Consider the following 57,404-nt stretch of genomic DNA (forward strand, 5'->3'; position numbering starts at 1 on the left):
ATCATTCACCCATGTTTGAGTAAGCAGGAGCCTAAAATAATACATAAAATATTATACAAATACATTCCAGTCCTTCACGAAGAAGTCTCTGCTGAGCTCTACACAATGCAAAGAAACACACTGAACTGAGAAGACAGAGGCACTGCACAGGCAGAGCTGGAGGGTGAGAGTGTGCCCTCTGCTCCACAAGATCAGAAAGACCAGCAGATAGAAGACATGGTTAAGAGCTGCACGCATCACAGCTTTGTACTTAAACACCATCCTCACTAAACTACCCAGAACCTGCAACAAGGACCTACCTGCACGAGTGAAATCTGAGCACCAAAAAGAAAAATCAGGCATTTGGGATGTTTTTAGAAAATACATTTCTATAAACATATGCCCACTGCTTCACAAAAAATGAGAAGTTCAACAAAATCATTCCTTTCCCAGGAACCACCAGTAAGAGGCATTGAAATTCTGACTTCTATCCAAGCTTTTGTCTGGCTTCGCCTTCTGGCTTTACTGACACCAGCATTTCAGACTCAGCAGGAACTGTATCACAGAAACATTATTATATCCACACCCAAATAAATGCAAACATAGAGTTTTAAGAATGCCAGTCACTTTTTCACTAGCTTAAACTCTGTTGATGTACCCCTGGTTGAGAGCACCGTGTGTTTTGTTGCAGTCCTGCTGCTTCGTAAATCAAAATGTAAAAAGAGAAACTGAGAAGTGATTAAAAAAAAAGATAACTATATATATAAGGAAAAAAACTCATTTATAGCAGAGCCTGAAAAGCAAAAACATCATGCAAATTCACTCCAGTTGGGGTAGGCACAACCCCAATCCAAGCACAGGTATTGTATCATGGGATGCCATGCATTTAAAGAAGGGCCTAGCACCTTCTAGAGGAAGGAAAAAGCTGACAAAATCCATACAGACAAGTTCACAGTGCAGCCCAGATGAAAACACAGCTCCATACAAAGCATGCTTTTTCCCCTTCTTTAGCTGCTGGTCTATAGAAAAGAGCTGAAATAGACTATTAATGGCAGCAATCTACTGACAAATTCCCACTGTGTGAGTACTAAAAAGCTGTGCTTGTGAATTAAAAAAAAAAAAAAAAGGAAAAATAATCAGCATCCAAGCCAGCACAGAGATACTTACTGCCTCTTAGCTACCACAGCATTTCTTAACAGAGGCTGATCCTTATCAGGAGATGCTTCCCTTCCTTGCTTAGTTTTGCAGAGTTGAGTACAGCCTGAAAATCAAAATACAGATGCACAGAGAAACAGAACAGAAAGAGAAAAATAAGAAACTAATCTTCTAGCTCTCCTTTCCTGAAACCGCCCCCAAACATATGCCTGGATGCATCAGATGTGGGAAGGACTCGGATCTTGGCAGCAGGAAGCATCACACTCTCAGCAGCGGACAGCAGATTGCTGGATGGTCTCACCAAACTCCCTACCTTACCATCATTTCTGAACTGCTCCTGCAGTATTAAATAGCATGGAATCAGGGAAATCGTCTGTGCAGCAATACACCACAGCTTTTGTTGTTTACAGGCATTGCAGCAGTTAAAGCTTTACCGCAGGCCCAGCGTGTTTCCAGCAGCAACAGTAACTGCTGAAGTGTTTGGAAGGATGGGCTCGCTCCTTGAGAACATTTGCTTTCTAGGAAGGAGGCAGTGGCACAGGGACTGGCTCTGAGCAGAACCCCTGCTGTTGCTAAGAGCAGAACAGTCTCTGCCAGCCTGAGCAGCCCACCTCCAGACAGGGACTGGCTCTGGGACGCCCTCCAGCCACACAGCACCGTGGCACTGGCTCAGCTGGGCAGCAACCAGCACGCTCAGGAGGCAGAAGGAAGCAAAGGCAAGTCTTTCAAAAGAAACTCAGAAGAGTTAACACAGATATAGTCATTAGAAGGGACTTAACCATCGCTGAGGCCTTATAATACAGAGCTTTGTTTGGTCTATACCAAGCAGTCAGCGACAGCTCCTGCATCCCAATGTTTCTGCTTTTTCATCCAATGCAGCAAGAATCTGGGATTCTGCACGGTGGATTCAACATATGCACTTCTAACTCCTCTTTAATCATAGCTTCTTTCTAAAGCCACTCCTTGAAGCATACCGTGAAAGGTGCCTGCCCTCAAAGGGGTTTTTATATTCCTTCCAGTCAATGGAAATAAACTTTTGAACACACAACATGCAGTGTTTCACTTGTAAGAGGAGAACAAGCACATGAGCTCCAAAGCCCTGAAGCTGGATTGCTCACTGCTGTCAAACATCAGAACTTGAAGCCACCATCCCTAGAGATGAAAGGTGGAGATGTGGCACTGAAGGACAGCTTGGTGGGGCACAGTGGTGAGAGACTGGCAGCTGAACTAACTGATTTTCCAATGTTTCCAATGTTTCCAACACTAACTGTCTTTTCCAATGCTAATGATTCTATACCTGCTGCATTATCAAGTCCTCATTCTAATGAAGCACCACAGGGAGAGCCTGTCTCCCTTTCCAAGATTATGTCAATCAAGAATGAAAGGTTTTCAACTTACAGCTCCAGTGTTTTCCCCTCTTCAGATGTGCTCAGTGTTGGAATGAACTAGCTATCCCCTTTCCACTCAAAAGGGAAAATCTCAAAAGGGAAGAAGAAAACAAGCTCCACTGCACCTTACTGATGCTCTGTTTTTGTACTGGAAACGATCACAAGATGTTTCACTTGTTCAACTATTCCTGAAAGGCTTCAGCTGTCTTGCTCTATTTGGTTAGGGATATTATCTGTTGCTCAACTGGGAAGAAGAACTGGCTCACTGGATTTGTTCTGCTTGACCCAAGAGAAGAACAAAACCAGCATAAATCCATTATTTGTCAATTCTGCTGCAGCACTGACGACAAACACACAGATCACACATTACTTCACTCTCTAGAAAGCAACCACCTCCTTTGGCACTCACTGCCACTGCTTAATCCATGCTGTGTCCCGAATGATAAGCAGAGGGTAGCTGAGCACTGTTGCTACAGCTGCTGTGCTCTTGGGTTACTAGGTATGGGTAAAGACACTGCAGTGCATTTAGGGCCACGTGATCCATGAGCCACAGCTGAATTATTCAGCATATAAAACTAGATTTGTTTTGCCATGCAGATTGTGAATTAATGGAAGCTCAGCTGAATGGCTACTTTCTTGGGGCGAGGGGAAGGAGAAAGCTTCCAGAAGCCTTCCTATTATAGAAGCAATAGAGCTAGTTCCAAAAATAGTAGGCAAGCACTCCAAGAGCTCTGGAGACGTCGTGCCCTGGTTTTATGAGGCTGAAGCCTCACTCAATTGCTCCTCTACATGCAGAGGATGCTGGAAACATCTGAAAGATGCAGAAATGACATTAAATTGGGAGTTTCAGGACAAACACCAGAGAGAAATCTAGACAGTCTAGATGAAAGAGATCAACCTGAATACCAACAGGGAGCAACCTGTCCCACTTTAGAGACAGATAAAACCAGAAAGCAGAATCCTATCTTTCCTCAGGAACACAATGTTAGCTTGCTAAAGATCATGATTATTAGAACAGTGATGCTGCAGATTAAGATTGTCAACAGCAATTGCATCACTCTGTTTTTGCTTTTTGGATATTAGGGACCCTGGCTAGAGAGGTTCACTTGACTCATTTTGGCACGCATTTGGTAGATGTGCTTTTGCTGCAACAGCTAATAAATAGTCCATCACATGGCCTGGCTGACAGTAATCATGCACTGGTTAGCCAGCAATGGTTTGTTAGTGATCCAACAGGACAGCATAACCCACTCTAATTCTTAATTTTCAGTTTCTTGGTCTGTTTTGCAGCAGCACTTACACTACAATGAGAATAAACTGCAGTACTCCTCTGACTACAGATGTAACTCTGCACCTTTGTACTCCAGCACAGGACTACTTTTCTATTGGCACATCCTGAAATAGCATCAGGAAACAAACCCTCCACTTGACGCTCTAAGATAAAGTCTCCCCACAACACAGCACACAGTGCACAGTGCTAAATAGGGTATTAAATGCTTCTAAAGCCACTAGATAGGCAAACACAGTTCCTTCTTGCGAGCTTTGTTAATAAAGAGAACCCCACAGTGACTTGGTATTAATCACTGTATTTATCAGCTTTGATGTTTGCTGAATATGGCTCCTTCTGGCATGGACGAGCCTTTGGGATGACAGCTGTGCTCTGATGCAGACTGCCCCAAATGCTGTGTGCACAGGTCCAGCCCCAGCAGCTCAGCAGGGCGAGCAGCAACTGATTTTTGTTCCTTTCTGCAGAATCACTCCCCTCAACCAAAGGGCTATGCAGCAGATTTCTCTGTCCTGTATCTTTCCCAGCAAAATCCAGTCTTTGAAAAAATAAAAATGGATTCATTCAGCCAACTCATAGGAGAGCTGTCAACTTACACTATTCACTATGCATTCCAAAAGCATCCCAATTTTTCTCAGTGGGCTCCAAAACTACACTCAGCAATGGGAAACCCTGCTAGAGCAAGGGAAACAGTAGGTTAAAGATGACAGTGCTCACAGAAAAGTGTTTCATAAGTAACTGTGACATTTCTGTGCAGTATTTCTGTACTTGAAAATGCCCATTTCTTGTAGTATATTCCTAAATCCACCCTGTTTTCATATATGGGTATCCCAGGCTGGATGTGGCTCTGGGCAGCCTGGTCTGGTAGGTGGTGACCCTGCACACAGCATGGGGTTGAAACCTGATGACCATTCTGGGCCTTTTCAATCCAGGCTATTCTATTTTGCAACAAATTTGCACCTATGTGCCCCATGATTCGTCAGGAAATCTTCAGATCCTTTCAGATTTTCATTTGCTGCTGTGTAAGCCTGCCGACGGCCAAACTTCATACATTTATAGAAAACTATCTTTCATCTTGCCAGGATAACATAAAACGCTGCACTATGAAATGTGCAGTTTCCATGTCAGCAGCTTTCCACACTTAGGAAAGCAGTTAAACTAAGTACACCCAACTTCAGAGCAGCTGACACTCAATAGGAAGCTCAAACTCTTTTGCACCTAACATTTCATTGCTCAAGGCACCATTAGTTCTACTGAGGACAGCAAACTTTCAACAGAACAGATTTGTTAAGAGCATTTAGAAACAACCCACCCACAAACAGCACACCACCACCTACACCCTCTCAACAAGCATTGGATTCACTCCTTTCCAGAGGTATCTTTCTTACCACAAAGAAGTTCAGGAAGAACAAGTTGCAATTTCTGACCGAAAAAATAAATTGCTCATTAACATGAGGTTCTAACATGGTCTACAGATGCACTAATGAAAAGAAAATGCTGTTCTGATATGTAACTTGTTTCAGGTGTATAGCTAGCCATATGCCACAAAACATACCCTAAATCTCAGAACATTTTCAGAGTATTAACTCCAAAGCAGCCTGGTCTTATACACCTGCCAGCTATGCAATCTGGGCAGCAACAAGGCACAACACATCCAACTCTGAACTGATGCATTTGCCTACATCCAAGTAACAGCTCTCAGAGAGAACTCAGCCTGGATTTTGAACAGAGGCTGTTCCTATCAGTTAATCTCATGCCACTATTGCCCAAAACTCTTCACTGTGCTCCACTTAAAGGATCTCAACTCTACCCCAGCTGATCTGAGAACCCACCAACCTGTAATGAAAACAACTTCAAACTGTTATCGTTTCCTTCACTGCTTGCATCAGATGAAGATGGCAAGGTGGGAGGGACAGCTGGGGTGCTCTGTGTGGGACACAGCCAGCTCCATGGTGCCTCCATACAGGGCACTGCCCAACAAGTGGCACTTCCAGGAGAATATACTGAAGAACAGGCAAAAAACACCAAAAGGAAGGGGGGGAAAACTCCAAGATTAGAGAATGAATGCCTGTACCTCCTAACAGCGTGAGGTCGAGCATGGGAAAAGGGAAAGGCATTAGTTTAATATTTCTCTTTCTGTTGCTAGCTCCTTATATCTATTTGAACCAGGAACAATTTAATATCCCCCCACACCAATAGGCTTTGCCCAGAACAGTAGTTGTGAAGCAAAGCCCCCAGGTTTTCCAGACCCACAAGCAATGAAATTCAGGAGGATGATCTGGAGAGCAGCATCAGGATGCAGAGCATGTTTCTCACTGCTCAACTGCTTCAAGAGTGCAAAACAAAGCCTGGTCAAGCAGACCAGAAAAAGCCTTGGAGAGCCCAAAAGCACAGGCACACCACCAGTGACATGCTAAGGCTACAGATGATGACAGAAGAGCAATAGCATGTGCTAAAACTCAAAGTATGTGCTTGTTGGGTTTTTCAACAAATTCTTCAAAGAAGAATATACATGAAACATCTTCTACTGAAATAACTCAGCTATGGATAAGCTTGTTTTCTTGGCAAGTAAACGGCAGTACAGACCAGCATTAAATACAGTGTTTCTGGATGACTGCTTCAAAAGGCTGTTGAAATATCCAAGCTAATTCTGAAACCTACCAATCCTGTGGATCTTCAGATATTTTGTTACATTTTAAAGGCTTTTTCCATTACTAACGCAGAGTTCCTTGATGCAAAAAATAGTTTCCCCATTCTTCAGAGCCCTGCAGTCAAAACGCCTTGCAACACAATTAAACTTTTAGAAATTCTAAGCATAGCACAAATTCTGCCATGAACTCTTTTGTGAAAGGAACTAAAAATAGCATCTGCATTTTGGTATAGGTTGTGCACATTCAATTACCTCGTTAACTGCGAGGAGCTGTGCTGCACATCTCTCACTTCTCACCCTCGTCTTCAACATCCAGCGACCTGTACCTGCACTTGAAGGCTTGTTAATGTGAAAGTATCTTCATCAGCAAGAGGAACAAGGAAAAGCATGCTCCTATATAGCTCAGTGCTCCCCCCCAGTACCAACAGAATCCTAGAATGGCCTGGCTTGCAAAGGAGCACAGTGCTCAGCCAGCTCCAAGCCCCTGCTGTGTGCAGGTCGCCAACCAGCAGCCCAGGCTGCCCAGAGCCACATCCAGCCTGGCCTTGAATGCCTGCAGGGATGGGGCATCCACAGCCTCCTTGGGCAACCTGTGCCAGTGCCTCACCACCCTCTGGCTGAAAAACTTCCTCCTAAAATAATACTGTCTTTTCAAGGTTCCACCTCTAGGACAGAACATTAGAAATGCAAATGAAAATAAGGAAACAAATCAGCAGCAGATCAGAAAAGACAGAAAAACAGAGCACCCCAAACTGTTTTTTCTGCAGAAGGGTGATTTAACTGCACCAGATATCAGGCTGGGGACTGTTAGTTTGCTGTGAAACCACTCAGCACATTTTTAGGCTTCCCAGCAGAGCAGCTGTTGCGGTGCTCACAACAGAAGAACATAACCTTGCAAATTAAACATGCCAGCTCCAGAGGTCCTGCTCATTGCACTGCCTTTTGTCAACACGTTGCTACCAAAACCCTCCCCTGCAAGCCAGCTGCATTCTGCTAGCCTGAGAACTGAATTACCAAAGTAATAACCAAGCTGTATCAGCTGCATCTCTCAGCGTTTAACATCTCGGACCAATTTTCTGTGAGCCTGCAGGAAATAGTTTCTAACAGCTCCCTCAAGAAAATAAGCTACAAGCTGGAGTTGGTGCGGGTTGTTTTTTTTTCCCCATTCTGAGCCATCTCTGCACTATTTCATAGCTCTGATAATTGTACCACTGACTAACCTCCAACTGGGAATAACTGTTTTTATCATCACTATTAAAAACAGTCCCTCACACTGTTAGGAATCTGGAAAGTCACTGTAGCTGCATCCCACCCTTCAGCCTCTCAAAACACTACAGAGCAATGAAAATATGTGCTGAAACCAGAGGATCCCTGTGCTGAGCACCTCCTGTAATTTGGGGGTAATTACAGCTGCTTCTCAGAGAAGGCAGCCGTGGAAATTTGATTATTGATTTTAGAGGGGCAAACGATGTGAGATCTCATAAAGGAAGAGTGAACTTTTAATGTTTAATACTGGACTGGGGAAGTTGAATTATTTTCAGAAGTGCAAGGTGGGTGCTGTCAAACCTCACACATTCACCTAACCTCATAGCTGATGGTTGGTTTGGGTTTTAAAGCATGAGATCCATCTGCAGTTCTCATCTCCTGATCCCACACTTCCTTGGTTTTTACAGATTAGGCAGAAGAGTGACTGATGGCATTCAGAGAAGCTGCGAGATGCAAGAAAAAAAACACAAAACAAAACAACAGCATCAAGAACAGCAGATTTCAAAAACAGCTTTTAATTATTTGGAGGTGCAGCTGCCAAGCAGACAGCAGAGGCTGTGCATCACGTACAGACAGGGAAGTTCCCATGGGCTTATTCCTCAGCCAATTACAGCGGATTAACCTATTAGTAAGAGTAAAATATTTTTGTTTGGACTCAAGTTTCAGTGACCTGAAAAAAATCCCTGCCACTCACAGTCTGACACGCAGGATCAGCAGTCTGTTATATCACACTTCCAGTCATCACTGCCCATAAACACACCCTACAGGAGACCCCTCCCTCTTGTTTAATGCATCTTCTGTCACCAGTTCCCTCACGGAGATTAACATTCTGCTTCAACTACCATTTATATACCTGTTAAAATCAGTGCCAGTATTAAAGAGCAGCACCAAGTGCCCCTCAACCTTTATGCATCCCCTCACACAATCCCCCAGGTGCTTCATATTACACACTTCTGCCTCTGTGAGATGTCCTTGTCCAACATCTGTCAAACCGCAAAGCATCGCCGCAGAGCAGAGCATTCCAGGATCCCTGTGCTCAACACTGGGTGTGCCTACTTTTGTTTGGTATCAAGTTCATTCTGCTGGCTCTCTTACACGGATAGTTAAGCTTTTCCCCCACCTCCAAAAACATCTGTTCTTTTTCTAAGTTCTCAGACTTCCTTCCCCTTGACCGTATCACAAAGACTCTCTTTTTAGCAGGGCTGCCTTCTTGATAGCCCATCACCATTATCTTGTTGTTCATTGCCAAGCCATGCAGAACACTAAATCTTGCCGAGCTTCCAGCCCTTTCAGCTCCAGGCCAGGCACCAAAATTCAAGCATTCTGATGTAGAGAGAGGGTTGCTAAACTCCTTCCCTGTTTCTTAAACGCTCCACAGCTTCCTGTCCTGGGAGGCAACCAAACTGCTGTAAGAAATGCCAGGTTCTGTTCAACATCCTCAATCCCTGTGACACTGAACACTGACAACAATTAGGTCCCTTCCAAATCTTGCCCTGTAACAGCTTTTATTCCAGGAAGTGTAGAGATGAGTGTAAATTACTTCAGCACGAAGGAGTTTGAGCTGGTCACTTGCTAAATCCCACAGCAATTCAAGTGAATGTTCAGGCTTGGCACAAGCAGCCAAGCACACAGCACAGCGTTACCCCTCAAATCCCCACTGTTCAACCTCAAGGCACAACCCCCCCCCCCCTTTATTTTTTTTTAAGGATGCATCAGCTGATGACTGAAAGTGGAAATGCTTCATTTAGCACTTGTTCAACTGCTCACAGCATGCAAATAAAACACCGCGTTGTGCAAAAGTCATTCAGCCTCCCCGTCCGTAGATATGAGCGATGGAACTGTGTCCAGGAAAGAGAAACTTGGAGCAGCATGCAAATATTTCAGTCCTTCACTCCCAATATTCACATACCAGGCTGAAGCCCACGTCAGTGTCACGCAGAGGGGTGACCACGTTGAGAAGCTGTTGCACAGAATGAGTGGGAAAACAACCATTATCTGTCTTTGCCCCAGTACTGCACCCTTTTATTTGTAGTTATTACTGCAAACTGCTTTTTTTTTTTTCCTAGACAATGGTTGTGTTATTATAGGTACCTTCATGCCGTGCCAAAGCACATACACACAGCAATTCAGAACAATCAGCCTTGTTTTCATGGGAGCAAAGGTTGCGGCCAAATGAAATGGGTGGAGATCACATTAAACAATCTTGGAATCTGCTAATAGGATATAGGAAAATGTGACCATAATGCAGATGCAGAGTTCCCCCTTCCACCTTCCAATATCATGGATAAAATAAAAGCTTTGGAAAACCAATTAAGCTATTTGTACACTATGCAAGAAAAAGCTGTCTCAGTACACTAACAAGTATGCCAACGAGAAGCTCTCTGAAACAACACAACCAAACATTGACCTTTCAAAGGTCTGAAACCAACAAGCAAGTTCCCCCAGCCCAGAACACCACCTGCTGAAAAGAAACAGGATACCTGCTGGATGCCTGCTTATCCCCTGTAAACAGAAGCTCACTGCGCCGAATGTTCCTGCCTTAAAGACATCATCACATCCTCCTCTGCCTGACAGGGGAGTTTTCATCCTGAAACACCTCGCTTGGTCAGCCGTAACCTGCACTCCCCTTGCTGGCTTTTGAGATGTGCATTAGTCAGCTTTCACCTTCACAAATCTGATCGTGCCTCCGCATGATCGTACACTGAAGTCATGTCCTTGAGCCTGTGACATCAGTCTGTTGCCATGGAAATGTACAGGGCAGTCCAAAATTCAGTATTATGGCATCACTGCAGGATCAGGCAGCAGATCAAGCCAACGCCCCAGAGCTGGTTAATGCAGCACAAACAGCTGAGACATTGCAATCTCAGTGCTACAGTCCAACTGCACTTTATCTTAATATTCTTCCCAAATAGGGCTTGAAGCCTCTTGTCAAGAAAGATGACCCAGGCTGTCATTAACATCATGACAAACAGGCCAGCCATGACGCATCACTGAAGAAGGGCAATATGTTTCCGGGGACGGCCACGAAGGACGAGGGAAGTTCAGCTCTCTGAACAGAAGCTACCATCTGTTCCTACAGCAACACCAGACCTGCCTGGAGAGATCTTTCACAGAGAAACAAGGGTGGTCCCCTCAGCACACGGATCAGGTAGTAGTTTACACAAAGCTTTTCTGGAAATAAAAGAGTGCAGTGTCACACTACCGTCACCATTTTGGAAAAGAAGGCATTACATAAGATGTGGATCTTCACATTGAGCTCTGGCTGTGAACCAAAGATCAGTCCATCATTAACCCAACCTATAACAGAGTAGTTTATTAGTTAAAAAAGGGTGGTACCTTCAAACAGCTGTTATTCCGTGTAGTGTTAGACATTACAGTTCTGTAGGTTTCCTTGCACACTCACGAGAATCACATTTCTGAAGAGCAAAAGGGAAGGAAAAAGGAAATTAGTTACAAGTTAATGACTTGCCAGCCCCTGAAACCAAAAAGTCTGCCAGTTTAACACAAAAAGCCAGTCCAGGAACACTCTTCATTCATCCCATTGCTAATGGTATATAGGAACCACCAGGACAATGCTGACAGTCAGAAAACCACCAATTACAGAACCACAGAACGGCCTGGGTTGGAAGGGACCTCAAGGATCACGAAGCTCCAACCCCCCTGTGCCATGCAGGGCCACCAACCTCCACATTTCACAGCAGCCCAGGCTGCCCAGGGCCCCATCCAACCTGGCCTTCAACACCTCCAGGGATGGACGGGGCATCACAGCCTCTCTGGGCAGCTGTTCCAGCACCTCACCACTCTCACAGCACACAACTTCCCCCTGACATCCAACCTCAATCTGCCCTCCTTCAACTTCAAACCATTTCCCCTTGTCCTGCAGTTGTCAACCCTTTCCAAGAGTTGATTCCCCTCCTGTTTGTAGGCTCCCTTTAGGTACTGAAATGCTGCAATAAGGTCAATTAGAAGGAGTCCTCAGTGTCAACTGAGCAAATACACCCCAAAGAGAGTCCAACTGCCATCAAAGGCAGCTGCCTTGCCACCAGGGTAAATCCTACTGGGAAAAAGCTGCTTCAGAACTACAGGTACCAGGCTGCAGGGACTACAAAGTGGAACCAGAAAGCTTGAAGCAGCAACTCCAGACCCCTTCCTTTAGCTGCTCCTCTATTCACACTGAGCACAGACAGGGGTCTGGCTGCTGATCTCAACACCCAAACTCAGGACCTTGCAGCCCCACTGCTGCTGCATACTAGGTCTCCATGCAAACACAGCCACTCCCTGTGCGCTCAGCCCGTTTCAGTTCACCTCCTTCTGCTTTTTCTTAGCAATCCACACGACTTCTGTAACTCACTCAACGCTTCCTCCTGCAGAGCTGACCTCCATCCTTCCCATAACCTCAGACGCACCCATATTTTCTTCACAGTGCCATTAGAGAGCTGTAGGCACAACAAGGAACACTCGGTGTTCTCGGCACCGACGTAACCCTTACCTGCTCCTAACCCCCCCCCGCCCAGGTCCCTGGCTATAATTAACCCATAGTGTGTTATCTAACACTAAACGCAAGCCTCAGGGCTGGGAACCATCATTTATTTGTCTCTGCAATGCCACACACCCCAGTGGTGTTGTATAAATAAATTCCACAACCTGTTTGAGCGTGAGTCTGAGCTTGATTCAGACCTGAATTATACCAGGTTTCTGAATGTACAAACAGCTCTGCTCAACTCCCTGCTCTCTTCAGCAATGACAACTTACGCAATTAGCCACCAGCGCCAAACATCACGACAGCTAATTGCTGCTGTGGACCACAACTGCAAGGAAAAACACAACGTTTAAATCCCTTCGCTTTTAAATACAAATTGCAAATTACGAAGGGATGAACAGCCTGCTGTCATCCAGAAGTACGCGCCCTGACAAGTGCCACGTGCCAATGCCACCTCAGCCACCAGAGCACTCAGACCTGCCCCAGCCTCAGCCCTCACACACCCGATGCGTTACCCAGTTCCAAGGCTGAAGCACTGCAGGAGCAGAGATTCTTGCGGCAACCTGAAGCGAAATGGATTTCAGACCAAAATAAAGCCAGTAGGCTTCATCTCCATGGAGCTCCTGCAACATAACATAGGCTGAGCAAGTTACTTAGGCTAGAAGTCCTTCTCATTAACGACCTAGGAATTTACATTTAAGCCAGATAGTGTTTTCTCTTTCCTAGATCACTGATGCTATCCAGCCCTGAAAAATCAACCCAGCTTCTGCAACAAGGAAAACTTGCTCACATGTACGTGCCAACAGAAATATATGTGATTTCTATCTATCCCAGATCCACGTTAGACTTTTTCCCAATAAATTCTCTGCTAGTAGATAATTTAACTTCAGCTTACTTTCTACATTCAAGACAGATCACACCCCAGTGATGGATGCTGAAGCTTTCTAGTAGGCCCAGGCATCCATCCCAGCTGACAAGCACCAAAATGCAAAGACCTGCAGCCACTCAGCATCCTTTTCCCAGTCTGTACGCTGACTGCAGCAATCCCACATGGCTTCAGGTTGCTCAGCAGAGCAACCACACCTGCAAGGCAAATACACAAAAGGAAGGAAATGCTGAGGGCACAGTTCAACCATCAACAGGTAAATAAAGGTCTGGGAAGATCCAAGGCTGGACGGCTGCCAGCAGAAGGTTGGTTAACAAGAAGCCGAGCACGGAGAAGGACAACTTCACCATCCCAAATAGCCACGGGAGCCTTATCAGCTCGCACAGACCCCAGAGCAATTCCCAAATACCAAGCGCAGGGTTGGCAAGTCAGACAGACCATTTGGGGAAGCAGGACTTGCATAAGGATCACGTGGCCAACAGCTTTCTGAAGCAGCAGTGGCCAAGAACAAGCTGAGTCAGGGAGCCCTGCTTCCAGAGTACATATCAGGCTTCAATCTTGTTCCTCTTGATAATGCTCAACCCTGCAGCCTGCTGTCCCTGCAATATCCATGGACAAAAGCAAAAGCAGAGCAGCGTTCAGCTACAGCTTTCCAAAGTAGTATGTCATTTTTTCACAAAAAGCAATAAATGCCTCCTTAAAAAAAAGGTGATGCAGTTTGTCTCATTAAGAGACCCATATTGTTCTTATCAAAGCATGGACCCACTCCAGTGCACTATGTATGCAGCAGCTTGCAAAGCACGTGTGGGTCTTTTTCTCTCTGAAAGCCACTCAACCAATGCAAGACCTGACCAGGGGGCCTCACACTCTCTAATTATTTGAAATCCACCATCCCTTCACCTTCAGCTATTCCAAGAGCTTAATGCTGCAGCTGGATCAGTACAGTGTTATTCTACACGACCAACCCAGCAGCCAAGTTACAACCAACACAACCAAGCCCAAAACTTCAGAAAAAAAATATAATAATCTATCAACATAAAAAAGCACATTACACTTTCTTTCCCAAGACACTTCACTCGTCATCAAATATCTGTCTTAGTGCGTTACCATCCTCCCATCATCCTGACTCGAGTTACCATGCTTACAGCAAGAAGCAGCCAGAGCCAAGAGCACTGCCTCAAGTCCAAGCACAGCTTGCAAGAACAGACCCCCTTTGGGGCAGTGACAGTTGAGTTCAATTTAATTAAAAAACAAACTACATTTCCATTCGAGTCAAAGTCAGAGACAAAGAACTGTACACAGCTCAGACTGCACAGTCAGCTGTCTCTATAGGAATAGATCAGATTAAACAGTCCTGCAGCAGTCCAAAAAGAAAATGTTACTTGGACAAGAGTTTAAGCACTGACCAGTCCTACGCTACCCAAGATCCAGGCATTTCTCTGTGGTGCCTCATGGCCGTAAGCAGCAAATTTCAGAAGCACCATCTTTCTGAATCATCAGTTCCAAGGAGCTATTTTACCAGGATTCAAACCGATGCACAAATGCACTGTTATCCTGTTTCAAAGGAAGACAAGGAGTCCTCCCTACAGCTCTGCCCACTAATTCTCTTTTGCATCACATGGGATGCATTGAGGGCCACTTCTCCCTCCACTGGGGAACAGAACCAATGTGGTTCAGGTACAGGCTGTTCCCCAAGCCCACTCACACCGCAGGGCTCCTGTTCTATGGCAGCAGGCTGGTGGCAGAGGCTGACTCCAGCTGTTCAATTTGGCTATTCAGGACCTAATGCAGACAGAAATTCATTAACGCATCTCTGTGGAAGCAAATATCAACCAGTTAGCATTCCGTTTTTATTTAAATCTTTTAGGACAAATAACAAGAGCACTGTGTATCTTCGCCTGGCAAAGCTTTAGGAGAAACCTCACCTGAAGCTGCCAGGCAAGAAATTTTAGGATACCTTTGCTACATACCACTGCAGACACACCTCTAGCACACACAAAACCCAAAGAAGCATCACAACAGCTGAAGAAAAGTTTGCCCTGGCTAACATTCATGTAATTAAATTACAGTTTCACTCCAGGGAAAAAGGAGAGAGCACTTAAGTTTTGTTTAGATTGAAGTGCTGCAAGCCATGCTGCTTATCTGCTATCAGAACAGACTGCAGGGCTGCTCTGGTGATAATTCAGTAATGAAGTAACTGCAATTGGAAGGTATGCAATTAGGCCCATCTCCTCCCCTCCTCTCTCCCCCAAAAAGAAAAGGAAGCACAGTCGTTATCACATCTCCTCCTAGCTCTGCTACCCCCACCACTTAAAATACCTACAAAGCAAAGTAGAGCTGTCACAAGCTGCTAACAAGCGTGGCTTGGCCTGGCTGGCAGACCAAAGGAGGCATTCTCAGCATCTCCTCAGAAAGAAGTTACTACTTTACTTAGTGGGACGCCGTTCTCAGGCACCCACACACATTGATATATTAAGGTTAACATGCCTGTTTTGGGCTGCTCCAGGAAAAGCACCAGGAAAATGAAAAAACATGGCTGCTCCTGCTAATTTTAACTGTTAGCATCTCTCACCGACCCTCTGGGAGCCGAATGTGACACAGGTGGCACTCCGTGGCTTTGCTGACTCCAGCCTGGACACTGTGCTGATGGGTTAACAGCTGGACTAGGAGATCTCAGTGGTCTCATCCAACCTTAATGATTCCATGGTTCTGTGGTATGTTGGCTTATTTTACCTGAACAACCTGCACCCGTTTGCCCTTACAGAGCTGCACATTGCTGCCTAGGTTTTTACCATTTACCCTGAAGCCTATAGCTGCCATATCACTGGACACCTTCTAGCAATCAGGTCAGTTGTTAAAGCATAACCAACCAATCGTTAGGAGAACTGCTTTAGTCTCCTGTCTGTGACATCTCACGCACCATCAGCACAGGGAGCATCTCACCACTCAAACCATTCCAGGCTCCCATTCAGAAGACTGCAGTGCTGTATCAAAAATGAACTCTCCACAAGTTAGAATCACAGACTCATTAAAGGCTGGAAAAGAGCTTTAAGCTCACCAAGTTCACTGCTATCAGTAACCCTTCAAAAGTAAGCATTTCAAGAGTGGTGGCAGAGGATCACCCAGGCCTGCTGTTCTGGGCACGAGCTCAAAAAGGCAAATCACACAATGGTTTGAGTTGGAAGGGAGCTTTAAGACCATCCAGTTCCAACCCCCTGCTATAGGCAGGGACACCTCCCTCTAGAGCAGGTTGCTTTACATGCCATCCAGCCCAGCCTTGGATGCTTCCAGGGAGGTGGCATCCACTGCTTCTCTGGGCAATGCTGAACATCCCAGACAGTGCAATCAAAGCAAGAGCAGAACAACACTGACACACTGGGAAAGGGCTGCTAGAGGGGACAAGGAGCAGCCCTGCACACATTTAGCAAAACACAAAACAGACCAAGAGCGCAGTGCCAGAGCTGATGCTGCACCAAGGAAGGCATCTTGACATTTCGCAATAAAAGCTTAGGTGAGGCAAAGCTCAGAACAAAGACCTCAGTTAAGAGCTTTATAAATCAAAAAGGAGCTGGGCTGTCTCGTAAAGCAGCACACAAGGCAGAGAATGAAACTCCAGCTCAGTGCTAGCAACTATCGCTACAGCCACCCCAAGTCTTCTTCCAACCCAGAACCCAAACTCACTGTAAAACATAACCTCCAGTACGACACACTGCAGTGTGACTTACAGGCAAGATTTTATGCTTGACTTTCTGCCAGCTCGAGACAAACCAGAGCCCAGCAATACAACCCTGGTCGTCCCAGAGAAGGAACTCCCCAGTTCTCCATTCCATCCAAGAGGTTATTAACCACTCCAGAACAGTCCAATAAAGCCATTTCCATTTTCCTTTATAGATTCCTTACTAAAAAAATCCAATCTTTTTCATATTTTACAGATTAGAGGCCTCCCCTGCCTGGCACCTCGCAAAACCACCTTGAGATGCTGAAAAATAAAGCAAAACAGCAGCCTCTTACTAACAGAGTGTGTTCAGTAACTACATGCAAGGATGACTTGCTATCAAACTCTTTAGAGCTTAAGAATTCACACAATGGGAACAGCTTTTCACAGAATTAGGATCAGACTTGATGTGCCCCAGTTTCCCCAGGGTTACTTTTAGAAAACCCACCTACACCTAAAACACATCAGCTGCTCCTCACGCAGTGCAACAGAACGACTGAAACCTCATTTTTAACGGTACTGTTTCAGCATTCACTTGAAGAGAATTTAATGTCAACGCTTTGTTGGGGCTTTTTTTGCACTCAAGTGACAGAAAGAACTGTGTCAGATCCCAGGCTGAAAGATACTGGAATTGCAGCAAACTGCTGTTAGATCTGCAAGTCATTGGGAGGAGGAAAAAGACACAACTGAAGCTTACTAAATCCAAGCTGGTAAAGCACCAAAAGCATAAAGTGAGCTAGAAGTGCCTTACAGTTGCTAGGGATGGTTAAAATTAACAAAATCTTAAGTTATTTCCAAAGTTCACACTTAGTAATTAGCACAGCAATAAGGAGGCCCCAAATAAGTGAAGTCAGCCTCGCTCTGGCTGTTCTGACAGATGGAATAAGCTGTGTGCAAAGTTATTTTTGCAATTAGCAATTATACGTATCCTAAATATCAATTCTGCAAGTACAGCATGCAATAATGCATATATGGTACCAGAAATATTAAAGAAACACCATCTGAGTACTTGTTTTCCATCATTCTAGACATAAAACTAAAGAGACTGGGGTTGGATTTCTATTTAACACCTCATTTTTCAAATCAATTAACTATCACAGAATCACAGAATGGCCCGGGTTGGAAGAGACCTCAAGGATCACGAAGCTCCAACCCCCCACCAATGCAGGGCCACCAACCTCCCCATTTCACAGCAGCCCAGGCTGCCCAGGGCCCCATCCAACCTGGCCTTCAACACCTCCAGGGATGGACGGGGCATCACAGCCTCTCTGGGCAGCTGTTCCAGCACCTCACCACTCTCACAGCACACAACTTCCCCCTGACATCCAACCTCAATCTGCCCTCCCTCAACTTCAAACCGTTTCCCCTTGTCCTGCTGTTATCTACCCATAATTTCACTGAAACAATTTCTCTCCATGAAGTACATTTGCACAAACAGTCCAGACAGTTTTCTCCAAAGAAAAATGGCTGCTTTGTCTAGAAACACATCCTCCTGATGTGCCAACTGTCAGAATGAAAATGAAAAGGTATCTGAATTTCATGTTCAAACAACGTGCTTATTCTGGAAAGTCTCCACATTCTGCCCATTACTTCTCCAAAACCCAGCTTATAGGCATATCTATCCTATATTGTGCATCATATAATGGAATGGAAAATCTGGATTTGTGCATTCCTACTGATTTCTCACTCAGTTCAAGCTAAAGAGATCCAGCCTCCTCCTAAGCCCGGCAGTTCTCGAGCTCCCTGCAGCAGCGTGATGAAGGATGGCTGAACCCCAAGTGCCCTTGACCAAGATACTCAATCTGTGTTCTACATTCTGAATTTAGTTTCTCTGTGCACGAAAGTCTACAGCTGCTCCAGCGTAGGAAGTTTGTCTCAAAGGCACCCAAAAACCCAGCAACTTCCCTCAGCGGTTCACCTTGACCTCAGTGGTTATGCAGTGAGCAGCCCTGCAGGCACATTCAGTCCAGAGGGCATCTGCCAAGGGATGCCCAGCATATAGTGCCAGCCTGAGCAGATATACAGCCAATAAACACTGGGAGGTCAATCAAAACCAACCCTACGCTCACCGTGATGTGATGGGAAGCTTCTCATATTGGAGAAGAGGCTTCAGCTTCTGAAGAAAGCAAGAACAAGGCACAACCTTGATGCATTAATGCTGCTTTGTAGCTCCAGAAAAGGTATCCAGAACCCCTGTGTGCTGCTAGAAGAATGCCAAAGCTCTGCATGTTTAAAAGAATACTGGGAAGAGAAAGGATAATCCAAACTGATGTCATTTGCAAGGCAAATATGCGACACACAGGACTGCATGCTATTAACCAACATTGAGCAACACTGCAAGCAGAGGTTCTGAAAGCAGCAGGAAGTTCTGCCTGAAACAAAGCGAAAATGCTTTCACAAAAATACTTCTGTGGCCAAATGAAATACTGAGTTCAACGAAGCAAGCAAGCACTTACACCTATCGTGGTGGGGTTTTTCCCTTTCCTCTTCTTCTCAACCAGGGAGTCATTTATCTCAAAGCTATCAAAAGAAAACACTTTCAGAGTCAAAGTGAGAAAAGCTGCAGAAAAGAAAGCCCTGCCTGGCACAAACAGATAATATTTGAGAAATGGAGAAGAGAACCTCCAAGCTAGAGGAAGGAAGAAAGCAGTTCTGAATAATTTACTTCGTGTAGCTTAGTTCCTGCCAAAACAGCTCTATAAATCCCATGGTGGTTCTGATAATCTCCATTCTTAGAACAAAAAAAGCTAAGACTGAACATTAGCAACATTAATTGTGCGATATGACCTGAATGATGCAGGAACAAGTAGTTAAACCAACCACAGCATCTGCTGAATTTTTAATCACTACTTGTTTTGCTGCGAGGCAGAAGAACGCTGCATACTGGCTTGCAAGCACTGTAAAGAACAGCACATTAGGACAGCAAGATTTCAACTGGCAGAAATTCAGCCTCCGTCCTACCTACATGCCATGACTTTGCTATGAACTGCAGACATAGCAGCTTCAAAAGCAGGAATTTTTTGTTAATCGCTTGGAAAAGACCATGCTTTCTGCACCCCAAGGTAACAGTCAGCCATTTCTGACTAATTAAAGAAATGATGTTTCCTGAACGGCCATTTGCATGTCCCTCTGTAGGGTATTTCTGCTCTCAAAACATTATCAGGCAGCTGCACAGCCACCCAGCAACTCCATATGAAAGTAGCAGCTGAACCTCAGATGTGTAGGAAGGTGGTCTGTGTAAACATGTACTGCAAGAGGTGCAACTGCAACACCTCGAGGCATCCTTGAGCTACATTTAATCCATCTGCCTCCAATACCCACTGCACTGACACTGCAGAAACCCACACCTCACAGTGGCTGCCCAGGTGATTCATCATTGTAGAATCCTAGAACGGCCTGGGTTGAAAAGGACCACAATGATCATCTGGTTTCAACCCCCTGCTATGTGCAGTTGCCAACCAGCAGACCAGGCTGCCATCAATGCAAACTGCACAAGGCCCCCCAAAGGCAAAGCCAGCCTTGCTGTGCTTTCACTGCTTTTGAAGCCCAAAATAGCTTGATTAGAACTAACCACCATGCCTACAGTGACACGTGCATCACTAGTGACCGTACAGGCATGAGACTGCAACAGCAGGATTTGCAAGTGATACAGCAAACAGTCAAAAGGGGGCAAAAAAAACAAGTTATTTGGGGAATAAATACATACAAATTCCACAGCTACCCCCAGAATTTGCATGATAAGCAGTTATCCTGATTCTTATTCTGATTCAGTGGGGGGAGAGCGACTTTTCTTTAAAAAAAGACAATATTTACAAACACAAAAAAGTAAAAATATTGCCTTTAATAAGCCTGTCATGATGACTCTACTAGATTCTAACTTTGGTAAGTTATTAAAGTCAAAACAGCTTAGAAAATAAGACCAGAAAGTGTGGTACAAATAAGAACCGAGCAGCCACATATACCAAAGCAGCATTCCTGTGCCTCCCCCACTGCAGAGCTCCCAGACCTGAGAAGCTGGGGTCTGACCAGCAGCTTTCACTGAGACCTCCTTCCAAAGCTTAATAACACTAGATGTTCCCATCTGTACATTTGAGTCCAAATAACTCACGAGAGGAAAGAAAAAAGCAGTAGATTGTGACAGGAGATAGGCATGCTTCCAGAATTGCGTGATCTTGAACAGCAACCTTCAGACCAGCACTACGTTTTCCTTACAGGCTCAGCTATAATGGGGGCAAGAAAAGCTGCCACCTTCATTGCACTGCACTGATGGGAGAACAGATTAAAATCAGCAGCAGAAATACTGAAATACACAACACCTGAGGTTAATAAAGTAACTGGCATTTGAATACTGTACTGAACCACCCGTGCTGTGAAGGTACAGGGTGGCAAGAAGCTAAACTGACACGTCACGCCGAATGTGTCAATTCTTGGAACCTCAGGGCCAGTTAGCAGCCAGGTGGTATCTTGTGCATTCTACACCATGTTCAGCTACACAGCACATCAATCAACACAGCACCTCTGTACCCCAAACCGCAGCCCTTCCTGGCATGGAAGCTGCAGGCAGGTCTCTATGCACAGTTTGCTGTTACGGAGTCGCTGCCCAGTGCCACAGCACACACCTGCAGCACGAGCTTCCAGCTCTAAGGGACACGTAGAGGTGCCTTTATGCACCTGTAAGAAAATCACTTGCAGCTTAGAGCTTGACAAGTCACTCCTGCACGCTCACAATCCTTATCTGAGTAAAGATTTTAACGAGCGTTTAGAACATAAAGCTGCTTCTTCAACCTCTGCCTGTCCTCCAATTAAATAGGAAGGAAACAAGTTAATCATCCAGAGCCTGCAAGATGATTTTAAGACAGCGGCATCAAATCCCACAACTTTTCACACCTATTAAAATGGAACTTTGTCATCTGAAGGGGAGATTTTGATAAGTGCAATGCAATTAACAGATGCTGCCTTTGTTACCAGACTGCTCGTGACGAAGCGCAGGCTCCTTGACATTCCATCTCCTTCCCTCAAAGGCGCTGCGCTGCAGCAAATTTATGGTTTTACCACGTAAAAGGAGAATTTGGGCAGGTTACCTTCAGAATCACTCAATAAGGCTCTTTCACTCCATGAAGGCGGGTGGCTGCTGGAAAGCCATACAGGCACTCCCTTCCCCCTCCCCTCAGGACCAAAAATGCTGCATGGAAAACACTCCCACCCCCTGCAGCAAGGGATTAGGTATTTATTAAAAAGGAATCAAAATAATATTTAAAATAAAATAAAATAAAAGGTTTCCAGTTATGATCTCAAGGGTAAAAAGCAGCTCTGGTGCAACTAAAGTGGGGCTGCATGAGGAATTCTTTTGCTCACCGAAAAGTTGCTGCTCCCATGTAGGCAGGATGCCCTTCGTCCGCCTGCGCTGCTCACACTGAGCGCAGAAATAGATGTGTTGAATTTTCTTTCCTCCCAGTGAGTCATTTTGCTACCACCGCGTTAAGCAGTAACAACATTAACAACCTACAGGCACCTACGGGTTCAGACTTCGGACTCCCAAAAACGACTGCCTACCTCCACCAGCGGGGTTTTTCAGCTCTTCTCCGGGGGTGACAGACAATTACAGAGGCCAATTATGTAAAACCTTTCATCCGAGAAAACGCGGAGCGCTACGCAAACATTCATTAAGCCTCGCAACTCCTCGAACTCACCAGTTCAAAGCCAGCTCGCCTATCTCAAGCCACCAAAACTGGATCCCGAGAGCAGCATAACCGAGATAGCATGCAGCGCAGCAGGGCCAACCACTCGGCTATTTACGCAGCTCCACGGGCGGGTTTTACAGCCGTCAGCCGGTTCTATGGGAGCAGACAGGCACACTGCTGCGGGAGCGCTGCTATCCCCACGGCTCCTGCTGACGAAACGGGTTTTTTTTTTTTCTTCCCCCCCTCAAATAAAAGCCACACGGTCACCTCGGTTTGCTGAAGGAACTGAAAGCTGCGCTCGTTGCTCCAAGCGAGGCCTCGGAGGAAGCAATGTTGAGAAGAAATCGTTCCCACTGCGTTGGGCTGTGAAGCTTTCCCTCGGTCCTTACACAACTCCCACGTGAAGGCGCAATCAGAAGCAACACCCACTCGACCCAGCCGTATTTTCGCTACACTGACGGATATTCAGAACCGCTTCCCCGGCAGGCTGCGGAAAGCCCCCTCAGGAAGCGGCAGCACGCACAGCCGCGGGCCGGCCGGCCGTTCAGGAGGCCCCGCGAGCCCCGCACGGGCGGCCCGGAGGAGTCCGGCCCCGGCCCCGCAGCGCGGCCCCGTCACGGCCGGGAAGGCCCGGAGCGAGCAGGCCCGCGGCCGGGACGCAGCCAACCGCCCTCCACGGCCCCGCAGCCGCCATAGCCGGCCGGGAGCGCGGGCGCTGCGCGCGGGGCCTGCTCGCCTCCCGCTCGCCTCCCGTTGGCCGCTCGCTCTCCTGCCGCCCACCTGCCCGCCCAGAGACCCCCGCCGCGCCGCCAGAGGCCTACCCGGAGCGTGGCCCACAGCGAAGGAATCCCGGCGGCGCGCAGCGCGAAGCCGCCAGGCTCGGCTCGGCGCGGCCGCGGCCGGATCCCCCGAGCCCAGCGGCGGCGGCGGGAGAGGAGGCGGAGGGGCCGCGCCAATCCGCGCCCTGGGCGGGGCGGGGGCGGGACGGGTCTGGGCCCGCCGGGGAGGTACGCGGAACGCCGCCCCCGCGCCGTGCCAGGCACCGCGCCGCCCGAGCGCTCGGCGCCTCCGCGCCTCTGGAAGGGCCGGGACGGCCGCGGAGCGCGGAGCCTTCCTTGTGCAGCCTTCCTTCCCTGGGCCCCCCAGCTCTTCGTAGGACCTTGGTGCCCTACACGGGGCTCGCGGCTCTCCGCTGGTCCCGGATCTCCGTAGTGTCCAGAATTCTCTTCAGGACATCGGTGCAGCCAGGCACTGACAGATCATAGAACCATTCAATGATTCATTGCATGGCCTGGGTTGCAAAGGAGTGCCCATCCACTTCCAATCCCCTGCTGTGTGCAGGTCACCAACCAGCAGAGCAGGCTGCCCAGAGCCACATCCAGCCTGGCCTCGAGTGCCTGCAGGGATGGGGCATCCACAGCCTCCTTGGGCAACCGGTCCCATGTGTCATGGAAGGATCCTGGCAGGTCTTTCCCCCCAGCAGTGCCCATAGGTTCCAGGCCTGGGATGTCTGAAAGCAGACCCCAGGGTTTGGAGCTGCTTGTTCACCCTGATGCCTCGAGGTTTGTGCCTTCATGCCAGTGTGCTGGGTGCTGTGAGGTTGAGTGACCAACCATGATGTGACACTGAAAGCAATGGGATTGCCAGCTTAGAATCATAAAATTGGAACAGACCTCACAGATGCCCAAGTCCAACGTACCCCCACCACACCCACTGACCATGTCCCCCACTGAATGCCACATCTCCACTGTTCTTAAACACCTCCAAGGATGGTGACCCCCCCACTCCCTGTGCAGTTGTGCCAAACTTTCACCATGATCCATGTCACTGATAGCTGATAAGCAGCTTGAATGCATCAATAGGCTAAAAACGAAACAGTCCACCACAAGCAGCCAAAATAATTAATTTGCCTTTAAAAACTACCTAACTCCTCCCAGAAGGGGGTTAGTGCTTGAAGAGGTGTCCTGGCCATGGAGGATGTTAGACCATCATCAGCACAGTGCCAGCCATTTCAGCTGGCTTGCTCCACTGTTTCCTCCTGAGCACAATAACTAAATACATTCTGTCATTGTTTGTGTGGTTGCTACCGTCAGCTGACAAAAGCACAAGCTGTTTTTTCTGCTGTGGATGTATCCACGGGCACTGCAGGCCCTGGGCCGCAGTTGGTCACACCAGCATCACTCCAGGCATTGCTGCCTGTGCTGGCCTGCACAGGGAAACCTCAGCATGCTGGGCGAAAGGGATGGCAACCAGAGAAATCCTCTCAACCAAAGGCATTGAGAACAAGAGTGAAATGCAAAGGGAATGCATTGGGAGAAGGGGAATTAAGTAGTGTCACCAGATGGTAGTGTGAGCCTCAGTGTTCCCTGTGAGGAGCCTCCCCCTCCTCAAAAGATTTCAGCAGTTCATGGCTACTTAGAGAGAAGCAGGGAGCAATGCAGGTCCCTGCAGGGGACCACAGATGATCAGGGTGAGATCAGGACTGGAGCTATCTGTAAGCAAACCAAAAAGGGGTGATTCCTGCAGCCTGCAGGAAGGCTGCAATGGAGAGATTACTACTTCTGCCTAATGCAACACTGCAAAAAGATCCTGAGACCACTGTCAAGCTAAGAGCAGTGTACTGCATCAGCACAGCACCGTGCCTCAAGAGCCCTACCGAGCAGCAGAACTAATCAGCCAAGGCACAGATGCGCATTAACGTGGCATCTCAGATGGCTGAGGTGAATCTCCCAAAGCCTCTGGGGGCTCTTGGCTACACAGACACTGTTCACAAAGCTGGAGAGAGAAAAAGAAAATGCTGGTAAAATGTGCTCAAGGTCAAAACCGCATTGATGAGAGGACTGAACAGAACCTGCAGTTCCTCGCCCCTCCAGTGCTTTCTCCACTGGATCGTAACAAAATCCCAGAAGAACAACGGGGTTTTGCTGCTGGTGACACAGTAGCTTCACAGTAGGTATTCTGGTATAGGATCAGTGATTTGTTCCCCCTAGGCTTTGTACTAGCCCAGCACAACATTTCAGTGACAGACACAAGAAGATATCACCAGATGTCTTAAAGGGGAATGAAAACTGTCACATTAGTCCCCAGGACTGTACAGACCCAATCTTTTGTTGTAAGTTGATAAAAGAGCGAAATGCCATTTGCTGCTAAGTGACTTGTAATGATTAAATAAGGTTTCTCCTTCCATCATCTCCACCCCACCCATGGCATTTAGTGATAATATAAGACAGATTTTGCAAGTTGTTTAGCTTATATGGCCATCTGGTACTTTTGCATTTCAGTAGCCTTGAACATTGGAAAAACAACAGATAAAGAAAACCAGTTTTATCTTATCAGAAACCTGGAGAAGTTTAACTCTCTCAGAGTACAAAGGATTAACCAGGTCACTATAGCTCTTCATTTACAGTTCCCATCTTAATTAGCAGTCATATTCTGCAAAGGTTTTCCACTCTAAACCCAGTTGTTCCTCATCTCCTTTGCTGTTGTTTAGGTGGTGAAATACTTCACTCCAGCAGTTGCACCCAGCTTCTAAATAACACTATGCTGCTGGGTGATGGAATCACATGCTGAGAAATAAACCACAGGTTCTAACCCTGAATAAAAAACGAAGGGTGTCTTGTCAATGCTTGAGGGGAGGATGCTCTTTTCAAATGAAAACACAGTGGTCCTGACTTAACTCAATTAGAAACCTACCTAATGCTGCTGAAACATCAACTAATACCACTGCACTAAGCAGTTTCTTCATCTGCTTTTGCTAAAGGGGATAGCTGTACAGTTCACCCACAGTAACCTCACTCCAAGCAGTGCCTGGAAAGAACTCAAAGTGTGCTCCCCGCTCAGCGGTGGCTTAGGGCTGATCCTGCATTTGTTCTTGGGTTAATTCCTGCTCCCATCTTCCTTGGGGGGGGGGGGGGGGGGGGAAGAAAAAAAAAAAAGTGAATCTCTTTGGAAGTGAATGTAATTTCCTTAAGAATATGGCTTTAATATGGCTTTTGGCCTCGGAGCATGAGACCAGCTGCAGGATGCTTCCACCTGTAGTGCTGAGTGAGAAGGACTTTTGACTGGAATCTGTGACAGCAGGGAATGTTCACTGTAAACACAATGTAAATAACAGAGGATGTAAAGATATGCAGATAAAAACTACCCTTGTCGTTTTTATAGACCTTGTAGTTTTGTAGACCTTGTTTTCAACTACACCTCACATTTTATGATTGCTAGTTTGCATTTTAGACTCCATGCAGTGAAAGCTGGGATCTTATAAACGTGCTACAACATCTGACTGCTAGGTATCAGGCTGCCAGAGTGCAATTTAACACCTCGAGTCAGGTACCTCGCCTTGCTATTTATAACCCAGTAAGTGTGAGACAGCTCCCAAGGGTGAGTGGAAACTCCCACCTCCCTTGCAGAGACCTGGCTGCAGGAAACATTACAAGAGGGCTCGTCCAATGGAGTGAGGTTACCACTTTATTTTTAACACCGTGGGCTGCAGGGACTGTGCTTGATGTGGTTTATTGCATATAGTTGAGGCAGTAGAGAAAACACCCCAAAAAAGGGAAGCTCTCCTTGTCTTGGTGAGAGTCCCAACATACATCTCCTTCTTGGCCCAAGGTAGGACTGTATGCGTGCTCCCTCCCAGGCTATAGGCTGACACATCAGGGGGTTCGTGGGTCACCGTCACTGCTGTGCTACTTGTACTCCTGGTGGAGGCCTTCTTCCTATGACAGCAGCAGCTATGTGATGCTGTGGACTACAGCTTTGTAACTCCATTTGCCTGAACTTTCGCCAAAAAATATATTCAGAAATTGCAATTTCTACTCTAAGGATAGGTTTCTCTATGTATTGCTCTTCAGTAATGGGCATTTATGAAAAGGTAGGAAGAATTACCCTCACAAAACACAATATCTCACACGAAAGAATGAAAAGTAGAGTAGGAAGAGCATGTTAGCAGATTTCCACAAAATGATTTCTCTGGTACAAAATCTGATAATGACACTCACATTGTCAAGAAATGGGGAAATTCTAATTGGTTCTGAAAGCTTCAGTGGCTTAAATGTAAGCATATTATCACAAAATCATCAGGACTGCATAAGAATGATACATTTAATCTTTTGGGCATGGATAATATCTGTACAAGATAATGGGTTTATGTATTCATATTGCTTTTTTATCTCTATTAAATGGTAATGTGTTTTTTCTTAACACAGTAAAATCAGTAGCAATCAGGAATTTGGCTGGAAAAAAAAAATACCATGCTTTATCTTAACGTGACATTGAAATACTTTAAAATTGTGGCATTATTCAAATACAAAAAGACCACTGCAGTGTCCTAGTTCTCGTTAGTGGAAAGTGTAATTGCAGTGCATTAAGGAAACTCATTCTGGCTGTGGCCTACCCAGCTCAGGTAACAACCAGTGAAGCTGCAGGCACAGTCTGAGCTTGCCAAGGACCTAAGTTACATTCTCACCTTACCAGTTTGCATGGAGTGTGCACTGCTAGGCTATCACTGATGTTACCTGAGCTGGTGAGGTTAAAGCCCAGGCTGTAGTACAGCCACGCTGCCTAAACTCAGTACTTACAGACACTCAAGAAGAAATTAACTGAACAATGGCTCTGGTCTAGATGCTCTCCCGGTATGAAATAAGAAAAAATGATTTTTGGTTGGAAAACTGTTTGTTGGTGTTGTTGTTGTTTTTTCTGAAAGCCAGTGGTTCAGCATGGTTCAAATTACTGGTCTTTATTCTGATATCATAGGTTAGAATTCTTAAATGCTCTCAAATTCCACTGATCCAGGGGGAAAATGGCAGTAACAAAATGCAGTAAAGAGTCAGGACTACATTGGATTCCATGGGCAGAGTCAATACAAATACAAACTCCTGTAGCTGTTGTTTAATAGGGTCTTTTTTTTATACCACTGGGCTACTTCAGAGCCTCAATAAACTCCAAACTGTTTATTATTATTTTACAGTAAATGAAGAACTTTATGACCAGGATTTTCAAAGTTTCCAAATCTTTGCTGTATCCCTGGGCAGCCCACACGAGGAAAACGTGTGGTGACATTTCTCTGCCAGCTGTATTCTGTGATGCGCAGAACCGGTAGCAAATGGTGCAAAGGAGATCACTGCTGCAAGAAGCAGCTCTGCACTCAGACTGTGCAGCCTTTAACCCACTTCTTGCTGTCTCCATTCACTGTAGCCGCGTTTAAATAAAAATTTACCGATGTTTTAGCATACCACCATTAGGAGATGCTGCTTGCAAGACATGGCTGTTGACCAGTGCTGACCACTGTACTCAGCAGTTCCCTGTCTGGCCATATTCATACAGTGTCCACATTTTTGCAGTGCCACCAAGTGGCTGATTTCCTCATCAACATTTCTGCATTTTTATCGTGATAAAACAAGTGCAGAACAAATCACCTTGCATGTGAGAGGCACCAAACACAGCTGCACAAGGAAACCGGGACACTGCTCTTGGATTTATACTCCTGCATATGAGAGAATGACCATGAATGATACATAACAGGTAGGGAATATATTAAGTTTCTCAGAAAAGCAAAGTTATCCTTGACATAGCTGAAAAATCCTATAGCGCGTTCACAAGTCTCAGACAATACTGAATTCATGCCCTTACAGGGCAAAGTTACCTCAGGAATTCCTCATGCAATGGTGGCAATGCTCCCATGTCACCTTCTTCTCGCTCACAGAACCCTCTGAGAACATCAGTGCTTTTCTGTCACAACACAACCGGAACAACGCCCCCAAACCGGCACTCTGAGGTGGCAAGCACAGCAGGTAGGCGTATGCTGGCAGCAAGAGCTTGGCATGGCTCCTCAGAAAGCCTAAGCGAAGTCCAGAGGGCACAGACCCCCCCACCCACACCGCCGAAATAAAATGATAAAAACCCCACAGCGCCTCAGCCCGCCGCCATCTTAGAGCCCCTGCACTTCCAGAGGTCCCCACCCCGCGCAGCTCGCCAGCCAATGAGCGGCAAGCGCGGGGTGGGATAATGCTCAGCGCAGCCAATGAACATCAAGCACGGAGATGACGCTAACCAGTAAACAGCTCACTACGCGAGTTAGGCTCTGCCCATCAACCGTCCGTTAGGAGGGAGCCAATGAAAGCCCGGTGATTGGCCGGAGCTAGCCAATCAGAGGCGCCAGGTAAAATTTGAAAGCGAGTGGAGGCGGCAGCGCTGAGGGAAGCGGAGCGGCGGGCCCGGCAAGGTATGGCGGGGCTGGCAGCGCGGGAATGGCTTCGGGACGGAGAACCTGAGACAGCCCTCAGGGGGAGCTGGGAGGCGGTGTGCAGTTTGCTGTAGTCCCCGAGTCCCCGAGGATCCAGGTCCTGAATCGGGCCGCGTTCCGACTTTAAAATGTTATTTGTGTTTGCTGTAATCTGTAAGCACTGGGGCTATAACAGATTACTGCTTTCTTCCTGGCCTTTCTTAATCCAGGATGTGGGATGAAGGTATTTTTGTGTTAAAAGTGGGTGGGGATTCTGTCTCTACCTACATTGCATTTGTTTTCTTCAGGTTTCACACGATCGTGTCTACAGGATTAATTGCTCAAAAACAATTAAAAAGCTTAAAAAAGCTTTTTTTTTTTAATCTTAAAAAGCTTAAAAGTTCGCTGTTAATGCTTATCCGTGGCAGAAGGACCTAAGAAAGCCTATAGTACAATAACTGGAGCCACACTTTCTTAAAATGGAAGACAAAGCATGAAAGTCCTTGAAATGTGTTAAAATCTTTGCCAGGTTTTTGTAAGCTTGCCTGATACCTAACAGCTACTGTATGGCTCTGGTACCTTCCACAATTTAAAAAACATGTGTGCAGTCTGGATAGGCTGCTGTGTTTATAGAGAACAGATAAGGAGACTCAAACATTGGAAACTTGACCTATAAATTGTCAGAGTCCTGAGGATTCCCTGTGTATAATAGCATGTATTTTTTCTGACAGCTCAGGCAGAAACTTCATGATCTCTGCTCATACTTTGGTACATTTGGATGGTATCTCCCTACTTTGTTCCCCTGTTCCTTGCAGATACCCAAGCCTAAATGCTGCTACAGAGTAATTAAAGAGATAAGGAGAGAATCACTCTGATGTTAACAAAGCCAGGTACCCATCCTTGGGCAGATGGACTCCTCGAGTAGCTTGCTAGGTGTCACAGTTCTAAGGAGGAATCAAGTAAGGTGGGAGTCTGGAGGGATAGCTCTTGCAGGATTGATGCACCCAGTATTAATCTTAGAATGGCCTGGGTTGAAAAGGACCACAATGATCATCTAGTTTCAACCCTCTGCTATGTGCAGGGTCGCCAACCAGCAGACCAGGCTCAGAAGAGAGCAGTTGGGATCATACACAGACAATTAGTTTTTAGTTGAAAGAAATGTCCGTATAGTTTGGATAAACTTCTTGGCTGAGCCTCTCAAATCTTTAATATTATCATCTTTACCACCATGATGTCCACAGAGGATGGCTGTAAGGTCTTGATGGTAACTGCTGCTTTTAAGAATGGTTTTCTTTTGGTGGGTATAAAAAAACTGCCTATTGTAGGAGGTAGAGAGTAGAGGTATACTTCCACTAGCTGTTTTCTGAAAGGTTTTTAGTGACACCATAGAAACTACTAACAAGATCAGCCCAAAGATGATTATTGGAGAAATTCATGTATTAACATTCCTGAATTGCTTACCTGTAAATTGGGGTAAATATGACCTGTGAACTATGGTCGACTCCATCTGGTCATTTGCAATCCTTAACTGGCATCTTTAATGAATTTCTGAAAATTGGAACATAAAATGAAAAGACATTAACCAATGGAAGATATTAACTGATCAGTTGGTACTGACATGCACCAGGACATGCTTCCAGGATCATATAGAAGACATCTGGTCTCTGACTTGGGTACTTTAAGCTGAGTTTTGCTTTTTTATTTCCATTTGATCATTTAAACTTCCTTAAGCTGTTTTGTCCTCCTGCAGTGCTAAGCATATTGGGGAGAAAAAGATGCAAAGCATAGCCATATGGATTTCTGACTCATTCATTGTCTCTAATATCTATCCCAAGCCCTTCCAAATGGCTGTGCAAGCCCTGCTGGTGATGTGCGAGTTATTCTGGGCATAGCTACTGCCATGAAGTTGGGCATAAGGAGCTGCCACTGCCAGCCCCAGAGCACAGCCTCACCTTATATTCCCCTCCCCAGAAGCATGAGAACTCTCAAAAAGGCTTCAGTAGGGTGCAGGGATTCGTGCTTTTTGCATTGCAGTAAGCACAGCATGTACAGATCCACTGTTGCTTTCATCAGGTCTTCCTCAAGTTAAAAAAAAAAAATAGGCAGAAATCCTGCTGGAAATAAATGCTATTGTGTTACAGTTGCATCCTGGAAACTCGATTAGGAACCAGAGCCAAGTACTCTGATGCATGACAAAAATGCCTTGCCATCAGATAGGGCATAAAGTAAATGCTTAGTGGCAATGCTGCTTCCAAGTATTGTCCTACAACCTTGTCATTTGCTTGCTTGTCTCCTTAACGAGAAAAACATCTGTGTTGAAAACAGGCTAGTCAGTCCCTGGCAATGACAAAGCCTTCCCTGCTAATTCTGTCTCAGAGTTGATTACTTAGCAAGCAAACGAGCACCTTGACTACATAAAATGAAGAGTCATTGCTGAAACTGTCATTTGTACATGTACCAGAGCAAATGCAGCAATGAAGAAGCTAGATCTATCTTTGTGACGTACAAACTCGAATTAAAAAGGGCACAACAAACCTTGTCTCCTTTTTTCCTATCGTTACCATTTTTGTCCAGGATAATCAAGATGGCTGCTACCTCCCACTTTGTCAGTCGGTACAAAAAGGATTTGAGTACAGAAACCATCAGAACGAAAGTTGCTCGCAGAAAATCCATGCTCCAAAAGGAGAGCAGACACAAGTTGTTTGAAAAGGGCAGACAGTTTGGACTGACAGATGTCAATGTTCAGGTGTCAAAAACGAGGGGGATTTCTCAAGGAAGTGGGGCAAGCGAAACGTGCTCGCAGGAGAACAGCAGTTTGAAACAGAGTAAGTAAAGCCTTGTTATATAGCTTTTTAATTTGTTAAATGTGGTCTCCATGTTTTAATTTATAACTATCAAGAAAATAGACTTAATACCATCCTTTATGACTCCAGGACTGTTTTTAGTCTTAATTTTGTCCACAGCCTCCTAAGGAAGGATGCATTGTGCTGTTAATACTCACTAGGATGGCTTTGTTATTCAAGAAGTGAACCTTTGATTTATAATCTCATCTCTGTAAAACTGCTATCTGTCACAGGCTTTAAGAATGGTTAGAAATTGGCAATGTATCTTACAATTTTATTTTTAATTTGCTCCTTTTTGTCAATTTCTCCTTTCTGTGGGAAAACGAGTCTTGCATGTACTGGATTCTGCCTGTGTGGCTCTTCTGTGTGCTGATGGCTAAAGAACTAAGTAACTCTTTAATGGTATTAAAGTGTTCTCCACCTTCAGTATTTTGATAGGAAAAAATAATTGAAGGAAAGACTCAAATCCCTATGGAATCACATCAAATACATAACTTGAGAAATTACAGCCTGGTCATCTTTGATGAACTTTAACATTCAGTAGGTTTGTTTTGTTTTTCCAGACAGACACGTCACGAGGTTTTGTTCTCTCACATTTCATGTCACTTACTCTGAGCTTCCAGCAGACTTCAGTATTTGGTATCTAAAGCTGACTTGATCTTCAGCTTCCAGTGATAACGACACAACTGTAGAGTTGACTGCAACTCATAGAACATGGCCATACAGTCCATGCAAGTATTTCAGTAGAGAAGCTGGTACAAAACAGCTAATCAACAATCTAATGCCTAAGTGTTTACTTTAGTACTAATAGCCTTGCAGGAGCAGCCTGTACACTATAAAATGGCATGAACTTCAAGCATTTCTAGCATGCAGATTTGAGGACGTGTATTTGTAAGCTGGAATTTATCACTGAATACATTGCAGAGAATTTAGAGCTTTTAGCAAGCTGACAGTTTGTGCGTTTGTGTTATAAAACTTACATTGAAAAGTACAGGCATGTATTCCAGGCAGTCATTTTATAGAATTCTAGCATGGCCTGGGTTGCACAGGAGGAGAGTGCTCATCCAGCTCCAACCCCTGCTGTGTGCAGGTCACCAACTAGCAGCCCAGGCTGCCCAGAGCCACATCCAGCCTGGCCTTGAATGCCTGCAGGGATGGGGCATCCACAGCCTCCTTGGGCAACCTGTGCCAGTGCCCCACCACCCTCTGGATGAAAAACTTCCTCCTAATATCCAACCTAAACTTCCCCTGTCTCAGTTTAAAGCCATTCCCCTTGTCCTATCACCACCCACCCTAAAACAGCTGCTCTCCCTCCTGTTTATGCACTTTTCAAGCACTGGAAGGCCACCATGAGTTGTCCCTGGAGCCTTTTCTTCTCCAAGCTGAGCAAGCCCAGTTACCCCAACCTTTCCTCACAGGAGAGGTGCTCCAGCCCTCTGATCATCTTAATGGCCCTCCTCTGGACCCGCTCTAAAAGTTCCACATCCTTGTACTCTTCTTGCTGACCTGGTGTGTTCATCTTGGGTCTTGCAACATTTGTCTAGCAGTTCTCCAACTTGCTTAGTTTCTGACTTTGACTTGGATGAAAAATATCTCCAGTGTAATAAATCATGTCTGTCTTTACCTCAGAACAATCTACAGATGCAGCCATCAAGAGGGTGAATGAACGCAGGGAAATGCTTCAACGCTATAAAGAAGAGAAGGAGCTCCGAAAACTGAAAGAACAAAGAGAAAAAGCAAAAAAGGGTGTGTTTAAAGTTGGGTTATATAAACCTACTGCATGTGGATTTCTTTCACTTGCACCTGAAGTTCCCACAACAACAAAGCCAAAAGAAAAGGTAATGAGAGTAACATTAAATTTCTAAATGAGTCTTATGTAGCGTATGACATTAAAACTTATGGTTATGTAAGTTTTATGCAAGTTATGTGAAGTAAATATAGTATAAAGAATTCATAAATATTTTGTAATAAGGAATGGTAAGGGAGTAATTTCATTCTTTTTTGAACAAAGCAGGAAATACAAGAGATGTGTTAATTTTTGTAGTTGTGACTATGGCCTCAGCTCAAAAAATAGTGATTCACCTGCAAATAAAAGGGCTAAGCTGTTTTAGAACTGGTAACTTGTTTGTATTCAATCCATCTGACTTTTTCAAATCACTCACTTGATATGTTTTGACTCTCAAGTGCACAGGCTTGTTGCTTTACCTACTTAGGCTTCTTGCTCACTCTGGCAGTGATGGCAGGGAGAGAAAGGAGTATGTTAACCTTGTTTCCTGGGGAATGTTTCCAGGCAGCTCCTGCTTTCTCTGAGAGGATTACTCGATCAAAGGCCAAGAACCAAACAGAAAAGGCTGCGATATCAACTGCATTGAAGCCCTCTACGGTTTGTCTCTTAAATGAACTTTAGTGAATAAATTGGGAGAAAAAGATGCGATTATCCTTGAGCATGTAAATCAGGGTTGTATTCTGACGTGAAAAATGATACCTCCAAGCAGGTTTTCCTGATGAAAAGGGCAGATTAGGTCAGAAAAGCTTTCAGCAAGCTGATAGAATTTATTGTGGTGATTTGAGCGTTGTGTTGAACTGAGCTACAGAGTTTGATTGAGTCAATACAGAGAAAAGTGCAATGATCTTTCAGATTCCTTTTTCCCTTTGAAATATTATTGCAGTCAGCAAGGAATGCAAGTAAGAATAGAGGCAGTAATGAGACCGAAAGTAAATACTTTGGCTTGGAGAACCTGTGAAGCTCTCCTGGCCGCAGAAAGTCTTTTGTGAATGCAGACTATGAAGTCAGTTCTTCTTCTGCATTTCACTGCAGCTTCAGAAAGTTGAACCCAGCAAATGGACTGCTTGTTACACACTGTGCACATTTTTGCTCTCACAGTGGGGAAGAGCACTTGTTCTTAATATTCAACCTCAAAGCATTATTGTATGTTATGCCATCTTATTTAGCTACCTGTTTAAAGGTGTGTGATTGAGATGTCCATCAGACCCCATACATTTGATTGCATGGAGCCTGTAGTGACAGATCTGAAATCTTATTGGTTTGGCATCTTAATTTCATACAGATGAAATACCTCACTTGTAGAATATTTTACCCCACATTAATGTATGTAAGACTATCACTGCCAAATGTATTATTTTCAACAAGCTGGGTATGAAGCTGTTTTATTTTGAGAATTTCCTATGCAAGAAGATCTTTGTCTTGTACTTTCCACCTATTTTGGATAATTAAGTAGAACCAGTGGCTAGAAGTCCAAGAAGACGTAGCAGTTGTGCAATCTTCCATTTAATGCTGCAGCCTTCAAGCCTTACAAATGAAGATGTATGTTGTTGGAAAGCAATTACTGTAGCTATCACCCATGATTAATCTTTACTGCTAAAAGTTGGAGTCAATTCACTGTTGGCATATTTTACTAGGAATCTTGATAGGCTCGTGGTTTTATTTGTATTAAAAAGTAGGTTTTCTGAGGAATGTCATCTGCAGTAATCTGCAAAGGGAGCTATAATTTGCATCTAGCAATCTTGCCTTATGTAATTTGAATGCATTTGGAAGGTTTCCAATCCTGGCTGCGTGAAGGGAGAACTGAGTTAATTCTGATCTTTTTTTTTTTTTTTTTTTTTTTCCTGAAAAGTGGCTTTTAGATCACACAATATGTACCAAGATGCAACAGTAATTACCATCTACTTTCAGAGTGAACTGAGTAATTTTCTTCATTCTGTTAGATAAAATCTTAATTAGTTGGTATTTTAATATCTGAAATGAGCTATTTTAGTTATTCTTAATATCACTGGCATTTTTACCTTTGTAAAACCTTTGTAAAACAAATACCTTGGTTCTAAATTACCTGCCTTTTGTTTTACTGGAGCCTAGGAGAGCAAGATGAGGGAAGAAGCTGGGCTACTTCACTTTGGCAATCCTGGTGCTTCATGAAATGTGATGTTCCTTTGTAGGTCTGTGCCAATGGGCAGAGCGTGCGCCCCGCACAAGCAGCACGTAAGCAGATGAGCACAGACAAAATGGCTGCAAAGGGCAAAGGTATGAAACCAGAACGATCCCACATCTGGGTCTGAAAGGACATGGCTGTTATTCTTTTGAGCCAGTAGTTGTAGCACTGTGAGAGTGAGGCAAGGAATGTTTTTAGGAAACATCCCCAGTGTGTGTTGTTGGGGTTTAGGGAACAACAGAGTTGTTAGGATGACAGTTTCTTGCAATTAAAACAAAGGCAACTGCTGAAAGACCATGGATCATGTGACTGTAGGTGTTTTATGCACTTGTAGCTTCTGTAGACTGGGGGAGGTGGAATGCAGGATATTTAATGCACTTGTGGTTACTGGTGATCACTGCAGGAAAGGGAGAAGGAGGTCAATAGGCAGAATTGCATGGCTGCTAGCTGTCTGACAGCTGGAGCAATACAGAGCTTCCTATTTACCTCTAAGGGAAATATCACATGTTGCTGCTGTTATTATAGATTAAATGACTGGAAAAAACAAGAGATAGCTGATATGAGTAAAATATGAATTTTGGTGTTACAGCTCTCCCCCAAAACAGCTAATTATGTGAGCTGTAAATATTTTGAGTGAAGTTTGATACTGTGCCGTAGTTATGCTACGTGAAACTTGTTGCATAACGTGACACTGAAATAGGTTTAGAAAGAATGGTCTTCTGGCAGAGCACGTGAGCATACAGCACAGGGAGCAAGAGCCCCAACTTCTGATACACACTGATGTAACTGAGTACATGTGTGGTTGCCTGCTTCCATAGATGACAAGCACAATCTGTTGTTTTCATATTTCAAAACAGCTCCTTCTGTATCTGTCTAGCTGTTGCACTTCCAAAGTGAAGATTCCATACATTTCTCGAGAAAACAAAACAAAATCAAACAAAACCAACCCAAGCCATCTCTGTTTAAGCAAGTAGAGAATACATTTAATAATAAATTCTTCCTGGTAGCGCTGCAGTGTCAAGGCTTCAAGTTGTTAATGCTAAGTCATGTAGAATAGTTAACACATGATATTCTGTAATTCACTGTGAAGTTATTTTCACATCACCATGTAATTAAGTCAGCAAGCAGCAGATGTCTATTTAAATAAATTTCATTCATGCTTTCAGTGAGTGCTGAACAGATTTCTCATCAGTGTTTGAATAACAATTAAAACATTAATTTAGATTGATCACTAGATTTGATAATGCTTTTGGGGAATGAAGACTATGCATTATGTGCTTAAACACTAGCATGAAAACGTTAGGGAAGTGTATGTTTGGGTAAATCCAACGTTATGGTTATTCAGCAAGTAATTTTTTTCCCAACTTATCAAACAGCAATTCTGTGGGAAGCAGAGCAGCATTGTAAGAGACAAATATCATTAACAGTAACCAAGTGGGCTACTAGATTTCCTGCAGATATAGAAAGGCAGAGCATGAAATAAAGAGCTGTTAAATTTTTGAGTGTGTTAATGCTGCTGGTTTTGAAGGTAATAAATAAAGGTACACATGGATGAAAACAATTAAGATGGCAGTGCATGAACTTGAGTCATATTTTATAAAAAAAATATTTCAGGTATGATTACAATTAAAGGATACTTTAACGTAGTTTAATAAATTCACACTTTAGAATGCTTTACTGTAATGACCAAGGCATCATTGGGTGTTACAGAGTTGCTGAAGATTCCAGCTGTGCAGATAACTACCAGTTATTCCTCCAGAAAGCTTCATCTGAAAGATAGGATGATGTCAACTCAGTGATTGCAGGAGCACTGAGGAGGGTTCCTTAAGCCTTGTGCTTAGCATCTGGCACGCTGATATGTTGCTCTTATCGTGACACTGGAAGCACTACTGTACAATGGAGATGTTTTCTGTCAAGGTTCTGCAGAGCATTGCCTTGATGCCAAGGCTGAGCTGTGCTGCCTTTGTTTAGCACTCCTTGCACAGAAGTGACAAAACCACTCCTTGATTCTGGTTGGTGGCCCTGCCTGTGGCAGGAAGGTTGGAACTCGATGATCCTTTGGGTCCCTTCCAACCCAAGACATTCTATGATTCTAACTAACTAATGCAACTGATAGTTACTTGTACAGCTTTCTGATCACTGCAAAACCAAAACTTTTTATTATACTACTTAAACACATCACCTGAGCAAGCTTTGTAATCTCTGGAATTAATATTTCTTAGTGTTGCAGCCTTCAGTCCAGACAGCATCAAATGTAAGAGTCACCAGAGCAGCTGCCTCTGCAGCTAGACAGGTGCCAAAAACAACAGCAGCTGCTACTGGTAAGTGAGGCAGTAAGTATAAGCCACGTGTAGCTGGTATCTAAGGATTTCATGTGGTGTAGAGAGGTGTCCTGGCTGATGCTGTGTGCGTGACAACTGGAAACGATGTGTGAATCTGTACTGCTGTTAAGTTCACTGTCAAGTGATACACCAGGACAGCGTTGTCTTTAGGGTCTTGTTTATCCCAGACACTCTGCTCTACAGATACATATCAGCTTGTTCTGAACTGGCTTAGCACACTACATTCTGCTGTGTAGCATCTCTTTGGAATAGATAGACCAAAGCAATCGTGCTAAGTTGTCACATAAGAAAATGAGCAAACACCCATGACTTAAAATCTCACCTGGAACTATGTTGGAATATTTAAATAATGATGCTGAAACCAACGTTGGGCAGTTTGCTGTAAAAATCCATCTGTGTGGGCTGTCAATATCAATATAATAATTATAGATTGAAAGAACAAAAACTGGACTGGTAAAGATTTGCCAGTTTGGTGCATTACTGCTTAAGGATTGATAAGATTCATAAAGAATAGCTATGTCTGGACAAGATGGGAGCCCATATTCTCCAACTCAGGAATTTTTTCTTCATGTTTGCTTACTCAAGTAGGGGAATTTGATGGTTTAATGAAGGGGATATTTTTAGTAGTATGATCTTGTCCTCATGATAGTAATGGTTTTGATCCATCTGTAGAAGTCCTGTGCCATGCATAAAGTCACAATCTAAACTCATTTGACTTCAGTCACTTCAGCCTTTAAGGAAATGAGGTGACTCTTTTGAACACCTGACGATGTGTGAAGGCTGGTGGCTTAATGAATCTCTTTTCCCAGTGATTTATCTCTTATTAGGCTGTTAAATCCTAGGCCAGGTTTTCTTTTGAATGAACACTTGCAATTAGGTATCTGCCCTTTAGCTCCCTCCCACTCCTGAAGCAAAGCCATCTCTCCCTGTCTTTAACCACCAGACTTTTGCATCAATCTTTTGAAAATGCTGGTGAATGATTCTTTTAATCAGATGTGTTTTGACTTGGAGTTTGTTCCTCTTCAGGTAACGTGTCACAGAGAAAGCCAGCAAATGCAGCAAAGCAGAAGAAAGCAGTCAAACCTGATGTCATAGAGGTAGGTCATGAAATATTTGAAATGGAAAAGCTGATTTAAGAGCCAGCAAAAATAGTAGTGCACGTGTTTCTTAAATATAGTTGTACTCGTGTGTCAAAGTAACAGGAAGCTCACTGATAGATTTTGGGACAAAACTGTACTTATGTTGTACTGTTAAGACCTAAGACTAAATTTGCTTTGCAGGTGTGGATGACTTGTTTACCAATCCTCCAGCTTTGGACAGTGATTTAAACTTGAGATCTTGCATGACAAATCTTTTACGTGATGTTTCCACTACTTAAAAAAAAAAAAAAGACCTTTTTCAGTTTTCTGGTTGTATTGAATTGTTTATAAACTTCACACGGTGCGTTTATTCCTGCAGCTTACTCTGAATGCATCCCTTCAGTGATCAGGGAATAATAATGTGAGGCTTTAGAATCTGAGGATGAAATGCATGTTCAGTTTTTGAATGCTGAGAACATGGTGAATATCACAGGGGAAAAGATTCCCAGCTATAATTAAAGATGGTCACTTTTATTATCCCCCTGAAAATGCAGACTAAACTTTATTGCTTCTGTGTAGAGACCACTGTATTTGAATGCAGTGTGTCCTCCATTTCAGGTTCCTAAATGATTCACGTATTTATTCATGCCCTGACAGTCCTGTGCAGAAGCATCTGTTTCCTTCCCTCTCCCTACACTCCACTCTTCCCTCTCATTTAGTGCTTCCCCCACAACTCCCTTCTCCAGTTCTATTTCAGCAGCTGCAGCTGTGTACAAGCATTGTCTTCAAGCTGGTTTCTTTGTGCACAAACACTGGCAGGAGGTAAAAGGCACTTGTATCTTAATTCAGATAAGGATCTCTTCACAAGCAGGAGTTGCTTGATGCTGCCAGGTGGTAAGCCCTTGCTGTAACCGTAGTCATATTGCCACAAGAAATCTGTTAAAATTCAAAGCTTACATTCCAAGCAAGGGTATCTAAAGTACAACAAAACTTCCAGTGTCTTGAAGATACATCTTTGCTCAAGAAACGGTCTCAGATCTTTTGGCTAATTTGAGCTGACAATATCTCAATACAGGTACCTCAGAAATGTTCTGAGTAATTGCCTTGTTGCTCATCTCATAGGAATGTGAACTTCCTTCTCTTTCAACAGCATTCTCTGCTTTTAAGTGCACTTGTACTCTCCTTTTCTTGGGCTGCATTCCTCAACTATCAACTTTTGTTAGTTTGTTCTTCAGCCTTTAAGTTAGGTTGTGTGTATAAACTGATTATTCCACAGGCCTCGTTGGATTTGGAGCCAGTATGCTACTCAGCTCTTGAGCTCATCACCTTCAAGCATTTTCTTCTAACAATGAGAGAAGCATCTGCTGGTTTGAATTACTGCTCCACTAGGCCAGGTGTTCTGCTGCTCTGGCCCCTTCAGTGGGTTATTACATTCCTCGTAGTCAATTGCTACTCCTGCTGTGAGAATGATTTGCAGGTGTCAAAAGCTAGTTGGCCTATGGTAAATCAAGACTTCTGTACATGCACACAGTTGTAGAAAGCAAATTACCTGAAATTGTTCCTTTTTTGTTGGCTTTCAAGCAGTCATCTTACAATTCTGCTAACATCTATTAGCAAACACTTTGTGATTTGGTAATATGGTGCTTATTTTGTTTGTGCAGATAATTCCTTTTAAACACGAAGTGAACGAAAATGCTCCACTGGACCCAGTGATTTGTTCAGCATCAGAACTTAAACAGGAACAGACATCCGTAGAAAAGAACAACTCTGCTCCTGGAAGACCCAGAACGCGCTCCTTTGCACCACAGAATTTTGTGTTTCAGCCCTTAGAAGGACTAACAGCCTACAAAGTTACACCCATGACTCCATCTAGGGCAAATGCATTTTTGTCACCTGATGCCTTCTGGGATTTTTCCAAATCTCCAGTGTAAGATTCTTGCTTCTAATAACCTAAAATGCAATGCAGCTTTTGTGATGCTACAGAGGAAGTGGTGTTTCTGTCGTGAGATTCCATGTGTAACAAGTTGTTGATACACCTGATCACAGTTGTTGTGTGAACCAAAAATAGTCTTCAGAATTTCGAGGCCTTGTGTGTTTGGTCGTATTTGAGGTCAGTTTCTCAACATTTCTTAATTCTTAAGCTTATCTTTTTTCTTTTTTTCCCCTTAGTAATACAGTTGAAAAATCCAGTGAAACTAAGGTACAGGAGCCTAATTTAAGAAGTCAGATTTCACCTTCTGATCAAGACATTCAAGAACAGCAAGTGACTACAAGTTTGCAAGGAGAAGGTATCAAGTTCACGTATGGTTTATCACTGTACCTTTTCTAGTTTTCACCAGATTCTGAGTAAATGCCTTCCATATTTCTCAGCACACGAATCAGATAAGGAGGCTTCCATTCAGAGATCCAACGAAACAATTCCTGTATCTACAGAAATGGCAGTGACTGAAACAAAGTCGGATGATATAAGAGAGCAAGAGCATGATGTGCCCTATTTCAGGTTTGTGTCTATTTGTTTGCCTTCCTGGTCGTCTGTTCTGGGTCCTGAACAAGTAACAACTTGCAAGCAGTAGCTTATGATGGTTGATGTCTGTCAGTAGCAATTTTGGTGGTCATCATTGCTGTCTTTCCTTTCCTATTGTTAGTGCAAGTAAAGAATATAAAATTCTGAAGACTAATGCTACATCCTGTGTACATAAAGCTTGAAATTAATATAAATTACATTACAGCTAGTCTTAACTGAAGCAATCTAATGGGTTCTGCTCAAAGACTGTGTAACTTGTCTGAAAGCAAAAGGGGAATAATAATTAACAGTTACAAATAGTGACAACAGTTGGAACATCCTCAAATTACTTTTCTCATTATTTATTTTAAGAAACATTCTACAATCTGAGACAGAAAGACTGATGTCTCAGTGCCTTCAGTGGGATGGAAAACTTGAGCTGGACATTCCAGAGGATGGTAAGACTGAGCTGTGATAGGCATAATTAGTAATAGTAGGCTCATCTCCTAATGTTACATCTTAAGTGTGATGTTTGAAGTGACAGTAGTGAATGCTGAGCTGCTGGTAGTTAATGTTGAAGTGCCTCTTGCTTTTCTGTGAAGTCTAAGTATGTCTGAATGCATGAGATTTAAGAAATATATATAAATGTCTTAACTTGCCTGTGCTTTTTTATTTCAAAGACTTGCAGAATTGGTAGCAATTTTATTTTTATTTTGTTTCAAAGGAAGGTTAGAGGATTTCAGTGGAGAGATGGGCTGCAGGTAAACTGCATTGCAGGTCTGAGCTTAGTTTAAAGAGCAAGCAGATTCCAAACTCTTCAGTTACTTATTTATATCAGTTGAGGAATGATGGCTTATTCCAGTATATTCTAAATATATTCTAATTTCTTCCCTTGGTTTCTTGTTACCATCAGCTGAAGATCTCATTCGCACAGCAGTTGGTCAGACAAGACTGCTTGTAGCAGAAAGGTTTAAACAGTTTGAAGGGCTGGTGGATAACTGTGAATTCAAGCGGGGTGAAAAGGAAACGACGTGTACAGACTTGGATGGATTTTGGGATATGATTAATTTTCAGGTATGTCCTTGCAGGTTTGCCTACTGTAATAAATACACAATGATGGAGGTACTTACAAACAATGCAGTGAATCTATTTTATTCACTTGAATATTCAGACTCAGATATTTTTTTCTGTTAAAAATATGCGTCCTTGCTTAACGTTTTGTAACAGTGAATAGCACCAGCTGGTATGCTGTGGTTTTACACTTCATGGACCAGTTAAGCAATCTTTTGTAGAACCAGTTACTGGAAAAAGAGGTCTAACTTAGGCTTGCTGTGTCTCTGGGGGCAGTTCAGGTTTCTTCTGGTCATCTGCTGGTTTACACAGAATCACAGAATTGTAGGGCTTGGGGGGGACCTCTAGAGATCATGGAGTCCAACCCCATTGCAAAGCTTTAGTTTGCTTTGGTGTTTGAAGGAGAAGTATTTAACAAATATAAGCATGGCTGTGCATTTCATCTAACTTCCTAAACCAGTGGTTTTTTGTGTGTGTGAGTCTTGTAAATCTTGTAAATTAAAGTTGGACTTCTCTGGGATTTCCAATAGATTGAAGATGTGAATAAGAAATTTGATAATCTGCAGAAGCTTCAAGATAACAAATGGCAACCAATTGCTGTACCAGGCAAAGAAGTTGTCAAGGTACGTATGGCTCCTAAAGCATTCAGATACAATGATGTACTGAGATATTTAAAATAACTGGTAAGCTATTGCAGTACTGAATACTTTTCTTAAATGAAAGTTCCTTCTAATGCCCTGCTTATAGATGTTGGTGATGATCAAAAAGTCCAGCAAAATTCTTCTCAAATTTCACCTTCCTTCTTTGCATCTTGCATGTGTGCTCAGAATTGCTGCTTTTGGTACTAGTTGCTCCTTTCTGTTGGGAAGATTAGAGCTGAGAATTAGCAATGGCTCATGGAGTCCTTGAACTCTTTGTTAGTAAGACAAATGAGTTAAATTTGGAACAGAAATTTACCCTTTGGATGTGAAACATTTTCTCTGAGCTACTCGTGTTGGCACTGATGTGTCACAGGAATTTAGAAGTGCCTGGCAGTTTGAAGCAGTGAGTGCTAAGTGATAAAGGTGACTTATTAAGGTAGGACCATGGGCAACTAATCCTCTGAGCAATAATAGGTCTGACACTGCCCCAAATGTGGGATTGATTATTGCAGAATAGACTTTAATATAGGTTATTTTATTGACATTTTGGTTTGGAATATAAAATCCTACAATGGCCTAGGTTGCAAAGGAGCACAGTGCTCATCCAGCTCCAACCCCCTGCTGTGTGCAGGTCGCCAACCAGCAGCCCAGGCTGCCCAGAGCCACATCCAGCCTGGCCTTGAATGCCTGCAGGGATGGGGCATCCACAGCCTCCTTGGGCAACCTGTGCCAGTGCCTCACCACCCTCTGGCTGAAGAACTTCCTCCTCATATCCAACCTAAACCTGCCCTGTCTCACTTTAAAACCATTCCCCCTTGTCCTATCACCATCCACCCTCATAAACAGCCGTTACCCCTCCTGTTTATCCGCTCCCTTCAAGTACTGGAGGGGCACAATGAGATCTCCCTGGAGCCTTCTCTTCTCCAAGCAATATGTAGCTGTTCTTAATCACTCAGCATTAATCAGCATTAAGAATCATATTCACATTGCCTGAACTCCATGCCATTCCTCGAGACTGCTCAACTGATCATAACAATGATGTGAAGATCAATAAGAAACTCCAAACATGGAACTGGAGGAAGTGTAGTCTTACATCAGCTGACCATAAATGTCTCAACTGTAGTTACTGTACACGACACAAAACTTCCTTTGAAATATGAATGCCAGGAGAGACTTCACTGCTTAACGAGTGTCTGCCCATGAGTTACTTTATGTCCGTGCCACTAGGAGTCCCTGCACCCCACTCTTTTCAAAAACGTTAACTACAGCAGTTAGAGAAAGCACTAAGGAAAATTTATACCAAGTATTTGTGAGCTGAGAACTTGGTGTGAGAAACTGACTTAAAACTGCCATTGTAAATGAACCTTGGCAGATAAATGGCAGACCAAGACTTTCTGGAGATAAACAGAGGTCTTGTCTCTAGCAGAGGCCTGCTGCTGTCTGTGTCCAGCAGCCTCCTGGATGTTCACGTGCAGCTATTTGCCTGAAGCTTCTATTTTCTTTCTATTTCAGAAGCAGACTGTTCCAAATATGGTCTGTAAACCAAAGCTGGGAGCAGCTGGAAGGACTGCTGCCCGAAAGAGGCTTGCTGCTGTGAAAGCTGCTATGAGGGATAAAACGAAGCAGGATGGAGTTGCTGATAGTGCGTATCAGGATAAGCAACCAGAAGTAGAAAAAGTGGTTTTTGAAGCAGGATTTTTCAGAATTGAAAGCCCTGTAAAAAGCTTTCCAGGTGGGTGAAGCTTAATCATTATTTCTCTGACCTGAAAATGCTGAAGAGATTTGAACCAAGCTCACTGCAGACAGATTATGCTGTTTATACTGGATATAACTCCAGTGCTAGGCACAATTAATGTTTCATCTAATGATTTGTTACGTCAGGGAACCAAAGTAAACCGTTCTGCATGATTGCCATAATTGCTCAAATCAGCATGATGTGAAATCTTTACGTAGATACAGAGTTACAAGCAGTTGGACCCATTTTTTTTCTTAACATACATTTAGCAATGAAATTTTCATCTGGGCATTCCTAGACTTAGCAGGCAGCACGTTCAGAGTCAGTGCAGGCTGATGGCTTTTATTTGTAAGATAGGAATTGGAATTAGTGTGAACTAAATTGTGCTGGCTTCCAGCTTGCAAATACAGCACATCTGTAATCAGAATTCATGTGCAACAAGATTGCAGTATATTCCAATCTGCTAGGAAAGCTGCTGGAAGCTTTTCTTGAGCAGAAGCTCCAAACAAGGCTGTAATTTGGGCATTTATCTTATTGCAATCTGTGAAGCTCGTGCTTTCTGTGATCCTGGTTTAACAGCTGCGCTGCTTCTCTCCCCTATTTCAAGTGCCAAAGATGATCTTGAGTTTCCAAAGATTCTCTCAATGAGTGTTATAAAAATCAATTAGGAATTTTTTTAATTCTATCAAAATTATATAATATGAGATATTGAGTTTCATGACAACAGCTCCCACCGCGTAGATTTAATGAGAACAGCAAATCTCATTGTTTCAGGTTCTGTGTGAAGAGTAGTAGTGCTAAATTGCTTAGCTGGTGTTAAGGTAGCTTTGTAACTTATTGCTGTGGTTGCCACCACATCATTTTTTCAATTTCTGCTTGCAGTGTACAGAACAAATAAAATATTTATGTAAAACACACAAGAAAAAGTAGAGTGTTACTAGCTAGAATCCTAACCATTCCATCCTCTGGAAATTGCTGTTGTAACAAAGCTTTAAATGCTCTTTTTCAGGTTCACTTTCAAAGACGCCTCGCAGATCAGGGCAGCAGACTTGGGAAGGTCTGACAGCTCCAAGATCATCCAGAAGAGCTTTGCTGCAGGGCAGCTCTGTGCCTTGTAACCCTGAGGATACAACTGCAAAACAAACAACGCCACTGCTCGAAGGCTGCCACCCAGCACAGCGTTTGGAAGTGCACCCATGTCCCACTGAAACAACTCTCCCTGGTGGTTTTCTTGAACAAAGGTAGCCACGTTCAGGCAGCTGTTAATTGAGCTTTGTGCAAATAACTGTCCAGTTTCAATTAGAAGAATTAATCTTGATGTCCATTAAGTGTTAACCTTCTTTCAGTGGGGGAGGGACAAAGGTTGTGAAGTCATTCTGTCTTTTCCATTCCTCAAGCAGACGTTAAGAGCTTTGCCTAAATGTCTTCTCATTGCAGGCTAGGAGTTTGGGGGTTTTTTGTCCAGAAAACTTTACATAGCTGACTTGTGCCAAACCAGCAAGCAGAATTGGAAAGCTAATTTCAAATCAGTTGTGCACGTCACAATCTTTTGATTGAGAAGAATTAAAAGATTGTTGTTTCTCTTTCAGCATTTCCCCAGCTGCAGAAGAACACAATCCTGTTGCTGGCGCAGCTGAGGGCACCTGGGTAAGTCACGCTTAGTTCATGTATGTCCTTTGAACATCTTTCTACTATTAGCTGAAGGCAAAGAGTGACAGATATTCACATCTTAAGTGGGTAGGCACCTTGATTCATTATGCTTGTGTGCAGAACAGTGATTTGATGCTTCAAATCTACCTATTGCAGCAGCTCTCATTGCCTGAGGAAATTCAGCGCTGTGTTCAAAGCTTTTCCACTTGCTTCTTTCTTGCCCTGTCCCACTCAGGATAAGGGTGCCCAAGTGCCCAAACCTGATCTGCTGGTTTCACAGTTGGTTTTTATTAGCCCTGGGTACCTGGGTATCTGATCAAACATTAAAAGTACCTTTGGTGTTCCTCAGGATGAGGCTTTTTCCTGTTCTGTAGGACACAGATTAGGACTGCTGCAGCTTTCTTGCATTCTCTCTATTTTTGGAGCTACCTTTTGGAGCTCTTGTTGGCTCTGCTGTATGATGCTCATCACTTGTCCCAGCACTGCTCCTTCAAGTCCCCTCCTGTTTTTCTGGTGTGAATTTTTAAATGGATTTGCAATTGGGGGCTAAGCCTGAAAGGAATAATAGTCTCTAGCTCTCTGGGTCTCTGTTGCCACATCAAAGCACGAGGCTGTTAAACTGTTCAAAGGTGCAGCAAGAGCATAGTTGGTAGCACAGGCATCAGAGTTCAGGAATCTGTGTCCTGATGTGTCTGTGGGCTTGGTGACATGCCAGCTTCTGAGTAGCCATTAAAGTCCAGAATGCAGCCTCCACAGTAGTTCCTTTCATTGGGAATCTAGGGTCTTCGTGTTTGTTACTTCTTGGATCTGTACATTGCTGCAGCAGTCTTTATATATACATACATGTGCACACGTACATGCTTGTGTTTTAAAGTCTGTTACTGTTTGCTCTTCTTTTTTTCTGCTGTTTTTACAAGTCACATGAGGAATTACTTGTTGGTGATGCTACTATCTGGGGAATCTGGCAGTCTCTAACATTTGGTATTGCTGGTGGTATTTTTCTGAGGTAAAGTCTCACAAGAGAACAACCTCAGAATGCTTTTTGGCACTTTAAGTTCAAAATCCATTTGTGGAGGAATTTCCTTATATACTCTTCAAAAGATAATCCCATTTATGAGGGTGCTTGGCAAATAGTTCACGGGAGATAAATCGCAGTGTTAAGCTCACAGCTTTGCTTTTCCTGACCTTTGTACAAGCTCAAGTTCAAAAGCTCTCTCTCCTAAATTGCCAGTGAGACCTGTAGATGTCATGTATGAATTGTTTAACACAGTACAGATGTGTTGGTTTTTGTAAACTCGCTTCCCTTGAATGTCCTGGCCACCTCTTCTCGTTTGTGCTTGCTGCATCAAAGCTACCAAAGTGCCTTTTACAACAGACAAAATAGAAAAGGAAGCTTCCTGGTGTCATTCAAACTGCTTTATGTCCTGATTGCACTGATGTTTTGCTTCTGGCTCTCTGGGAAGCAAACACAGCTGACATCTGAGCTCTACAGAGGGTTAGGAACAGTTAAAATTCCTGTTTTTTCAGGTGCTGGAAAACTGTAGCAGTAAATTAAAAGCAGTGGATGACATGGAAGAGATGGAACTGTCTGCTCCAGAGCAACAGGGCCAAGATCCCACCATGTGCAGCCCAGAGAAGGGTACGTGCACTGGGTTCAGCTTCACTCAGCCTGGAGAACCAAAAATGCATCAGATGGGTACCCATCTTCAAGCTGTTGCAGTCTGTGGTATTGCTGGGTTCTTATGTTTGTTCTACAGACTTTATAGTCTAAATATTACTCTTTGAAATCACTGCTGTTGTAGCTTTGTGAGTCTGTGCGTGCTTGTAGCAAAACCTGTGTTTGTTAGCATGACTTATCTGTGCTCTGCACGTGAACAAACAGTTCCCATGGCTTTTCTATGTAGTTGCCCTGTGGTACATGAAGCAGAAAGCTGCTAGAAGAGGCTTGCAGTAGAAGTAGTTGCAAGCTGATCTGTTTTGCTTCAGTAAATGCAGGAAACAATACTGTTTTTTTCAGCCTTAGCAATATCAGGCTAACCCTCAGAAGAAAATAACAAAGTGTTCTTATTTTTCAGACATTTTCTTGAGAGATTTGGCTTCCATTGACAGAAATCCTTCAGATACAGTAAGTTGACCTTTCAGTTTATTTGGCTACAGTCTGCTTGTTAACAATACCATTAACCTTTTCTGCAGAATCAGTTTCTACATGAAGTAAATTAAGCTCTGGAGGGTGATGTTATCAAACCAAAGCACACAGCGTACTCTAATAAATGCAGGCCACAATTCCTGTCCCCTTGTCTTGGCTCACACTCATTCCTTGTTGCACACATCAAACACAGGACAAATTGAGACTTGTAACAGAAGAATGACTGATCTCTTTAGGCTGATCACTAAAATGACTTTTCTTGTGGATTTCCTTGTAGATATTTACTAACATAATGAACCACCTGACCTCTTCCTTCCACTTACTTGGAGTTTTCCAACTCTGTTCCATCCCCTCTCTATAGTTTTAACTTCTGCAAACAGAAGCAAGGTGCAGCAAGGAAAAACAGATGTACAAAAGCTTTCAAGCAGCTAAAAGAACTTGGTTGTACAACTTTCTTGGTCTCAAATAGGAAAAAAAATCCTCTTTAACTTATAGATTACTGCGTTAAGTAATGACTGCCTTCATAAAGGACCACCTACTGGTTCCTTATTTTCTGCCTAGAAATAAGCTTGCAGGATTCCTTAGGAAGGCCATGGAACTTGAAGTGGTGAATGACTTCTTCAAAGCGACATGCACAGCTCCAAGCACCACATAAAGACAAGGACGTGAGCATTTCTGCATCCACCAAACTGCTGTGCATTTCAGGAAGGGTTTCAGATTTCCCTGGCAGGTCTTTGCTGTGCGTGTTGTGAAGCTGCAGTGTGCCCATAGGGGATTTGCCATTAGCTTGTTTTGTGTGCCCTTGCAGTGCTGGTTTGTAGAGCAGACACCAGTTGCTTTTGAGTGCTTATTTCCCACTGATTTCTCCCATAGCCCATGCTGGATGCTGAGCTTCCCTTCACTCCAGTCAAGAACAACGTCCAGAAGTTCACAGCAGCTGAAACGTTCAGTGACCTGATTGTATTTTCTCCTCTTTCTCCCTCTGGAGAAAAATGAATGACTGGAAATTTGAAATGAGTAAATTCTATTCAGTAGAAAACAGAAGCTGTCTGGAACACCGTCTGCAACCCCTGAGCTGTGTTCTTTGTGACACCTGTGGTATTTTCGAGTGGAACTTGGTAGAAAACTTGGTAACACATCTGCCGTGAGCAGTGGTGCAGTCGCTGCACTGTGCATATTGCTGTGCAGTTTGCTGGCTTTACCTCCTGCATCCAATGAAATATTCTGAAATATTCTTATTTGTGTATAATTTCATGTATGTCTTGTCTCCTTCGAGTTATAAAACTGTCCACCTTAAATCTCTTCTGTCTTGGCCTTAATTACTTTGTGAGTTGTTTTTATGAGAGATGGGATATGGGTTGTGTAACAGACATGTTCCATTAGCTGCTCCTATCTCCATTTGTGATGAGGGCACCTCCAGAGGTGCCTGTTATCTACCCCAAAGCACTGTTTTGTATTCAGTGCTGTTGCAGCCTTTAGCTCCAGTACTCTGTGCATTAACTGCACCTAATCAGCAGATGGGATGAGGTTAGATTCTTTCCTTTCCTGTGGGATTTTTCCTATTGCCTAACAATCACTTGCTTGAATTTCTGCTGTTACGAAGCATTTCAAAACCAGATAATATCTATTCCTTACAGTGTGTTAATAGGGATGGATCTTTGAAGATGCTCAGTGCTGAGCTGTGTCATTAAGTACCTTCAAGCTAAATTCCATTTTCTTTTTCATCTGGCAGTCCCTTAACCACTCTCCTTGAACATTTGGCTGTTAACCTCAGCTTCCTCTTGCATCTTTCTCTCATCTGGACTAATATATAAGCACAAGGAGTGTGCCAGTTCCTGCTACTCCAACATGGAGTTTATATGTAGTAGAGTACCTCCAGTTCTTATATTTTTAAGAGGTGCCTGATCAGCCTGCTTCTTGTGATGCTGTTCTTTGTGTGGTGCACACATTCTTCCACTGGCCTTTATTGTCAGCTAAGCAAAATGCCACACAAACCCTTCAGCAGAAGGCATTGTTGTTACATCTGGGGCTTTGTTGTTTGACTGCAGTTCTGACTTGGAAGTTGTGTACTGATAGCTCTGAAATAAATGGAGGAAGCTGACCTGACCCAGGTTAATGTGCTGGAATGAACTTTTGGTTTTATAGATAGCTTCAAAAAGATAAAAGGCAAGTCAGTAAGAGCTCTTCACAGAACGGCCCGGGTTGGAAGGGACCTCAAGGATCACGAAGCTCCAACCCCCCACCAATGCAGGGCCACCAACCTCCCCGTTTCATAGCAGCCCAGGCTGCCCAGGGCCCCATCCAACCTGGCCTTGAACACCTCCAGGGATGGACGGGGCATCACAGCCTCTCTGGGCAGCTGTTCCAGCACCTCACCACTCTCACAGCACAGGACTTCCCCCTGACATCCAACCTCCATCTGCCCTCCCTCAACTTCAAGCCGTTTCCCCTTGTCTTACTGTTATCCACCCTTTCAAAGAGTTGCCCCCCCTCTTTATAGGCTCCCTTTAGGTACTGAAGGCCGTACCTCTTCTCAGTGTTCAGAGCTGCAATGAGTAGTGGTAACAGTGGCTCTACTAGTGGTGTGCTGGTCCTAGGCAAGAACTTTGAGCACTGGGGTTGTTGTTTGGCAACTCCATGGATAAATGAAGCAACTGTTACAAAAGGCTATGGGATGTGTTGGAGAGATCCTAAACAACTCCAGTAGTGGCTCTTACGACGTTGTTCTGCAGACAAGACTGGAAGAATGTTCTCTCTTCTGTGAGTCATACTTGATTTACCAGCGTGACTCATGTGCTGAGCTTGCCAGTAAACCTCCACCCCACCCCTGAAACTGCTCTTGGCTGATGGGGAAGTGCTGAGGTGGGAGAAGCACCACAGGGCTCATGCTCTGTGTGATGGGTGCAATGTATGTAAGGAGTGCACCTCCCTTGGGTTGGAAGTGTGACAAGGATATGCAGATTTAGGCCACTCTAAGCAGCTGTGCAGGCAAAACAAGTCTGAAATGGAGAAGGGGGGCAGTTTTGCTTCCTCCAGACTTGACTCTGAGCCCCCTCCTGAAATGCCTTGTCTGATCCTGACCAGAACACTCTTGAGCTTTCAGTGTTCTCTGGTGTTGCTTAGGTCACTGAAGTGGCACTTTGTCACTTACGCACAAACCTTCCCAGCCTGGCCATGCAATTCCTATTCTCGTGTTTCCCCTTTAGAGAGAACCAAAGCACCACTTTGCAGCACTGCTTTGATACAAAAAGGAATGACTGCTCTACTAACAGAGAAACTGAGGCTAAAACATTGATCAGTTATCTGGGACTTCCAGCAGTAATCTTCAGCCCTATCTTAACTCATTCACAGGACAACTGCCTGTAGGCTACATACAGCTTTCCCACATATTCTTCTTGCAAATCAGAAATGACTCATAGTCATTATCCTCTGGCAGAGTTTCAAATTCTAAAGCAAGAATTCGGCTTCTTCCACATCCAAATACAGCTTGCGTCTTAACCAAAACCAAATTTTACTTGTGAAAATGCTTTATTGCTTCAAAATAATCAGACAGGAAGGCACTCCTGTTACAATTCTCTGAAGAGTGCTAGACTTGTGTTAAAGGTACAGCTTGCTAATTAAATCATGGAGGTCAAAACGCTGGTGAGAGTGATGTCCCCAGCAATGCAGAGCTTGGTGATCTCATTCAGCTTCTTCTCACGGAAGCTGTACTGCAGCAGGTGAGCATCGTTCACTGCTACCTTGAAGTGATCCCCCTCACAGAGCACCTGGAGCTGAAAGAGAAATGCAAAGTGAGCCAAATTGGAACCATCAGCTGCAGGAACACCGGTGACCTTTGCCTTCCCCAGAGCCGTGCTGTGCTCATCTTCCTTGATGATTCAGCTGCGGTGTCTGTCCCATGACTACGCCTTTCAAGCAGCATGAAATGCAGGGAGGGCAGAGTGCACCCGTTTGTTTTGCAGGAGAAACAGACTGGGGAGAGAGCTGGACTGCACTGCAGGTTTTAGGAGGAAGTTTTTCACCAGAGGGTGGTGAGGCACTGGCACAGGTTGCCCAAGGAGGCTGTGGATGCCCCATCCCTGCAGGCATTCAAGGCCAGGCTGGATGTGGCTCTGGGCAGCCTGGGCTGCTGGTTGGTGACCTGCACACAGCAGGGGGTTGGAGCTGGATGAGCACTGTGCTCCTTTGCAACCCAGGCCATCCTGTGATTCTGTGACAATGGATGCCTTACAGCAACCTGCCCAATAGCTGCTGCACAATGACAGCACCAGTAGGGAGAATGCAATAAGAAATGGGAATAACAGATTTTTTTTTAATTTCTTTTCTCCGTTGTTACCTTGAAGGGGGCTCCAGGTTCAAATGGAAATCTAGGAGCTGTTCTCTCCTCTTTTCCCCAGCTATTGCGGAACATTGAATTACAGACGATGACCCTTTTGTGGTCTTCCTTGAAACGGGGGTTAAAGTGGAAGGCAATGTCTTGCCCCCTCTTGAAATCCAGTGAAAACCTGCAAAGGCAATAATCAGTGAGCTGTTTTTTCTGCAGAAGACACGAGCTGTCTCCCAGGGCTGCTGGAAAGCAGCAGCAAGCGGACATAAATGCACAGGACCCACTGGGTAACAACAGGGCGGTTCTGGAGGATTTGCACAGTCGTTTTGAGTCACGATTTCACAGAAGGTGGGTGCTATTCAGAAAGTGAACTGTGCCCCTTAACGCTGCCGCAACCCATCCGTACCTGCTGGGGTTTGGGTTCACAGTCCCCGTGATGGTTATGAGCATGCGAGGCATGAGTCCTGCTGGTAGAGGCAGATCGTAGGGGACTTTCTGGAGAGGACAGAGATTTTGGTGTTAGCAGAACAGCATGTTGGCGAGCAGCACAGGCCTGACGGTCAGGCAGGGGCTGGGTGTTGGTGTGACAGCAGTGTGGCTGCTCATGCAACTCCTAAGGACGTGCAGCCCCAGGTCCCTCCCACAGCCGAGCACCACGAGCAACCAGAGAAAGCGAAAGCTTTCAAATATGTCTGGGCTGTTACCAGTGGAGCAGCTGGAGCTCCGGAGAATGGTGCAGCTGGTCCTCCAGAATAGGGTCCTGCTGCTGCCGGTCCTCCAGGATAAGGCCCTGGTGGTCCTCCAGGGAATGGCCCGGGCGGTCCATGATGCGGTCCAGGTGGTCCATGATGCGGTCCAGGTCCCCCAGGGTATCCAGGGTACGCTGGGAAGGCCCCAGGACCTGGGGGCTGGTTCCAGCCCTGGGTTGGGGGGGCACCAGGGTTGTGAGTAGGCAGGGCGTCAGAGAGCTGGGGATGGAGGGGAGAGTAGGAGGAGAAAGACAGGCAGCATCCAGTAGGGCTGCCAGCACCTGGCCTTTATGGCCTGCGTGATGCCGAGCGCTGCGTCTGGAACGGCCCAGTGGTGCTGAGAACCCAAAAGTCCCTTAATGCTCCTTGATTGGTGTTACACGGATTGGTAACAATGCAGAATCGTAGAATCACAAAATCATTAAGGTTGGAAAAGACTTCAGAATCACCATTCTCACTGCCCACGTCCCTCACAATGCATCCCCACGGTTCCTGAACGCCTCCAGGGATGATTTCCTCACCACTCCCTGGGCAGCTGTGCCAAGTCCCACCACAAGTCCCCACCTTCACGCAATGACCACCACGGGGCCCCTGCGTGTTTGTTCAAGAAATCAATACTCACAGAGAAACCGTCCGACATTTTTCCTAAAACAAAAAGACAGAGGAGATCGTGAGGTCATTTTGTGCCCCTCCCAGGTTACACGGCTGTTTGTGGTTCACCACCTCCATCACAACCGCTGCCGGGCCGAGAGGTGCCACAGAATCCCAAACCCAAAGGCCCGGCCTGCAGCTGGGATGGGAGAGGAGAGGAGGGGTCCTACAGGGGGACCCCCTGTGCTGTTCCTATAGGAGATGTGTGGTCTGCTTTGGGGTTTGCAGCCACCCCAAAAGGCGAAGCTGCGCCATGCAGAAATGCTGCGGCCTGGGGCTGAATTCCTGCTATCAAAGAGTGCATTCATAAACCAAGAGAGGAGAAGAAAAAAAAAAACAAACAGGGAGAGGCAGAAATGGGAGGGAAAAAGGAAAATTCCAAACGGAAAGCAGAGAAGTCTAATTCTCTTCAAATAAAACACTGAGTAACACAAAGGTCTGAGCAAACCTGCTTCAGCAATAAGGAAATCATGCTGAGTTTCCCCAGCACCAAACCCTTCCCCCAGCAAAAGGCAGCACAGAGCCTGCATGACTTCCAAGCAGTTCCTGCAGGCACCGGCCAGGAGCAATGACTTTCAGCTGCCCCAACCTGGCAGTGCAGATATTTGCCTTCTGCTTTTTCCATCCCTCTGCTTCCCAGGGTGCAGGACCCAGTGCCCCACTAACTGCAGGCGGTCCCAGCACAGCCAGGCAGGTGCCAACGAACCCCACGAGTTCTGAAAGTCCCACTTTATAATTCGCTGGGTGGTTAAGGTTGGAAAAGACCTCCTAAGATGGCTGAGTCCAACCATCACGTCGGCTCCTGCCAGGCTCAGCCTTTGCCACGCATTGGGAAACCATTTGGGAAAAGGATTTCGAAGCAAAGCAACCTCGACACGTGAAGGATGGTGGGCAAAGCCGTACAACCCAACTCGCCAAGGATGGGAGCTCTGTCCAACCCCGGACCCCCAGTGCCAGCACTCAACCCCTTCCCGGAGCTCCCTTACCTGCAGGTGTCGGGCCGTGTATCAGGGCCGGGTGTCGTGCTGCGCACTGGGGCTGGGCAATATCCCCACCCATAGCTGCCCCAGCCCCGGGGCGGAGCACCGAGCGGAGCCCAGCCCCGCGGGCAGCACGGCACGAGGACACCCGCGGCGTCCCCTCCCAGCTGTTAGGAATGCCACCCCACTGAACACGGAGGAATCGGATGCATTGAAGGTTCCAACTCACTGCTGGGCCATCGCCCATCCCGGCGGCGCCCGACGTGAGTCATAGGATCATAGAGCCATAAAACCACCGAGGTTGGAAAAAGACCTCAAAGATCGAGCAGCAGGAGCCCAGCACAGCACGCTGAATCCACTCCTGGAGCGATGGCAGCGCTGCTTAAAGCGGTGCAAAAGGCAAAGATGTGCGGGAGTGCTGGAATGCCTTTACTGCGCAGGCAGGCTGAGGGTGCAGCCCAGGACAGAGGGCTTTTCCAAGAGGTTCTGGTGTTTTTCATCTCCTGCTGCAAAAGTGTTGCAGCTTCAGTTACACAACAGACACAGCGTTACAAAAGCAGAAATGAAAACAGGAAACAGAACCCGAGCGTGGGTTCATTCACCGAATCACAGAATGGCCCGGGTTGGACCTCAAGGATCATGAAGCTCCAACCCCCCTGTGCCATGCAGGGCCACCAACCTCCACATTTCATAGCAGCCCAGGCTGCCCAGGGCCCCATCCAACCTGGCCTTCAACACCTCCAGGGATGGACGGGGCATCACAGCCTCTCTGGGCAGCTGTTCCAGCACCTCACCACTCTCACAGCACACAACTTCCCCCTGACATCCAACCTCCATCTGCCCTCACTCAACTTCAAACCATTTCCCCTTGTCCTGCTGTCATCTCCCCTTTCCAAGAGCTGACTCCCCTCCTGTCTGTAGGCTCCTTTTAGGTACTGAAAGGCTGCACTGAGGTCACCCCTCAGCCTTCTTTTCTCCATGCTGAGCAAGCCCAGCTCCCTTAGCCTGTCTTCATAAGGGAGGTGCTCCGGTCCAT

At 44.9% G+C, this 57,404-nt stretch overlaps 2 protein-coding genes across 2 annotated transcripts; one reads left to right on the plus strand and one right to left on the minus strand.

Annotated features, from left to right (window-relative positions):
• Positions 1-32,282: 32,282 nt before the first annotated feature.
• DLGAP5 (DLG associated protein 5) lies at positions 32,283-50,657 on the plus strand (the record flags this gene model as incomplete). Its single annotated transcript, XM_079536675.1, has 18 exons — positions 32,283-32,529; positions 34,177-34,385; positions 34,838-34,930; positions 36,502-36,586; positions 38,717-38,815; positions 39,863-39,933; positions 41,577-41,842; positions 42,085-42,203; positions 42,286-42,415; positions 42,791-42,876; positions 43,332-43,492; positions 44,020-44,112; positions 45,643-45,862; positions 46,875-47,106; positions 47,455-47,512; positions 49,043-49,211; positions 49,591-49,640; positions 50,535-50,657. Exons 1-18 carry the CDS (start codon positions 32,289-32,291, stop codon positions 50,655-50,657), a joined length of 2,505 nt encoding a protein of 834 aa, XP_079392801.1. The 5' UTR covers positions 32,283-32,288.
• Positions 50,658-53,278: 2,621 nt separating this feature from the next.
• On the minus strand, positions 53,279-55,377 carry LGALS3 (galectin 3; the record flags this gene model as incomplete). Its single annotated transcript, XM_079537942.1, has 5 exons — positions 53,279-53,434; positions 53,998-54,166; positions 54,395-54,483; positions 54,693-54,956; positions 55,360-55,377. The coding sequence occupies 5 exons, from the start codon at positions 55,375-55,377 to the stop codon at positions 53,279-53,281; spliced, it is 696 nt and encodes a 231-aa protein (XP_079394068.1).
• Positions 55,378-57,404: the final 2,027 nt, after the last annotated feature.

Source organism: Tetrao urogallus, assembly GCF_951394365.1.
Source record: "Tetrao urogallus genome assembly, chromosome: 6".
NCBI classification, from domain to species: domain Eukaryota; kingdom Metazoa; phylum Chordata; class Aves; order Galliformes; family Phasianidae; genus Tetrao; species Tetrao urogallus.